The following is a 72,089-nucleotide window of genomic DNA, read 5'->3' as shown; positions in this document are numbered from 1 at the left end:
TTAGATATTGTGACAACTGTGTGGGTCCTATACATAATCGTCTTCAATCCTATCCCATGGAATGCCAGTAAAAAAGTGTCAGCTGGTGTGCTCTGCATTGAGCTGGTCCACCCCAAGCTATCAGTTTGTCCTTCCAAGGCTAAATTAACAAGAGAATCTCTACCTAAAAATATTGTAATGCTGCTCTGTGGACATTTTGACTTCCAAAGGTTTTGCGAACATCATGAAAAACAGCAGCTCAACAGGAAATGTTCAGCAGATGGATGGTTTGCCATTCAAGACTGTTAGAGTGAGACAGCAAATGCATTTCATGCTCATTGTTTTTTCTTTCACAATAATAACATGGAATTGTAATTTTTTTTAGTATATAGAGGTGAGAAGTGAATATGCATCTGACTGCATTACATGGTAATATACACTATGCTCCAGATTTCTCATTGGGCACACAAGTGTCTCCTTAATCAGAGGCAACAGACATTTATGGAAGATTGCAGAGGATTAATGAAGTCTCTTACTTATGAGATATAGGAACATGCATGAGCACAGCAGTTCTTCTTAGAGACCACCTTTTCCACAGTTCTAAGTCTGAGCAACCCTGCACACTTTGTGTGTCTAGTCATTCTCTATAACCACTGCTTTCTACCCCTCATTCACTAGTTTTAAGGAACATCATTTTTAACAATGTGCTTTGAAAATGTAAACAGTAGTGGTTATTTGAAAAAACAAAAGAAGCCAGTGTGGTATGGAGACCTCTGATAAGGTCATTTGGTGTGAAGATACTAAAGGTGTGGACCTAGGATTAAAACTTTAAACTACAGAATTTAACACACAATAAACCTCACTTTCTTAGGTTTAGAACTGTTATCATGTGCGGCGGTTTGAATAAATATGACCCCCATAGACTCATGTGTGTGAATGCTTGGCCCTTAGGGAGTTGCCCTATTAGGGGGAATTGCCTTATGCAGTAGGTATGACCTTGTTGAAGGAAATGTGTCACTATAGGGGTGGGCTCTGAGGTCTCCTGTGCTCAAGCTATACCCAGTGTCATATACAGTCTTCTGCTGCCTTCGGCTCAAGATGTAGAATTTTCAACTCCTTCTCCAGCACCATGTCTGCCTGCATGCTGCCGTGCTTCCTGCATAATGACAATGGACACAGACTCTGAAACTGTATGCCAGCCCCAATTAAATGTTTGCTTTTTATAAGAGTTGCTGTAGTCATGGTGTCTTTTCACAGCAATGAAACCCTAACTACTACAGTGTGTTAATTCATATTTCACACACAAGTATATGTGGGGTTTTTTTTTCTCCTTTGCCAGGACCCTCAAATAGGTTTATATACATGGATATTCAAAATAAGAGAATTCTCTCCTTCTTGGTTACTGAAAGATACTGTTACCATATGACTTCTGGAACTATGCTCTTACATAACCGAGACCACAACACATGACAAAGACTAGTCTCCCCCCTTTTCTACCTCAGTAAGATAATTTGTTCACAAAGTAATTAGGTATAATGTAGTAGTTTCACAGATGTCCAACTGCTGTCTGCTTCATGGGACCATAAAAGAATTGATGCATCTTCAGTGCACTTCATTTTGAAGGGCTGCCTTTGGCTTCTGAAAAGGAATGCAGAGTGACTACACAGCTCTATCTTCACTGTCTGTCTAGGCACAGCCAAGCTTTTAACTCTGGACTTATGCAGGTGATCTTCATGGACAGTCAACTTTTTCAAATTCAAATTTGTATTCTCTTTCCAGTCTTAGCCTGTGTTCTCTCTGATATGTCTGTCATGTCATAGGGGGAATGGCCCGACTGTACAGCTGTCTACCGTCACTGTGTTCTGCTCCTACTCAGAGTGCAGCTTTAAGCTCCTGGTCTGCTTTCTTGTCTACTCAGAAATCTAAAATTTTGTGTTTGTACAGAATAGGCTGGTAAGATAGTCTCTGACATTAATGAAGTGATTTTCAGTAAAAATATTGCTTCCAGGAATCTCTAAAATTCCCTGATACTTTGTTGAAATATCCATCTTTGACGTCATTAAGTCAACTAGTCAAGTCTCCTCATAACTTCTCTAAACAGAAAAAAAAAACACCTTATAGCAATGGAAATAGACTTATGTGCAGGACTCTGAAGGGACAGTTAATAAATGCTTTACCTATTTGAATTAGTGTTCTAGTTATACCATGAAATCTAACAGGGAAATCTAACTTATTCTATATGTTTACTTTGTCTTTTAACCCAGTGCCATCCCTGTTATGATTCAGCTCCATTCACTTTATAATTTTTTTCCTGTGAGACCACATGGTTCCAGAATATATCTGTACTTATTTGAGAGCAGGTGAAGGTAATTTCAGAAAACTGTCTGCTTATATCCACTGATACTCTGCTTGGTGGTTTTTGCTGGACTAGACTTTTGTACTCAACCACGGAAAAGGTATGTATATCATGTAATATCTAATGGTAACTGAGAAAATGAGACCTGCTCCTGAAATCCTGGAAATGGATGTCAAGTTTTTGCTTATGCCTTTTCTCATGCATGGAACCACTGAACACAGGCTAAGTGATAAGTATGTCAGGAGTTTACTTTTTCAGAGGCCATATTTCATTTTATTATCTAACAGATAACATGTATTTATTATACATGAGTGCCAAGTAAATCACATATACATGAGTTATATTAATATATAATAAAGCCCAGATTGCTGTTTCATAGAAATCTTTCATAGAATAATGGTTATACACACATACATATCACATATAGTTCATATGCATATGTTTTTAATTACATAAAAAACAAACTGTCTAATTGTATTTGTAAATTGAAATCAATAAAACAAAATAATTTTCTAAGTTAAATGGGCTCATAGTATAGAAATCAGTTAAGGATCAGATTCAGTCATTAGTGGGCATGGGGCAAAACATCAACACTTCTATATTATTTGATAATGCAGAAAGAGTTTACACTAGAACAAACATCTAAATGGTACATAAGAGAAAAGAGAAGAAAATATTGAATTTACTGAAGTGATTTTTAAGGATCTCGAATTTCACAACATTTCTCACAGGATTGAAAAGTTGAATCTGTTACTCAAGAAATATTGTCATGTACCCTCTGAGTTATTCAAGGACTGAATGGCTTCTTGATGTTAGAACAAAACATAAAGCGCAAAACATTTCCAACAAAAGAGCAGCAAAGCAGAGGCAGGGTGCAAAGCAGTGTCTCTTTGCTGACACTAGAGCTTTGCAAAATCAGAATCAGTTGACCTCCCTTCCTAAAATAAGTTTACAAATCAGGAAGCCCTTTTAGAGGTCTCAAAATTTCACATAAAATATAATCTAAGTTGTGAATGAAAAGAGGCCTGACAGTTAAGGCTGCCTATCTAAGTGCTTAGGTGCCTTCAAGGCATGGATGAGCTCTTTCTGGGATTAATGTATGAAGGGACAGCCCCACTGCCCTACTTCCAGTCAGTTTTAAACTTTCTCATTGGCTTTGACATTACATGCATCTCATCATGTGTCACATGGTCTGTTCACTGTGTACTCAAACCATGTATTCTTGTTGACAATGTTTACTACTCCACACCTTCTACTTTCTGTCTCCTTATAAGTCTGCATCTCTGCTCTGGTCATCTAGGAACAGCTCCTTCTCTGTGTTCATGGTCTCTATAGCAGAGATCATACTGTACAGGTATGTACTGAATTTTTATATGCTTTGGATATCATTTTGACAGAGTGCAAAAAACAAGATGATTTGCTCACTATTTTGCTTCTCTGACATTTAGCATGGTACTCGGTATATATATATATATATTTTATTCTCCAACTTTATTAACTTGGGTATTTCTTATTTACATTTTGAGTGTTATTCCCTTTCCCGGTTTCCGGGCAAACATCCCCCTAATCCCTCCCTCTCCCATTCTCTATGGGTGTTCCCCTCCCCATCCTCCCCCCCATTACCATCCTCCCCCCAACAATCACGTTCACTGGGGGGTTCAGTCTTGGCAGGACCAAGGGCTTCCCCTTCCACTGGTGCTCTTACTAGGCTATTCATTGCTACCTATGAGGTCAGAGTCCAGGGTCAGTCCATGTATAGTCTTTGGGTAGTGGCTTAGCCCCTGGAAGCTCTGGTTGCTTGGCATTGTTGTTCATATGGGGTCTTGACCCCTTCAAGCTCTTTCAGTCCTTTCTCTGATTCCTTCAACGGGGGTCCCGTTCTCAGTTCTGTGGTTTGCTGCTGGCATTCGCCTATGTATTTGCTGTATTCTGGCTGTGTCTCTCAGGAGAGATCTACATCCGGTTCCTATCAGCCTGCACTTCTTTGCTTCATAGATCTTTTCTAGTTTGGTGACTGTAAATGTATGGGGCACATGTGGGGCAGGCTCTGAATGGTTGTTCCTTCTGCCTCTGTAGAACACTTTGTCTCCCTATTCCCCACCAAGGGTATTCTTGTTCCCCTTTTAAAGGAGTGAAGCATTCGCATTTTGGTCATCCTTCTTGAGTTTCATGTGTTCTATGCATCTAGGGTAATTCGAGCATTTGGGCTAATATCCACTTATCAATGAGTGCATACCATGTGTGTTTTTCTGTGATTGGGTTGTGGTGGCACACACCGGTAGGATTTGCTGAAGGAGGAAGAGGCAGGAGGATCACCAGTTGGAGGCCAGCCTCGGTATATATTTTTAAACTAATGTATGAATAGGATTACTGCAATAATAATGGCCAAATTTAGAGTGTCTCTTTGCAATTATCTAATTAAACAAGACCCTTTCAGCCCTCTAAGGGGGTATAAGGACTTCCCCACAGTTTTTGAAACCATTCAGCCCTGATCATTTTGTCCTCCCTGACAGATATCCTTTTTTGATATCATTTTAGTAACTTCATTGTACATGGTGAAATTAAAAGACTAGCACAATGCCTCCATGATGGCTTGTAGCTGTAGAAACTGAGAGTTTCTGCTCATATTCTACCCAGTCAAAGAGTTTCCTAACAATGTTCTTTCCTATTTTTACTACAACAGCATCATCAATTGTTCTTATTTCTCCCATTCTTCAGGAAAAATAATGGAACTATTGCTATGACAAAAACTTTTATGTTATATCCAAGTATGTTGGTGAGCTCTCAGAGTATTACTCTTAGTTCATACTTGTCTGCAAAAGTTCCATCAATGACAGACATATATACTGAAGACACTTGTTGGTCCAGCTCCATTATCTGTTATACCACTAATTTTCATGTTATTCATATTGGGTGATGATATTAAGAGTCAATGCTGAGGAAATCTGCACAGTTCCTGATTTAGTTGCTTTCTGATTTAGTTGTAAGAAAAGGGAAAGACAATAAAATTAAAAGCATATGTGATGGAATCCTGTTGCCAGTGTTTCCTAGCCCCAGAAATGACACCATGGAAATGCTACATTATTTAGAACCTATGACCTCCATTTCACTAAGGGTTCAACATTGATAATTGATATTTGAATTCTTCAGCTTTTGCTTGTTATATAGGAAATGTACATGGCACATATTGGGCCCTTGTTGCCCTGTGACAATATCAAAGCTCATTTCATTGCTGAAATTCTTAGAAAATATGTCCCCAAACCCCCATAAATCCTATTTTGGCTTTTTGATTTCCCTTCTTTTTTTTCCTCATGTAACTATCTTTCATATCCTGCATGTCCTAAATCAAATAAGGTACATGACTCATTCTATGGTCAAACAGCTGCTGTATAGAAATTCATAGTTACTTATTGTTAGGTTGATTTAGTTTAGAGGGAAATGGGTACCTCCATTGTTTATGGAGAGACTGGGTGTCTGAAGATCTTGAAACATGGTTAAGTTTCTAGGTTTTAATAGAGGAGTTAATATTTTTTTATAATTTAAGCACTGAGAATATAACTTACTTCAGATGAGATGACTTATGATATTAAATTTTAGAATTATTTAATTGAATTATTTTTTTCTAAAATTTTGCAGAAGTGAGTTTTCAAAAGCTTCTTGAATGTAGTCTAACACTGAAAATCTGCTAATATTGGAGAAAATATAGATCAATCTTTTATAAATGCCATATTTCTAAATATAACCGTAGATTTATCTAAATATGTCTAACACTACACAGCCATGGCAATGCATTATGGGCCATGGCAATGCATTATGGGCAAGCAAGCTTTTTCTGTAGAACTAAAGAGTTGGTTTCATCTTTTTATCAGTTACTTTTCTTGTACTATAGAAGAATAGGGAAAGATCTGTGTGACAAGAACTTCAAGTCTCTGAAGAAAGAAATTGAAGAAGATCTCAGTAGATGGAAAAGATCTCCCATGCTCATGGAGTAGCAAGATTAATATTATAAAAATGACTATCTTGCCAAAAGAAATCTACAGATTCAATGCAATCCCCATCAAAATTTCAACTCAATTTTTCATAGAGTTAGAAAGACCAATTTGCAAATTCATTTGGAATAACAAAAAACCCAGGATAGTGAAAACTATTCTCAACTTATTGTTGAACTTCTGAGGAAATCACCATCCCTGACTTGAAGCTGTATTACAGAGCAATAGTGATTAAAAAAAAAAAGAACTGTATGGTATTAGTACAGAGACAGACAGGTAGATCAATGGAATAGAATTGAAGACCCAGAAATGAACTCACACACCTATGGTCACTTGACCTTTGATAAAGGAGCTATAACCATACAATGGAAAAACATACAGCATTTTCAACAAATGGTGCTGGTCAATTGGAGGTCCAGATACACTCAAACTAATAGAAGAAAAAGTAGGGAAGAACCTTGAACACATAGGCACTGGGGAAAATTTCCTGAACAGAACAACAATGGCTTATGTTCTAAGATCAAGAATGGACAAATTGGACTTCATCAAACTGAAAAGCTCCTGTAAGGCAAAGGACACTGTCATTAAAACAATATGGCATCCAACAGATTGGGATAAGATCTTTACCAATCCTACATCTAATAGAGGGCTAATATCCAATATATACAAGACCTCAAGAAATTAGAGTCCAGAGAATCAATTAACCCTATTAAAAACTGGAGTACAGAGCTAGACAAAGAATTCTCAACTAAGGAATATCAAATGACTGAGAAGCACCTAAAGAAATGTTCAACATCCTTAGTCATCAGGGAAATGCAAATCAAAACAACCCTGAGATTCCACCTCACACCAGTCAAAATGGCTAAGATAAAAAACTCAGGCTACAGCAGATGCTGGCAAGGATGTGGAGAAAGAGGAACACTCCTCCATTGTTGGTGGGATTGAAAACTGGTACAACCATTCTGGAAATCAGTCTAGATGTTCGTCAAAAAATTGTACTACATGAGGACCCAGCTATACCACTCCTGGACATATTCCCAAAAGATGCTCCAACATACAACAAAGGCACATGTTCCACTATGTCATATCAGCCTTATTTATCATAGCCAGAATCTGAAAAGAACCCAGATATCCTTCAACAGAGGAATGGATACAGAAAACATGGTACATTTGCACAATGGAGTACTACTCAGCTATTAAAAACAATGACTTCATGAAATTCATAGGCAAATGGATGGAACTAGAAAATATCCTGTATGAGGTAACCCAATCACAAAACAATATACATAAAATTTATCTGCAATAAGCAGTGATTTAATATCTTCAATATTAAATCTAAATTTAAATTATATACCAATTAAAGCCTTTTCTAGCTAATTACTTTGGCTTAAACACAGTACATCCACTTTTTTTTTATTTCTTTTTTATTGGGTAATTTTTATTTACATTTCAAATGTTATCCCTTTTCCCATCCTCCCCTTCCCCTGCTTATGTGAGGGTATTCCCCTACCTACCCACCTACCTCTTCCCGCTTGCTGCCTTGACATTCTCCTATACTGGGACATCGAACCTTGGCAGGACCAAGGGCTTCTCCTCCCATTGATGCCCACCAAGGCCATTCTCTGCTACATATGCATCGAGTCATGGGTCTGTCCATGTGTACTCTATGGATGGTGCTTTTGTCCCTGGGAGGTCTGGTTGGTTGGTATTATTGTTCTTATGGGGTTGCAAACTGCTTCAGCTCCTTCAATCCTTTCTCTAACTTCTCCATTGGGGACCCCATTCTCAGGTTAATGATTGGCTGTGAGCATCTGCCTCTGTATTTGTCAAGCTTTAGCAGAGACTCTCAGGAGACAGCTATATCAGACTCCTGTCAACATGCACTTCTTGGCAGCAGCAATATTGTCTGAATTTGGTGGTTGTATGTATATGAGCTGGATCCCCAGATGGGACAGTCTCCGGATGACCTTTCCTTCAGTCTCTGCTCCAAACTTTGTCTCTATATTTCCTCCTGTGAATATTTTTGTTCCCCCTTTTAAGAAGGAGTGAAATATCCTCACTTTGGATGTCCCTCTTTTCTGTGGATTGTATCCGAGAGCCACTTATCAGTGAGTGCATACCATGTGTGGGTTTTTTTGTTTGTTTGTTTTGTTTTTTTTTTTTTTTTTTTTTTTTTTTTTTTTTTTTTTTTTTTTTTTTTATTAACTTGAGTATTTCTTATATACATTTCGGGTGTTATTCCCTTTCCCAGTTTTCCGGGCAAACATCCCCCCCCCCCCCCCCTTCCTTATGGGTGTTCCCCTCCCAACCCTCCCCTTGCTTCCCTCTCCCAACAGTCTAGTTCACTGGGGTTCAGTCTTAGCAGGACCCAGGGCTTCCCCTTCCACTGGTGCTCTTACTAGGATATTCATTGCTACCTATGAGGTCAGAGTCCAGGGTCAGTCCATGTATAGTCTTTGGGTAGTGGCTTAGTCCCTGGAAGCTCTGTTTGGTTGGCATTGCTGTACATATGGGGTCTCGAGCTCCTTCAAGCTCTTCCAGTTCTTTCTCTGATTACTTCAACGGGGGTCCTGTTCTCAGTTCAGTGGTTTCCTGCTGGCATACGCCTCTGTATTTGCTGTATTCTGGCTGTGTCTCTCAGGAGCGATATGCATTCACATTTTGATCATCCGTCTTGAGTTTCATTTGTTCTAGGCATCTAGGGTAATTCAAGCATTTGGGCTAATAGCCACTTATCAATGAGTACATACCATGTATGTCTTTTCTGTGATTAGGTTAGTTTCACTCAGGATGATATTTTCCAGTTCCAACCATTTGCCTATGAATTTCATAAAGTCATTGTTTTTGATAGCTGAGTAATATTCCATTGTGTAGATGTACCACATTTTCTGTATCCATTCCTCTATTGAAGGGCATCTGGGTTCTTTCCAGCTTCTGGCTATTATAAATAAGGCTGCGATGAACATAGTGGAGCACATGTCTTTTTTATATGTTGGGGCATCTTTTGGGTATATGCCCAAGAGAGGTATAGCTGGATCCTCAGGTAGTTCAATGTCCAATTTTCTGAGGAACCTCCAGACTGATTTCCAGAATGGTTGTAGCAGTCTGCAATCCCACCAACAATGGAGGAGTGTTCCCCTTTCTCCACATCCTCGCCAGCATTTGCTGTTACCTGAGTTTTTGATCTTAGCCATTCTCACTGGTGTGAGGTGAAATCTCAGGGTTGTTTTGATTTGCATTTCCCTTATGACTAACGATGTTGAACATTTCTTTAGGTGTTTCTCGGCCATTCGGTATTCCTCAGCTGTGAATTCTTTGTTTAGTTCTGAACCCCATTTTTTAATAGGGTTGTCTCCCTGCGGTCTAACTTCTTGAGTTCTTTGTATATTTTGGATATAAGCCCTCTATCTGTTGTAGGATTGGTAAAGATCTTTTCCCAATCTGTTGGTTGCCGTTTTGTCCTAACCAGAGTGTCCTTTGCCTTACAGAAGCTTTGCAGTTTTATGAGATCCCATTTGTCGATTCTTGATCTTAGAGCATAAGCCATTGGTGTTTTGTTCAGGAAATTTTTTCCAGTGCCCATGTGTTCCAAATACTTCCCTAGTTTTTCTTCTATTAGTTTGAGTGTATCTGGTTTGATGTGGAGGTCCTTTATCCACTTGGACTTAAGCTTTGTACAGGGTGATAAGCATGGATCGATCTGCATTCTTCTACATGTTGACCTCCAGTTGAACCAGCACCATTTGCTGAAAATGCTATCTTTTTTTTCCATTGGATGGTTTGGCTCCTTTGTCAAAAAATCAAGTGCCCATAGGTGTGTGGGTTCATTTCTGGGTCTTCAATTCTGTTCCATTGGTCTATCTGTCTGTCTCTGTACCAATACCATGCAGTTTTTATCACTATTGCTCTGGGATAGTGATTCCCCCTGAAGTCCTTTTATTGTTGAGGATAGTTTTAGCTATCCTGGGTTTTTTGTTATTCCAGATGAATTTGCAAATTGTTCTGTCTAACTCTTTGAAGAATTGGATTGGTATTTTGATGGGGATTGCATTGAATCTGTAGATCACTTTTGGTAAAATGGCCATTTTTACTATATTAATCCTGCCAATCCATGAGCATGCGAGATCTCTCCATCTTCTGAGGTCTTCAATTCTTTCTTCAGAGTCTTAAAAGTTCTTGTTGTACAAATCTTTACTTGCTTGGTTAAAGTCACACCGAGGTACTTTATATATTTGGGTCTATTATGAAGGGTGTCGTTTCCCTAATTTTTTCTCAGCTTGTTTCTCTTTTTGTGTAGAGGAAGGCTACTGATTTATTTGAGTTAATTTTATACCCAGCCACTTTGCTGAAGTTGTTTATCAGCTTTAGTAGTTCTCTGGTGGAACTTTTGGGATCACTTAAATATACTATCATATCATCTGCAAATAGTGATATTTTGACTTCTTCTTTTCCGATCTGTATCCCTTGACCTCCTTTTGTTGTCGGATTGCTCTGGCTAGAACTTCAAGAACTATATTGAATAAGTAGGGAGAGAGTGGGCAGCCTTGTCTAGTCCCTGATTTTAGTGGGATGGCTTCAAGTTTCTCTCCATTTAGTTTAATGTTAGCCACTGGTTTGCTGTATATGGCTTTTACTATGTTTAGGTATGGGCCTTGAATTCCTATTCTTTCCAGGACTTTTATCATGAAGGGGTGTTGAATTTTGTCAAATGCTTTCTCAGCATCTAATGAAATGATCATGTGGTTTTGTTCTTTCAGTTTGTTTATATAATGGATCACGTTGATGGTTTTCCAGATATTAAACCATCCCTGCATGCCTGGGATGAAGCCTACTTGATCATGGTGGATGATTGTTTTGATGTGCTCTTGGATTCGGTTTGTCAGAATTTTATTGAGTACTTTTGCATCGATATTCATAAGGAAACTGGTCTGAAGTTCTCTTTTCTTTGTTGGGTCTTTTGTGGTTTAGGTATAAGAGTAATTGTGGCTTCATAGAAGGAATTCGGTAGTGCTCCATCTGTTTCAATTTTGTGGAATAGTTTGATAATATTGGCACGAGGTCTTCTATGTAGCTCTGATAGAATTCTGCACTAAACCCGTCTGGACCTGGGCTCTTTTTGGTTGGGAGACCTTTAATGACTTCTTCTATTTCCTTAGGAGTTATGGGGTTGTTTAACTGGTTTATCTGTTCCTGATTGAACTTCGGTACCTGGTATCTGTCTAGGAAATTGTCCATTTCCTGCAGATTTTCAAGTTTTGTTGAATATAGGCTTTTATAGTAAGATCTGATGATTTTTTGAATTTCCTCTGAATCTGTAGTTATGTTCCCTTTTCATTTCTGATTTTGTTAATTTGGACACACTCTCTGTGTCCTCTCGTTAGTCTGGCTAGGGGTTTATCTATCTTGTTGATTTTCTCCAAGAACCAACTTTTGGTTCTGTTGATTCTTTCTATGGTCCTTTTTGTTTCTACTTGGTTGATTTCAGCTCTGAGTTTGATTATTTCCTGCCTTCTACTCCTCCTGGGTGTATTTGCTTCTTTTTGTTCTAGAGCTTTTAGGTGTGCTGTCAAGCTGCTGACATATGCTCTTTCCTGTTTCTTTCTACAGGCACTCAGCGCTATGAGTTTTCCTCTTAGCACAGCTTTCATTGTGTCCCATAAGTTTGGGTATGTTGTACCTTCATTTTCATTAAATTCTAAAAAGTTTTTAATTTTTTTTTATTTCTTCCTTGACCAGGTTATCATTGAGTAGAGCATTGTTCAATTTCCCATATGTGGGCATTCTTCCTTATTGTTATTGAAGACCAGTTTTAGGGCCGTGGTGGTCTGATAGCACGCATGGGATTATTTCTATCTTTCTGTACCTGTTGAGGCCCGTTTTTGACCAATTATATGGTCAATTTTGGAGAAAGTACCATGAGGAGCTGAGAAGAAGGTATATCCTTTTACTTTTAGGATAGAATGTTCTATAAATATCTGTTAAGTCCATTTGGCTCATGACTTCTCTTAGTCTGTCTACATCTCTGTTTAATTTCTGTTTCCATGATCTGTCCATTGATGAGAGTGGGGTGTTGAAATCTCCCACTATTATTGTGTGAGGTGCAATGTGTGTTTTGAGCTTTAGTAAGGTTTCTTTTACGTATGTAGGTGCCCTTGTATTTGGGGCATAGATATTTAGGATTGAGAGTTCGTCTTGGTGGATTTTTCCTTTGATGAATATGAAGTGTCCTTCCTTATCTTTTTTGATGACTTTTAGTTGAAAATTGATTTTATCTGATATTAGAATGGCTACTCCAGCTTGCTTCTTCAGACCATTTGCTTGGAAAGTTGTTTTCCAGCCTTTCACTCTGAGGTAGTGTCTGTCTTTGTCTCTGAGGTGTGTTTCCTGTAGGCAGCAGAATGCAGGGTCCTCGTTATATCCAGTTTGTTAATCTATGTCTTTTTTATTGGGGAGTTGAGGCCATTGATGTTGAGAGATATTAAGGAATAGTGATTATTGCTTCCGGTTGTATTCATATTTGAATGTGAGGTTATGTTTGTGTGCTTTTCTTCTCTTTGTTTTGTTGCCAAGACGATTAGTTTCTTGCTTCTTCTAGGGTATAGCTTGCCTCCTTATGTTAGGCTTTACCATTTATTATCCTTTGTAGTGCTGGATTTGTAGAAAGATATTGTGTAAATTTGGTTTTGTCATGGAATATCTTGGTTTCTCCATCTATGTTAATTGAGAGTTTTGCAGGATACAGTAACCTGGGCTGGCATTTGTGTTCTCTTATGGTCTGTATGACATCAGTCCAGGATCTTCTGGCCTTCATAGTTTCTGGCGAAAAGTCTGGTGTGATTCTGATAGGTCTGCCTTTATATGTTACTTGGCCTTTTTCCCTTACTGCTTTTAATATTCTTTCTTTATTTTGTGCGTTTGGTGTTTTGACTATTATGTGACGGGAGGTGTTTCTTTTTTTGGTCCATTCTATTTGGAGTTCTGTAGGCTTCTTGTATGCCTATGGGTATCTCTTTTTTAGGTTAGGGAAGTTTTCTTCTATGATTTTGTTGAAGATATTAATGGTCCTTTGAGCTGGGAGTCTTCACTCTCTTCTATACCTATTATCCTTAGGTTTGATCTTCTCATTGAGTCCTGGATTTCCTGTATGTTTTGGACCAGTAGCTTTTTCCGCTTTACATTATCTTTGACAGTTGAGTCAATGATTTCTATGGAATCTTCTGCTCCTGAGATTCTCTCTTCCATCTCTTGTATTCTGTTGGTGAAGCTTGTATCTACAGTTCCTTGTCTCTTCTTTTGGTTTTCTATATCCAGGGTTGTTTCCATGTGTTCTTTCTTGATTGCTTCTATTTCCATTTTTAATTCCTTCAACTGTTTGATTGTGTTTTCCTGGAATTCTTTCAGGGATTTTTGTGTCTCCTCCCTATGGGCTTCTACTTGTTTATTTATGTTTTCCTGGAATTCTTTCAGGGATTTTTGTGTCTCCTCTCTATGGGAGTTCTACTTGTTTATTTATGTTTTCTGAATTCTTTCAGGCATGTTTTTTTGTGATTCCTCTGCCTGTAGGCTTCTACTTGGGTTCTCTAAGGGAGTTCTTCACGTTACTTTGTTTCTTGAAGTCCTATAGCATCAGGGTTAGACCTGTTTTTCTCCTTTCAATATGGGGACAGATTTTGAATCTAGATCTTGCTTTTCTGGTGTGTTTGGATATTCCATGTTTGTTTTGATGGGAGAATTGGAAGATCTGTGCCTCCCTTGATGCCATGATGAGTTTTGTTTTCTCCGAATTGTTGCAGAGGTTCCCAGGCATGTCTGCCTCCTCCCACGGGATGCAGAGAATTATCCTCTAGTGTTACTTTGTTCTGGGCCCTCCCTACAGGTACCCAGATTTCTGACAGTGGCAGCAAACTGTCCAGGAGTATAGGCGGTGTGTCCCTCCAGGGGGTCTGGGAGCAGAAAGCTGCTGAGGGCAGGGATCCACCGGCCCCGGACTCTGGCCAAACACCGGAAGTGTCCGGTCCCAGAGGAACTCTGCCTTTGTGTGACCTGAGTTCACCAGGCAAGTCGTTTGTAGCAGAAAAGTTGGTCTTACCTGTGGACCCGAGGCTCAAGTTTGCTCGCGGGGTGTTGCCTATGAGCTCTCCTCGGCCTCAGCAACCAGGAAGCTCCACTTTTTAAATACATGTGTAACAAACTATTACACACATATTAAACACTGATATTTCTCCTTTTAAAGAATGATTCTTCATGATTATCTGGGTCGAAGACTGTGAATTAATATACAATTACTTTGGTGCCATATACTTGATATATTTGTGGAAAATGGTTAAGCAAGTAGGATATATATATATATATATATATATATACTAGAAATTTGCACTTTTCTCTTTTAGTCAGTTCTACAATGATATTGAATGGTGAATGTTTAGATTAATTGCGTTTTACTCTATAGCATGCCTCATGCTAGAGAAAGACTGTATGAAGTAAAGATGGAAATGGATGCTATACAATTATGTCTTCATGATATGACTTGGATGATGCACCCTTGAATTCACAGAAACAATAGCTATTTGGACAAGACTCATATCTTTAACAGTCATGTCCTGTAAGCCCATGCCACTCCAAAAAGTGCTATTAAAGCTGAGGAGAGGGATTCCAACCCTGTTATAAGAACAACATAGGCTGGCCTAACCACACAGTTTTCCCAGAGTTTAGATCACCAACCAAGGAATGTGCCTGGAGGGATCCATGGTTCCAGATACATATGTAGCAGAGAATAGACTTGCCTGACAGCAACAGGAAGGGAGGCTTGATGCCCCATTGTAAGGAGGATGCTGGAGCAGTGGGGCTGGACAGTGTGGATGGGTGGTGAGCACTCTCATACAGGCAAAGGGTACAGGGGAGTGCAGATGTGGGATTGGGGCTGGGGCTGGTGAAGGGTAACCGGAAAGTGGGATATCATGAGATGGGGGATTGGTGGAGGGGGTAATCAGGAAGTGGGATATCATTAAAGATGTAAACGAATGGAATGATTATTAAAAAAAAGAAAGAAATTAAAAAAAGAATGTCTGACAAAAGTAATAGAAGGAAGGAAGGAAGGACAAGGCAGTAGGTTGATCCATAATGGATGGCATTGGTATGCACCTGGAAGTTCTTATCTGATTCCTCCTTGCATCTCGCTAAAGAACAGGACATGAGGCCCAGTTGTGAACTGCATGGTTCATATCCTTGAGATCCATTCCAGATACACAAAACTCACCTTCCAATGTTTCACAACCTGCCAAAAGAGCACTGCCAGCTAGAAACCAAGTAGTGACACATTTTACATGGAAAGCATAACAATATTCAAGTATTAGTTAGTAAAATTTACAACATTTATACAGTAAGGATAATTATATAATAATATTATAGATACAGAAAAATCACTCATTATAAAAATTGGTATTGTATCATTATGTACTAGTTATTGTTAATTTTCACCTTGAGACAACCACAGTCACTGGAGAAGGGAGTTCTATTTGAAAATTGATCGCCTAGATCATATTGGCCTGTTGGCATGTCTGTGGGGAATGATTGTCTTGATTATTATTGATGTTGGAGGGCCAAGCCTATTGTGGTGGCACTATTTCTAGGTAGGTGATCCTGGGCTATATAAAAAAAGCTATTTAAGCAAAAGTTAAAGCAAGACCAGCAAGCAATATTCCTCCAGATTTGAGTTCCTGTTCTACACTTCCTCAATGCTATACCTATTACATGAAATAAACCTTTTCCTCTCCTAATTTATTTTGTTTAGTGTGTCTTATCACATCAACAGAAAAGAACCTAGAACATAAGATTAAGAATGAACTTTTTTTAATCTATAAAAGATACCAATTTAGAAAACATTATGAGGTGTCATTTGGTTCTGAGTAGTGAAATATTAGTTTCCTTCTATAAATACTGAGAGTAAAGAGGAGATATCTACCCATGTTTATTCAAATTAAGTATATAATTAGATATTATAATTAATGTAGTGAGGTAAGAGATACTTAAAAAAGAATAATGGATGGAAATAAAATGGAATTATTCGTTCACAGCAACACTTTGGGAAAAGTGACTGCAAGTTTTCATGCAGTTGTCCATCATGATCTCAGTGTTATATGACCCCCCTAAAATCATAAAATAGGACATGCACAGAAGCAGCCATTATCAAGTAGAAGTGGGGTATATTAGATTAGACCTGAACAGGTCCTGAGGGCACAAAAAACTTGCATGATGAATCTACCCCAATGTCTATGATTTCTACTCTCATTACAATGTCATTTGCTACCAACTCTATGCACATAGCCTCATGGGGTGTATTCTACAATCAGTTGACTCAGGAATAAAGAGCTAGGGCCTGACTTACAGATGATTTTGTACATTCTGCAGGCACCACCCCAATGGATAGCTGTAGAATTACAAACAGAAACATACATGTGAAGGGAAATCTATCACAGTAGGCAGAACTTTAGGCAGTCACATGGTGTTACATTTTGTTTGGAAAGAGAATTGCACAGATGTATGATTATTTACTGATTCATGAGCTATGACCAATTGATTGGTTGGATAGTCAGGAACTTAGAGAAAATGTATGATTGGAAAATTGGTGAGAAAGTAATCTTCAGAAGTATGTGGCTAGATCTCCTCAAATGGGGAAGGACCAAAGATACTGGTGGTGGTTTGAAGGAAAATGGCCTCCACAGGCACATAGGAAGTGAAACTTTAAGGCGGTATGGCCTTGTTGGAATAGGTGTGGCTTTGTTGGATGTGTATCATTAAGGGATGGGCTCTCAGGTCTCAGATGGTCAACTCAGGCCTAGTGTGGTCAATTGTTCTTCCTGCTGCCTGCTGATCCAAATGTAAAACTAGCAGCTCGTTCTCCAGTATCATGTCTTCCATTCTGTCATGACAATAATGGACTAAATCTCTGGAGCTCTAAAGACAACACTTTGTCCTTACTGGAGTAAATATTTATTCTGGTTATACATTTGTGTTTTCTGCTTCTGCTTTGTGTAATGCTTCTGCCAAAACCATCATCTATGGACCTCAGAATGCCTTATTTACTGTCATGGCATTCCACACAGAATTGTTTCTGTCTAAGGAACTCATTTCACAGACAAAGAAGTTTGATACTGGGCTCATTATTATGGAATCCACTAGTTTTTTATCATGTTTATCACTACTTTCAAGTATGTCTAATAGAAAAAAAAATGGAATGGTCTTTTGAAGATTCAGTTAGAGAATCAATTAGGTGGTAGGAGCCTGGAGGACTGAGACTGAGACAGGTTCTTCAGAAGGTCATATATACCTTGAATGACCTTCCAATATACAGTATATTTTCTCCCATAGTCAGGATCTATGAGTCCAGGAATCAGGCAGTGGAAAGGGGGAAAAGTTCCGTGTTCCACTAACTATCATTTGTAGTGACCCATTAGGAAATTTTTTGGTTTTGTTTCCATAATCTTAGTTTCTGCTGGCTAACCTTGCAGTTTAGCACCAAGATGCCCTAAGTATTTTCTGCCTTCCAGATATAATATTTCTTGCCTCCAATGTTAAGAAGCTACCATGTCTGTAATTAATGCAAGATGACAAATTGCACAGACATGGCAGGAATGAGCATATGGGTCAATCTTCATAAAAACAAAATTGAAGACATACTGATATGTTCCTGCTGAGTGCAGAGAAAATACAGAATGGGTAGTAGAGGGAGATAGTGATAAGTATTGGCTAAGGACTTGCAGAAAATATAATTATAACTAAGGCTGAATTCACCAATGTTGCCCTCATATTTTATTAAGAATGCGTTTGTAAATAAATTCGTATTTTCTTTCCTCAATTTCTTTATCACATGATATAACATCAAAAAGAGAATATTGATGGTTATAATATTTAACTTTGAGATACTGAAAGAATAGCCCTCAAGGGAAAATTCCACCTATTCTAAATTTATAATTCATTTGTAGTTGTATAAGGAATTGTTAGGCATAATTACGACCTGGTTAAATAAACAATGCATTTGCAATTCGTATGTGATAGTTGTATCATGTTTGGATATTATAATACCTGATTATTGTTTTTATCTGGAAGTTAATCATAACATAAGGGGATATGACTGTGTGCGAAATTGACAAGGGATAAAATTGTGATGTCTATTCTTGGTTGTCAATTTCACTACATCAGGAATTATCTAAAACCCAAAAACGTAGTTTCACCCTAGAGAGATTTTTGTTTAATTTGAAGTGGGAAGATTCACTTCTTGTCTAGATCTTTTAGCTAAGAAGATACATGTTTAATCCAGATCTTTTGAGCTAAAAAGACCAACCTCTGATCACAACCTCTGATCTGTCTGTTGGCAGCCTTTATGAGAACAGTGAAGAGGGAAGTTTTGCTCTTGCTCTAGCATCTTTAGCAATTCTGTTCCTTTCCTGACACCAGAGCCTACTACTTCAGGATTCCAGCACATCATGAGATATCTGGCCTCATGGACTGAAATCCTACAGGATTTTTGGACATTCTGCTCCTTAGCAACCACAGTTGGATTATCTGAACCACAAACTTTAAGTCTTCCTAATACATTCTCTTTTATTGATAAAAATGCTAAGAATGTTCTTGTTCTGGTCTTTTTATTATTTCATTTCTCTTGCAATGTAGAATGGTTGCTTTGAAGCAACTGTGTTTTTTAGCTTATGAGTTCTCTTACTCTAGAAAACCCTGACTAATATATTAGTACTTTAGTAGGTAAATATTTTCAGGAAGAAAAGAGAAGTTCTAAGTTTAAAAGGAAACATAGGTACACACACACACGCACACACACACACACACACACACACACACGGACACACATATAATATACACACATACACTCACACTGAGCAGGATTTCATCTAAGTTAAATCTGAAAATGAAATTTGGGTTTATATACATTTGTTTTTAGATTTATTCATTTATTTTATGTATATGCTTTATTTGCATGTATACCTGCAAGCTAGAGGATGGCATCAGATGCCAGTATAGATGGCTGTGAGCCATGTGGTTGCTGGGAATTGAACTCAGGACCTCTGGAAGAACAGACAGTGTTTTTAACCACTAAGCCATCTCTCCAACTTGAAATTTGTTTTGTTGTTGTTAATTTTTAATTAATTACATATATATGAAAGAGATGAACACAGAAATTTTACTAAAGAACCCAAAAATGGCATAAGAATGTGAAAATCCCTATGATTGCAGAAAATCATAACAAGAGAACAAGAAACCATTGTTCTATTCCTTTAGTATATGGCTAAAGTTAAAAAAGATGATGGGAATATAAAGCAGTACAAGTACTTCACAAAACAATTTGAAAGCTTCTTATTAGATAAACACACTGTTGCTTTAAAACAATCATTGTACATCTCAAGAGAAATAAAAAATTAAAAGTCCATAATAATGATATACTTAGTAATTTTATTCATAAGAGTAAAATAAAATAAGATAAAATTTTGGAAGATGTTTACCTAAGGACAATGAAAAAATATTGTTAGTCATAAAATAAAACTTCAAAGACATGCTGATGAAGTCAGAACTTAAAAAATATATATACTTCATGATTCTACTGATAGCAGCTCTGAGAATTAATTTCTATGGTAAAGTGACTGACTGTTTCTAGGTAGTATCATATAATATATAACTTCAGATAGAATATGGTGTGATGCTAAGGGAGGACATGCTCAGATTTGTGCACTTATCAAAACTTCAAATTGTAGTCTTAAAATTATTAAATCAACTTTCTGCCCATTTTACTTCAATAAAATAAGATGCAGTGTTAGAAATCTAATTTTACTAAATTGGGTTTTTCTGCTTGTTTGTTGGTTGGTGGGTTGGTTGGTTGGTTGGTTGGTTGGTTGGTTGGTTGGTTGGTTGGTATTTAAGATTTGGAGAGAGCTATGAAGTCTCAGGCTTTGGGAAAGGAACCACTTTCAGATGTTGATGACAAGGTCTCAGAGGACCTTCAGGATTGTTTGTTCTCTTCAGAACTTTCAGGTTTGAAGTAAATAGCCAGATGGTGGCAGATTGAAAGTTCCAATTTACGGTTTTTTGTTTGTTTTTTTTTTAACTTCTCCTTCCTCTTTTGGTGACCAATGAAGAGTCTAGAAATGCCAGCAGTAATTTCAATCAGACATAAGCAAAAACCAGGAGATGTCTTTCTCATTTTTATACTTCTAAAGGGCATTAGATCCCTAAAGTTTTCCTCTGTTTTCCTATCAAATCCCAGGTCTATGAATGTATAGCTAACATTCGCCTTGCTGCTCCTTTTGCACTTAACGTAAAAAAAATGTTAAGTGTGATTCCTGAGAAGGCTAGACTGATTCCATGACAGGCTTCAAATTGGTGGTTAAGGAGACTGGGCCTAAATCTCTGTTTCCAAGAACTGGGCAAGTCCAAGCAAGTCCAGGCCTCAGAAGCTGCACTGCCAAATGACCTGAGGCAAAGACAATGGGTCAGCAGCAGTTTATAGACTTCCTCAGCTACTTCCTTAGCAGGAGTTTCCAGACCTCCCTAGCAAGTTTCTAGCCCTCACACACTGGCAATGGAATGTCTGTAGAGATGAACACAAATAGATTAACATTGAGGTCAACTACCTTGGAATTAGTGTGCTTTAAATCAGTCCTGCAAGTTCACTTGGTCATCTCTCTATTCTGATAATAGGAGACCTCAGCATGCTGGACGTCTGCAGAATAACACACTCTTTGCATTTACATATTATCTGAGTTCAGGGTATCATTCTTCAGTGAATCATGAACCCTTGCACTCCAAGTACACTTAATCTGAAGGTAAGATTTATTTTGTTTACTGCCATTCCTCAATACCTAGATCAGTGACTGTGCAAAGAACACACTCAGCTTCTTTTCATACTCAGTTATTCATTTCCTCGTTTATTTAATCACACTTACTCAGCTATGTGCTCATTCTCTATAGGTTCAGATCTCAGGACACTGTCATGAACCACTTCCCCTTTTCAACCAGGGCTGACTGTCCTTTACCTTGCCATCACACTGCAGTGTACTGGCTACCTTCATGCATCCTGAGAATTGGCTCTCAGTTTGTTGTTGGAAAAGCAAGGTATAAGGACCTATCAGCTTTCATCAAGGAAATATGAGAGAAAGGAAGAAGGAAAAGGAAAATAAAAAGGAAGAGAGGAAGAGGGAAAAAGAAAGAAATTCCTTTTTTGGTATGTGTTATATGTGAAGGCGTATAACAGGAAATATTTACATATTTACCATAACTCTAGGAATTCTCAGAGCAGCATTTGGTACCTGGCCTTCCCCTCCCTTTGTTTGCTTCCTTCATGCCCCCCCCCCTCATTCCTGTCTTTCCTCTAAGCAAGTTTTTTGCATTCTGGGTTGTAGAGAAGCAGGGCATAGGGGCTGGGTGGGGTCAGAGGGTGAGGCTCAGTTAATGAGTCACCCTGTGGCAGATGAAGCTGGAGTGTGCCTGGCATGTCTCCTTGATGCCTGTCCAAGGCAAAGGTAGACAGCTATCTGACAGACAGGCCTAGTCCCAACATGTTACAGTAAATGGCATCACCCTGAACACCAGGCAATCCCCTTTATGAGTTACTTTTCAGCTTGAATGAGTCATAGTTCACTTTCTTTTTGGCCCTTGCTGACTTGATGACTTGGTAGGCAAGTAGGTGGGGATGAGTTTTTCTCTGATGATACAGGGTCTGATAATACATAACTTGTCTCACACTCTGCCACCTCACATGACTCCTTCAGGATCTGGTGTGGGTAGTCACAGACCACTTAGGACCCAGAGGCAGACACCTTACCTAGAGAATGGTGTTTGAGTGAGTCCATTCGTTATGTCAGAAGGTATCTTCCTTTTCCATCTGCATTTCACTCCTGACTTTATAAAGTCAAAAGCTTATGTCCTCATCATCTAAGAGAAAACAGAGAAGACACATTTAAGTACTACTATGTCCCCTGAGCATTTTTGCTCTTTCATCAGAAAACTAAGATGTTCCTATGCCATTGACCACATTGACCACAGGCACTCTTAAAAGCATTTTCCATTTTTCTCATAGTTTTAGAAATAAGATACTTAGCAAGAATTTAGCTTTGACTTGCTACTTGTAACTGTCTTTTCATTTTTGAACACTTGTAGATATTATTTAAAAATTTTAAAAAATGATTTTACACGATGTAACTGAGGAGATATGGTCCCAAAGGCCACATCAAGACCAAGGTGTATATGGTCAGAATATGAGTATCCTACTATAGTTTCTGTGAATATGGATATCTTCCATATTGCCTTCAATTCTGAGACTGATAACCATTGTTACCTTGATTGGATTTAGAATCACCAACAAGACATACTTCTGAATGTTAGCACTGGGGACAGACATAAAGACCCTTAGTGTGACCCTAGGAGGGGATAAGAGAGTGGGAAATACACACAGTAGATGGTGAGTGTCATTAGGCCTTACTCATCCTAAGCTGCAGAGGTAGATGCTCATGGGAGTGGAATGTATCTACAGAACTGAGGATGGAAAAAAGATGTGAGTAATAAGTTGTAAAAGCTTGTGTCTGAATGTTACTCTGAGGTCAATTTTATAGTGCTTTGAGCTTTTAGGGAGGTCAGAAGACTGTGAAGATACATCTTGTCCTACTTCATTTACTAGGTCCTACCGATAAGAGTTGTCCTTTTGAGTCATGTCTGCATGGAGGACCCCACCACCCCTACTGCTCCTTCTTGCTGCTAGCAGTCATATTTCTAGGTAGTGAAGATGTCCCAGTATTTAATAGTCTATCTAAAATTAGGGTGCTCTGACTCTTCTGACTCTCAGTTTATGAAAGACGATGTGGGTTAGAATGGGAAAGACATGCTCCTGGCATAAGAACTGTTGCTAAATAAGCATGAGCCTGAGTTCAGATTACAGCACCCATGTAAAAGCAAGGCATGCAACCTCAGAACTCTGAGGGACGGAGACAGAAGCATTGCTGGGACTTACTGTTCTCTAGTCTAGCTACTGGTCCCTCTTTCTGCCAGTCATATTTTTGGGTTTTGAGGATCATTAATAGTCAGTTATTAATAGTCTCAGTCATTAATAGTCTAGTTAAAATTAGGGTTTTCTAACTCTTCTGACTCTGTTTATCAAAAATAGTGTGGGTTACAGTGGAGAGGACAAAACTAAACACTGAAATCAAGCACACATGGGCTGCATGGGTGTGAAAAGATCAGAGATGAAATACTCCTGATACACATCTCAGACCTGCTCTGTACCAACTCTACATTTGCTCGCATACAGCTCTGCGTTCCAAGTACAGCAGCCACTTAGAACTCTTCTCAGCACTCAGCCTTAGCCTGGGAATGAAGTCTACTCTGAACACTCTGGTACCTCAGTCTGTTCCTCTTCTTTGGTGTCTTCTCTTCAAGATCACCATGTTTTAGTGCGCTCTAGGTTGGGTGAACATTTGATAGTTCTGGGTTCTCTAATATCTCCAAAGTTCCATTTCTAATTAGAACTACTTTTACAGTTCGCCCAGTGGCCTCTCAGCATCTATTTACAAATAATACAAAGCTACCACATTGCTCGTCCTCAACAGCTTTTGCAGACTTGGTAGGCACCTTTATGAACTTTGAATGCCTGAAAAACTAGCATCATGTGTTAATTGCAGATTGCTACTTTTATTTCAGAATGTGGTCTAACCCCTTCTACTGTAGCTTCAGTGGCTTCTGTATGCCATAGCGCTGAACCTGGGAAGGCAGGCCTCTTTAGTGCATATTCTGTCATGAGTGCAGGTTCTCTCCTTTCAAATAAATCCAAATTTTATAAGTTTCATCCTTTAGTGGCTGGGATATTGCATTCCCTATTGTCACAGTGCCAAGTGGGAAGTATTTCTTTAATTAAGCTGACCTAACAGCTGAAGATGTTTTATCTGGACCCTGTTATTGAGCATTAAACTTGATCACAGACATACTCAGAAGTGTTCCCTTGGTGATTCTAAATTCCATCAAGTTGACAAGTTATCAGTCTCCTAGCTGACAGTGGCCTTTGGAGTCATATTTCTTTCATCCATTCATTCTGCCTATGCTAGTGCCCTTCACAAAACTCAAACATAGGAGCCTTGCAAAGAATAAGTGTTTTGTTAGAGTGTTTGAGCCTTTCCTATATTGAACGTTAGAAACTGTAGAGTCTAGCAAATTAAAGCTCCAATACATGCTTGTTCTCAAGGAAGGCAAAAACAAAACAAAACAAGACAAAAATGCAAACCAAACAAAATTAGAAACTATATAGTACAATTACACAGTAAAAAGAAAAAGCAAAAAGGGTAAATTTGTATGATTATCTTTAAAGTAATATGAAATTTCATTTTGCTATAAGGAAGTCCTCAGCCAGATGAAAGTTTTTTATAGACAGCTGAATGTCAGGATGTGTAGGATATAAATGATTAATTCCTGAGGATTTCCTGGTGGCTGAGGAGGCAGTCTTCCCTTCCTCTAGAGAAGATTAATGAAAGAAGAACGTCACATTGGGAAGATAGCATTAGTTCACTATATCTTTATATATCTAATATCCAAAATTGTTTTGTCTCATATAGTAGATATGCTCAGGGCATAAGAGCACTTGCTGAATATGCATGGATCTGAGTTCAGATTCCAGTACCCATGTAAAAAAGCCAGGCATGTAACCCCAGAACTCTGAGGGGTGGAGACAGAAGAATTTCTGGGACTTTCTGGTCTCAAGCCTAGCTCTGGATTCAAATGTATAAAGTGGAGAATGATAAATCAGAATATTTGGTTGCCTCAATATTATCTCATTATTATCATGTGCATATATCCACATACAGACAAATGTATACAGGAGAGATGTTCTAGTGTACTATTGTTCTTTATAATACATGGCAACAGCCTTGAGGCTAAACATATGCACTGGATAGAGTATATAATTGGATTTTTTTATGATGACCTCTTGTCCTAGAACTTCCAGAGTCTTGTAATTTTTTTCCAAGGGAGAAGGAAGGTGGTATGGTGTGTGTGTGTGTGTGTGTGTGTGTGTGTGTGTGTGTGTGTGTGTGTGTGTGTGTGTGTGTGTGTGTGTGTGTGTGTGTGTGTGTGTGTGTGTGCATGTGTGTGTGTGTGTGTGTGTGTGTGTGTGTGTGTGTGTGTTATACTTTGGAAAACAGCTTTGATTTTGTTGCTTTCTCATGTAGACTACATCAAGAAGTACTTGTGTTTTGTTAGAGTGTTTTGTTTGTGTTTTGTTATGAGTCACTGCTCCAGGCAGATTGATTGTTCCATCATCTAAGAGGCTAAGACCTCTCAAGATAAAGCTTAAAATAAAAGAAACTCATCAAAGTCAACAATATATTCATACATAGTTCAATCACGGGACACACAAAAGTATAGAAACAAATGTGGATGTGCATAAAACTCTGGCTTTCTTGCCTGGCATGTGGCTTGACAGAGTTGCATATTGAAGTATAAATACTCAAGTAAGCAGCATATGCTGCCTTTTGATCTGGCTAATTTCATAAAAAGACAAAGGAGGCAGAAGTAGAAGTCCTTGAAAAAATTGGATAATGTGTGCTATAAAACTTTGTACTATTAGCACAATCAAGGCATCCCTGTGGAGCAAAGAACATATGTGAAGGACACCTTTGTCAAATAGGTGTCACTTTCCAGCCTCAGCATGATAGACAAGTATCAGGTCAGATGAGGCCATACAATCTGCCAAACCTAACTTACCTTGATCCTGTGATAAAGACAGATAGTGAGGCCTAGAGGGTATGGGTGTGTGTGTGTGTGTGTGTGTGTGTGTGTGTGTGTGTGTGTGTGTGTGTCTGTGTGTGTGTGTGTGTGTGTGTGTAAGAAAGCAGAGAGAAGCACCAATGTTTGTATTTCTTTATTTTGAATAGCAAGTAGGCAGAGGCTGAGAGTCCATTCCTACAAAGTGAGTATTGCTTTACTCACAAAAAAAAAAATGCAGCTCAGTTCCTCACTCTGTCCAGTGCCTTCATCCCAACTCTTTGCTTCACACACAAATAGAAAGTGAGAATCTAACCTACAAACCAGAGTTCAAGAACATCAATGTCATAATGTTTATGTACCCTCAACACACTAAGAAGAATACAATATGAGATGCTCATGTTTTTAGGATGCAGGGACAGATGGTATCTATCCTATGATACTACGAAAGACAGAAAGGCTACAGATTAATTTTATGATGTAGAGAAAATTCGAAATTTCTTTCAGTTTTTTCTCTCTTTTCAAGTATATGTATGTGTGGTGTGCATAGTTATAAATGTGTGAGTGCAAATGTTTGATCATATGTGTTCATGTTCTCTTTGCCTGAAGTTGATGAAGAAACTTTTTCTCTATTGCTCTTCTACCTGATCCTCTGAAACAGGGTCTCTCAATCAAACCCATCTGCCAGCTCCCAGCTCTGGGAACCTCTGTCTCTGCCTTCCTAGGTTGCAATTACAGTAGAGTTGCAATGCCTATTCTGCACTCTTATAGACTCTGCACCTTTATGTCACACAAAAGACAGGTTGTTATTATTAGAAAATTAAAAAATAATTTTAACTTAAATGAATACATATTTTACACAAGAGCTGAAGCAAGCTAGATATTCCTATTAACATTTGCAAAATTATCTTCTGCTTTTTTATACTTTTAAAATATGAAGTCTTATATAATCTGTCTTATGCTCAATGGTTAAATGTGCTCTAGTACTCTGCTATTCTTTATTATTATTTTTTTTCGGAGCTGGGGACCGAACCCAGGGCCTTGCGCTTGCTAGGCAAGTGCTCTACCACTGAGCTAAATCCCCAACCCCTGAACTCTGCTATTCTTGCCCACATTCTTGTTCCTCAACTACATCCTATGATTCCCCTAGTCTTCTTTCTAGTTGAATAAGAGGATGAGAACAGCTGCTCCTCGTGCTGGAAACTGGTCTGCATGGTGACCTTGACCTCATTCATCACCCCTTGACTTTAGGTTCTACTACTCACATATCATATCTTTTCAAAGAAATAAGGGAGACATCTGGTCACATGCTTTGTTAAAATCTGGATCTGTTTACTAGAGATCCCTTGATCTCACAGTTGGTATCAAGGGCAAAACAGGCAAAAAATCAAAACTAATCTAAAAACCAAAAAACCTCAACACTGTTTGCTTTCTTTACTGCCATGGAGATTTGCTTGCTAGGCACAGAGAGATATCTTTCCGGTCTGTTTTCAGAATTCTTCACTGAGTTATTCAGGCCACTGTTTTGCTCCTTGTGGAGCTTCTTTCTCTGCACGTTGCTTCTCTTGGTATCAGTTTTGTCTTTTCTACTTTCTAGGCTCTAACAGTGAAAACTTGGCTGGAGTCACTCATGCATTAGGTATACCAAAGCATCCACTCCATTGTGTTCAAAAGGCTCAGACTCCTTTTAGGGAAATATAGAAGCAAATCAAATTGCTCATTTTAATATCCTAGGGCTTTGATTTCTTAAAAATAATTATTATGCCGTTCTACCTCAAATAGTTCAGCTTAGTGACAAAGCATGAATTAATCATAGTTAAGTGTTGGTTTCTGTTTATGGATCATCAGTTTTTCATTACTGACCTCTGGTAACACAACTGTCATTTTCAGGCTCTGTGATTCTCTAGGACTGAGTTGTGATCGTTAGCTGATAAGGATGGACTTTGAAGTGTGCATCTGGACAGAATAACCACTTAACTTGGGCATCTGAACTGCCATCTTCACACTTCCAGCTTCTGCACTAAAATATGTAAACTGTAGGCTGCAACAGACATCTTGTATGAGGAAGGTGCCCTTTATGTCATGAGTCATAGGATTTTTATCACATTTGTTTATATTTCCTTAGTGTTGTTTGCTTTGTGTTTGCACACTTTTAACCTGATTGCATGTCCTGATGTTCTTCTGCCAACACCTGTGCTCAGAATGCTGCTTTCTCTTTGAGGGCATGAACCTTCTAAATCTGAGAAAAAATTAGGGAATCACTGAACACAATATGTAGGACACTTTAATTTTTTTAAAGGATAGAACAATACAGTAGTGCATTTACATAAAAATCACAAATAAGCCAATGAAGCCAAATTGTTCAGTGTACACTGCTGTGTGAGAATTACTTAGGCCAGGAAAGATGGCAAGGTCCTTGTCCAACCTGCATTCAGAGATGAGTAGTAAGGAAAGTAAAGATGTCAGCCCTTAAACACTAGGATGAATACACTAGGATCAGGGATCTCATTAGGAGCTCTAGTAATAGTTTCTGTATTTTTGTTTGTGTGTGTGTGACACTTTACAGCTGAAATTTTAATTTTATCATCCCCTCAAACCAACCTAAATAATTAAAATGTATAAAGGAGAGGACCATTCATTTTCTCATTGAGTTCACCATTTATCTGTTAAGTTTGGTTAGATTTTACTGTTATTTTAAACTATGAATGACCAATGATTGCTCAATATTCTTATTCTGTCTGGACATGCCATCATCATAAATCTTGGGGGCTTTCTCCTTAGACTCATGGATTCTTCTTTGCAGATCCAAGTGCAACCAGTATTCAATTTGCTGCTCTCCTTGGATGTTCTATGCATGTGATATCAGAGAAACTCTTGATCCCCATTGTTACCAGTCTTCTTTCTGCCTTCTCCATTCTTCCCCAAACTCTTCACATCTTTCTACATCCTCAGTCAGCTCTGTGGTGAAACAAAATAACAATGGATTTAATGCTATTTTATGGGAGAGAAATCACTCAACATGCCTCATTAAGCCTGCATTTCTTTCCTACTTCCCTCATCTTCTGAACTTAATTTTAGTTATTATAACATCCTATACCCTAAATCCCAATGTCATCTGTAATAATAAGATAAATTAGTATGTATATTTTTCAACAAGGACATGGTAAAAAATATGTTGCCAGTTTTACAAACTGAACTTCTTGAATATTTGCATTACATTTATAACCTCAAAACTTAGATAATAAACTTGTTGTTAAAACAGAGTGACACAATGAGAGCATTAGCTTGGGTACCTAGAACAATATAAAGACTGAATTGGTAGCACACATCTGTAATCCTGGTTCTGATGAGGAGATGAGGTCATAACCCGAGATAAGGGAATCTTTAGGAGCTCGCAGCAGTTTGCCTGGCATATGTGGCAGTGACACAGGTAACCCATCTCAAACAAAGTAGAAGGTGGGGACCCAACACTAGAAATTCTTCTCTGACCACCACACAAATACCCACATTCACACACAAACACACACAAATACGATCACGTTCATGTGCACAAATATTATAACTCCAAGAAACTGAATATAATAAAACCTCAGCTTAAAAAAAAAAAAAAACAGAGTGACACAAATCCACTTCCTTCTGTTCTCTTCCACTAAAGGTAATTAATCCAAGAAACCATGAGAGAAGAACATGGGAAGATGCTTAGAGAGAGATGAGTAGATATGGGAGCCTTACCTTGGGGCTTGGGGGAAAGCTCCTAGTGGGGTGTCTTTAATTTCCTCAGACCAGAAGTAACTCAGATAAGAGTTCTGGTATCCTTAGCCCTCAGCAGGTGGCTGTTGGGGATTTGATTTGTACTTACATGGGAATTAGCATGCTTGCTGTAGGTCCTTGCTAATGGTTGGTTTCAATAAAGAGCCATCAGCTGGGCAGAGAGACAGAGATGGAACTTTTAGGATTTCCAGGAAAGAAGCATTGGAGAGGAAGAAGAGGATAGTCCACCACGAATGGGGCATAGGATGGATCCTGCCTGAAAGCAGAGAGGTGAAACAGCTTATATGTAGGTGCAAAGGGAAAGCAGCTCTGTAGAAGGGCTTATTTATCCTACTCTCCCTTTACCCCATGGCAACAACTGATCTTTTTGTTGTTCCGACAGTGTTATTTTGTTCTAGAAGGCCTATGGTTAGGATCATACTGTGTGTATCTTTGTCAGGTTGGAAATTTTTGTTTAATAATGTACATATAAGGTTTCTTCCTATCTTTTTATGGTTTGACAGCCCATTTATTTTTAACATAGGAAAATAGTGCCCTTTATGAGTACACACGGAGGGATCCATGGTACCAGCTGCAATGTAGTAGAGGATGGCATTGCCCAGCATGAATAGGAGGAGAAGTCCTTGGTCCTGTGAAGACTCATTTCCCCATTGTAGGTAGTGCTAGGGCTTTGAGGTTGAAATGGGTGGGTAGGAGTGGGAATATCTTCATAGAAGCAGGGGAGAGGGGAGGAGGTATTTGAGAGGGTAGAAGGGAATAACATTTGAAATATAAATGTATAAAATATCCAAGAAAAATAAAATTAATAAAAAAGATGCAGAACAGCTTATCATCTACCAACTGAAGGCTATTTTGGTTTCCAGGTTTGGTGATTGTAAAGAAATCTGATCTAAACAACTCAGCTATGCTGGTCTGTACCCGAAACCCCAGAACTTGGGAGGTCAAGTCAGGAAGAGAAGGACTTCAGGGATGTCCTCACCTACACATTGATCTGGAGGCCACCATGTATTATAGTAGACCCTGTATACAATGAACAAATAAACAGACAGACAAACAGACAGACAACTAAGCAAACACACAAACAAAGGTGAGATGGCTTAATATACTCGTTAAGTTCTTTTCTAAGTGTTTGTTACATAAACATGAAGATCAGGGTTTAGAGTCTGAGGATCTAGATGAAGATGAATATGTAATAGGTGTGCTGGTTTTACACAGCACACCTCCAGTGAGATAAGAGGCAAAGATAGGTAGCTTATGAGCTTCTGGCATGTGTAATATGAACAGGAGATCCTGTCTCAAACAGTTAGACAAGAGAATAGACAACTGAGCAACAGGGGCTCTTCTCTGACCTCTACATGTGTAACATGGCATGTATGCACATGTGTGTATGTGCTCATTACATACAAGTTTAAGTAAACATTGCTTAAACTTTAAGTGAAATCAAAGCGTTATAATTTCTTGTCATATGTTCAGTTTTGTAGAAAAAATCCCATTGTCTTGAAGTGACTATAATCATTTGCATCCCTATTATTAGTCCACATCCTTAGAGTGCCTGTTAGAAAGCATCTTCACCAATATTTGAGGCTAGTTTTCAGAATTTTGATCATTTTATTAATTTGACCATTTTAGTAGTTAAGTAGGTCAAAGATTTCTGGCTGGTTAGAGTTATCTGAGCCAGAGAGAATATCCATTGAGAAAATGCCTCTATAAAATTGGGCTAGGAAAACCTATAAAGAATTTTCATAGTGATTTATGTGGGAGGACCAAGGCCATTGTAGATAGGACCAACCCTAGGCTGGTTTTCCTGGATTCTATAATAAAGCAGACTGAGCCACCCATGGGGTGCAAGCCAGTAAATAGCACCCCTCTATGGCATTTGCATTAGTTCATGACTCCAGTTTCCTGCCCTGTTTGAATTCCTGTCTTGACTCCCTTCAGAGATGGATCATGGGTATGGAAGCATAAGTCAAATAAGTTCTTTCTTCCCCAACTTGCTTTGAGTATAGTGATTCATCATAGCAATAATAACCTTAATTAAGACAGCTGGCTAGGTCATAGATTATATGGAAGAACCTGCTATTATTACTCTGCTAAATGGGTGCCATATTAAATTACTCCCTAAGATCTCATATTTATACCTAGAGATTAACTACCAATACTCACCAGGAAAGCTTTATTTTGAAGTAGATAATGATTATACAGAGACCCACAAATGGTCAAAATGCTGGAAATAAGAGAATGTAGAATCCCCAACTCAAAGAGGACATCCACATTATACCCAGTTTTAATTTGGTCTCTATGGATTTGACAAGGTCCAATACACAAAGCTACTTTGAAAGAAAGGGGTTTATTTAGTTTATTCTTCCAGATCATAGAAATCAGGATAAGAACGCAAAGTAGGAGCCAAGAGGCAGAAACTAAAGCAGAAACATGGAAGGACGCATCTTACTGTCTTGCTTTTCATGGCTTATTCAGCCTGCTTTCTTAAATGCCCAGGGTTAGTACTGGTCTCAGCATGAATTGGGGAGCAGCTCATAAGGTCCCACTAGTAGATGAGACAAATAAATATTAGGAATCAATGGTTGTTAGAGAAAGATTAGTTCTCTTTACTAATCTCCTAAACCCTTGTGGAATGCAGAGGAGCACTGAATAGATTCTAATTTATTTTATTTTATTTTTTATGAAGGTGGGAGGAAAATATGGTAGGGCATACTGGGAAGAAATTTGAGGGGAAGAATTGGAGTGACTGACATGGATTTGATTCAAATGCCTTATGTGCATGCATGATTATTAAATAAAATATTTGAGTAAAAGAAATAATATGAAAGACTCAACACACATTACTTAACACCTTAGATGAAATATGTCAGTTCTTGGAAAGTACAAACAACTATCACAACTCAATATGAGGCAAATTCTTATGAAATTTCAGTTTGTAGTGGAATACCTGTCCTAAAAGAAATCCCTTAACTGAGCTAACCTAAATTCATAATTCTATCAAGTCCTACTACTGAAAAGAGGTGGCACCAATTCCGTACACTTGTTTTCATGGCCATGAAGGAATTAACTTTTCTTTTTTCTCGTGTCTTCTTTTTTTCTTTTTTTTACATTTATTCACTTCCTTTTACCCCAGAACCTCGTGCAAGTCCTCTCCGCATTCCCCCTTCTCTTTTGAGAAGGGGAGGCACCTCTGGGTGCCACCCCACCATACTAACATCTCCTCCCAACACACATCAAGTCAATACTGGACTATGCACATCCTTTCCTACAGAGGCCAGACAAGGCAGTCAATTTTAAGGGTGTAGGACCCATAGGCATGCAGACAACAGACTCAGGAACAATCCCTGCTCCAATTGTTGGGCAACCTGCGTGAAGACCAAGATGCTCATCTGCTACATATGTGCAGGGGGCCTATGTCTAGCCCGTGCTCACTCTTTGGTTGATGATTCCTTCTATGGGAGCCCCAAGAATTTAGGTTAATTGACTCTGTTTATCTTTCTATGGAGTCACTATCCTCTTCAGGTCCCTTTACCCTTCTCCCAACTCTTCTAAAAGACTCTCTGAGATCCATCTAATGTTTGCGTGTGAGTCTCTGCAGCTCTTTATATTCTGGGTGAGGGATCTCAGAGGATAGTTATGCTAGGCTCTTTCTGCAAGCATAACAGATTACCAATAATAATGTTTGGATTTGGTTCTTGCCCATGGGATGGGTCTCAATTTGTGTCAGTCATTGCTTGGCCATCCCCTCCTTGTCTGCTCTGTAGTTGACCCTGCACATTTTGTAGGCAGGACACATTTTAAGTTGAAAGTTTTGTGGGTTGGCTGCTCTTTTTATTCCTCTTTATGGAATCCTGCTTGGTTATTGGAAGTGACCACTTTAGGATCCATATGCCCCACTGCTAGGAGTCTCAGCTAGAGTCAACTCCGTAGATCCTCTGGGGTCTTCCCTATCCCAGGACTGGCATGTCCTAGAAATTGCCCACCACAACCAATTTCATTTCTCTCTCCCTTGCTCTCCCAACATCTGATCCCCCTTCCCCATCCCCTTCTTCACCCAGTTGCCTCCACCCACCTTCAATATCTATTTTGTCTTCTCTTCTGAGAAAGATTCAACCATCCTTCCTTGGGCCCTCCTTCTTGTTTGGCTTTTGTGGGTCTGATGATTATAGCATGGTTATCCTGTAGTTTATGGCTAATATCCATACATGAATATCATATGAATGTCCTTTTGGGTCTGGGTTACATCATTTAGGGTGCTATTTTCTAGTTCTATCCATTTCACTTTGACATGCATGATGTCCTCATGTTTAATGGCTGGGTAGTATTCTGTTGTGTAAATGAACCCCATTTTCTTTATCCATTTTTCTGTTGAGGGACATTTAGGTTGTTTCCAGTTTCTGGTTATTATGAATAAAACTATGAGTATAGTTGAGCAACTATTTTTGTGGAATGGCAGAGCATCTTTTAAATATATAACCAGTAGTGGTGTAGCTAGGTAGAACTATTCCCAATTTTCTAAGAAACAACCAAATTGATTTTCAAAGTGGTTGTACAAGTTTGCACTCCTACCAGCAGTGGAAGAGTTTCCCCTTGCTCCAGATCCTTGCCAGAATGTGCTGCCCTTTGTAATTTGCTACCATTCTGATGGGTGTAAGTTAGAATCTCAGAATTGTTTTGGTTCTCATTTCCTTGAGGACTAAGAACTTTGGATTTTTCTTTAGTGCTACTGGGCCATTAGAAATTCCTCCCTTGAGAATTCTAGGTTTATGTCTGTATGCCATTTGTTTTTAATTTTATTTTTCTTGGATATTTTATATGTTTACTTTTGAAATGTTATTCCCCTTCCCCCCTTTCCTATTCCCCTTTGCTCTCTCTAATACTATGGGGATGCGCCCACTCCCACCCACCAACTCCCATCTCAATGCCCTGGCATTCCCCTACATTGAGGAAAAAGGCTTCACAGGAAGAAGGGCCTTTCCTCCTACTAATGCTAGACAATGCCATCCTCTGCTACATATGTGACTGGAGTCATAGGCCCCTACATCTGTACTCATTGGTTGGTTGTTTAGTCCCTGGAGCTCTGGTGGGGTCTGGTTTGATGATATTGTTGTTCTTCCTGTGGGGTTGCAAACCCCTTCAGCTCCTTCAGTCTTTTCTCTCTCTCTCTCTCTCCTCCATTGTGGTCCCCTTGTTCAGTCCAACGGTTATCTGCAATGGTTAGAGGCACAGCCTCTCAGGAGACACCCATATCTGGCTCATATCAGCAAGCACTTCTTGGCTTCAGCAATAGTGACCGGGTTTGGTGGCTGCATATGGAACTGATCCCCAGGTGGGGCAGTCTCTGGATGACCTTTTCTTCAGTTCTGATTCAACTCTTTGTCCGTGTATTTCCTCCCCTGAGTATTTTGTTCTCCCTTCTAAGAAAGAATGAGGCATCCACATTTTGGTCTTCCTTCTTGAGCTTCATATGATCTGTGAACTCTTTCTTAGCTATTCCAAGTTTTTGGGCTAGTATCCACTTATCAGTGGGTGTATATCATGAGTGTTCTTTTGTGATTGGGTTACCTCACTGAGGATGATATTTTCTAGTTCCATCTATTTGTCTAAGAACTTCCTGTAGACATTGTTTTTAATAGCTGAGTAGTACTCCATTGTATAAATATACCATATTTTCTGTATTCATTCTTTTGTTGAAGGACAGCTGGGTTCTTTCCAGCTTCTGCCTATTAAAAATAAGGCTGCTATGAACATAGTGGAGCATATGTCCTTGTTATATGTTGGAGCACCTTTGGGGTATATGCCCAGGAGTGGTATAGCTGGGTCCTCAAGTAGTACTATGTCCAATTTTCTGAGGAACCTCCTGAGTATTCCAGAGTGGTTGGTTGTATCACCATACAATCTCACCCACCAACAATAGAGGAGTGTTCCTCTTTCTTCACATTCTTGCCAGAATCTACTGTCACCTGATTTTCTTATCTTAGCCATTCTATCTGATGTGAGGTTGAATCTCAGGGTTGTTTTGATTTGCATTTTCCTGATGACTAAGAATTTTGTTAGCCATTCGGTATTCCTCAATTGAGAATTCTTTGTTTAGAACTGTACTCCATTATTAATTAGGATTATTTGATTCTCTGAAGTCTAACTTTTTTATTTCTTTGTATATAATAGATATTAGCCCTCTATCAGATGTATGGTTGGTAAAGATATTTTCCCAAACTGTTTGTTGCTGATTTGTCCTATTGAGAGTGTCCTTTGCCTTACAGGAGCTTTGCAGTTTTATGAGGTTCCATTTGCCAATTCTTGATCTTAGAGCATAAGCCACTGGTGTTCTCTTCAGGAAAATTTCCACTGTGCCTATGTGTTCGAGACTCTTCCCTATTTTCTCTTCTATTTGTTTCAGTGTATCTGGTTTTATGTGGTGTTCCTTGATCCACTTTCACTTGAGCTTTGTACAAGGAGATAAGAATGGGTTAATTTGTATTCTTCTACATGCTGACTTCCAGTTGAACCAGCGCCATTTGTTGAAAATGCTGTCTTTTTTCTATTGTAGAGTTTTAACTCTTTTGACAAAGATCACGTGATCACACCAGTGTGAGTTCATTTCTGGGTATTCAATTCTATTCCATCTGTCTATGCCTGTCTCTGTACCAAAAACATGTAGTTCTTATCATTATTGCTCTGTAATAGTAGAGTTCAGGGATGGTGATTCCCCCAGAAGTTCTTGTATTGTCAAGAATAGTTTCCCCTATTCTGGCTTTCGTATTATTTCAAATGAATTTTGCAAATTGCTCTTTTTAACTCTATGAATAATTGAGTTGGAATTTTGATGGGGATTGCATTGAATCTGTAGATTGCTTTTGGCAAAATGGTCATTTTTACAATATTAATCCTGCCACTCCATGAGCATGGGAGATCTTTCCATCTTCTGAGATCTTCTTTAATTTTTCTCTTTAGAGCCTTGAAGTTCTTGTAATAGAGATCTTTCACTTGCTTGTTTAGAGTCACCCCAAGGTATTTTATATGATTTGGGACTATTGTGAAAGGTATCATTGCCCTAATCTCTTTCTCAGCCTGTTTATCCTTTGGGTAGCAGAAGGCTACTGATTTGTTTGAGTTAATTTTATACCCAGCAATTTTGCTGTAGTTTTTACCAGCCAAAGGAGTTCTTTGGTGAAATTTTGGGGTCACTTAAGTATACTATCATATCATATGTAAATAGTGATATTTTGACTTCATCCTTTCCTATTTGTATCCCTTTTACTTCCTTTTGTTTTCTGATTGCTCTGAAATAGGTAGGGAGAGAGTGGGCAGCCTTGTCTAGTCCCCGATTTTAGTGGGATTGATTCAAGTTTCTCTCCAATTAGTTTGATGTTGGCTACTGGTTTGCTGTATATTGCTTTTATTATGTTTAGGCATGGATCTTGAATTCCTGATCTTTGCAATACTTTTAACATGAAGGGGTGTTGAATTTTACCAAATGCTTTCTTGGCATCTAATGAGATGATTATTCAGTTTTTTTCTTGGAATTTTTTATATATTGAACCAACCCTGCATCCTTGAGATGAAGCCTACTTGATCATGGTAGATGATTGTTTTGATATTTTCTTGGATTTCGTTTGGGAGAAGTTTATTGAGTAATTTTGCATTGATATTTATAATGAAATTGGTGTGAAGTTTTCTTTGTTGGGTCTTTGTGTGGTTTAGATATAAGTATAATTGTGGCTTTATAGAAGGAATTAGGTAGTGTTCCTTCTGTTTCTATTTTTGTGAAATAGTTTGGATAGCATTGGTATTAGTTCTTCTATGAAGTTCTGATAGAATATTGAAATAAACCCATTTGGCCCTGGACTTCTTCTGGTTGAGAGACTATTAGTGACTGCTCTTATTTGTTTAGGGGTTATGGGACTGTTTAGATGGTGAACCTGATTTAACTTTGGTACCTGGTATTGTCTAGAAAATTGTCCATTTCCTACAGATTTTCCAGTTTTTTTGCCTATAGGCTTTGTAGTAGAATCTGATGATTTTTTAATTTCCTCAGATTCTGTAGTTATGTCTCCCTTTTCATTTCTGATTTTGTTAATTTAAACACATTCTCTGTGCACTCTGGTTAGTCTGGCTAAGGGTTTATCTATCTTGTTGATTTTCTCAAAGAACCAGCTCCCAGTTTTGTTGATTCTTTGTAGTCCTTTTGTTTCTACTTGGTTGATTTCAGGCCTGATTTTGATTATTTCATGCTTTCTATTCCTCTTATGTGTATTTGCTTCTTTTTCTTCTAGGCCTTTTAAGTGTGCTGTCAAGTTGCTAATGTATGCTCTCTCCTGTTTCTTTTTGGAGGCACTCAAAGCTACCATTTTTCCTCTTAGCACTGCTTTCATTGTGTCTCATAAGTTTGGGTATGTTGTGCCATTATTTTCATTAAATTCTGCAAAGTCTTTAATTTCTTTCTTTATTTCTTCCTTGCTCAAGTTACCGTTGAGTAGAACTTTTTCAGCTTCCATATGTATGTGGACTTTCTGTCTATTTTGTTGTTATTGAATATCAATCTTAGTCCATGGTGATCTGATAGGATGCATGGGATTATTTCAATCTTCATGTATCTATTGAGGACTGTTTTGTGACCAATTATATGGTCAATGATGGAGCAGGTACCCTGAGGTCCTGAGAAGAAAGTATATTGTTTTGTTTTAGGATGAATTATTCTATAGAAATATTTTAAATCCATTTGGTTCATTTCTGTTAGTTTCTTGTTTGTCTGTTTAGTTTCTGTTTCATTGATAAGAGTGTGGTGTGAGGTGCAATGTGTGCTTTGAGGATTTGTAAAGTTTATTTTATGAATTTAGGTGCCCTTACATTTGGAGCATAGATATTCAGAATTTAGGGTTGATCTTGGTGCATTTTTTTTGAATATGAAGTGTCCTTTCTTATTTTATTTTTTGATAACCTTTGGTTGAAAGTTGATTTTATTCGACATTAGAATGGCTATTTCAACTTGTTTCTTGGGACTATTTGCTATTTGGAAAATTGTTCATCAGCCTTTTACTCTGAGATAGTATATGTCTTTGTCACTGGATTATGTTTCCTGTAGGCAGCAAAATGGTGGGTCTTGTTCAAGTATCTAGTATGTAAGTCTATTTCTTTTTAATGGGGAATTGATTCCATTGATGTTAAAAGATTTTTAAGAAATGGTGATTGTTTCCTGTTATTTTTGTTGTTAGAGGTGGAGTTAAGTTTGTGTTTCTATCTTCTTTTGGATTTGTTGCAAGATTACTTTCTTGCTTTTTCTATGGTATAGTCTCCCTCCTTGTGTTGGAATGTTCCATCCGTTATCCTTTGTAGGGCTGGATTTATGGAAAGATATTTTGTAAATTTGGTTTTGTAATGGAATATCTTTGTTTCTCCATCTATGGTAATTGGGACTTTTGTTGGATATTGTAGCCTTGGCTGGCATGTGTGTTCTCTTAGGGTCTATCTTCACAGTCCATGTTGAGAAGTCTGGTGTAATTCTGATAGGTCTGACTTTATACATTCCTTGACATTTTTTTTCTTACTGCCCTTAATATTCTTTCTTTGCTTTGTGCATTTGGTGTTTTGACTATTATTATGTGACAGGAAGAATTTCTTTTCTGATCCAATCTGTTTGGAGTTTTGTATGCTTCTTGTATGCTCATGGTCATCTCTTTCTTTAGGTTAGGGAAGTTTTATTCTATAATTTTGTTGAAGATATTTACTGGTCCTTTAAGTTGGGAATGTTAGTTTTCTTCTATTCCTTCTATGCTTAGGTTTAATTTTCCCATTGTGTCCTAGATTTTCTGGATGTTTTGGGTTAGGAGCTTTTTGCATTTTCTTTGACTATTGTGTCAATGTTTTCTATGTATCCTCTGCCCCTGAGATTCTCTCTTCAATCTCTTGCATTCTGTTGGTGATGTTTGAGTCTATGACTCCTGATATCTTTCCTAGGTTTTCTATCTCTAGGCTTATCTCCCTCTGTGATTTCTTTATTGTTTCTATATTCATGTTTTGATCCTGGATGGCTTTTTTCAATTTTTTCACAAAAAATTGTTTGGTTGTGTTTTCCTGTAATTTCCTGTAATTCTTTAAGGACTTTTTTGTGTTTCCTCCTTAAGTACTTCTACTTGTTTACCTAATTTGCCCTGTATTTTTTAAAGTGAGTTATTTATGTCCTACTTAAAGTCCTCTATCATCATCATGAGATGTAATTTTAAATCCAAAGCTTGCTTTTATTGTGTGTTGTGATATCCAGTATTTGCTGTGGTGGAAGAATTGTATTCTGATGATACCAAGGAGTCTTGGTTTCTGTTGCTTAGGTACTTGCGCTTGTCTCTGGCTATCTGCTGCTTATCTCTGATGTTAGTTTGTCTTGGTGTCTCTGACTGGAGCTTTTCCAATCTGTGAGCCTGTGACCTTAGGGGTGAAAGTCCTCCTGGTAGATCAGTTCTCTCAGGGCAGGTTTTGTGTCTGAGAGCTCTGGAACAGCCCAGGGTCTGGGTACAGATGGAGACAGGAATGATTCGTGATAGATACTATTTGGTGTGAGTGTGAGTGTGAGTGTGAGTGTGTGTGTGTGTGTGTGTGTGTGTGTGTGTGTGTGTGAGAGAGAGAGAGAGAGAGAGAGAGAGAGAGAGAGAGACTCAGATTATGAATACAGATTGGAATTAAAAAACCCACCAGTGTGGTCAATCTTTATGAACTAACAAGGCATGTCATTGTGTTTTGACATTGCTGGGCTGGGCAGTCTTCTATAGGCATTCCTCTTGGAACCTGACTTTTTAACATTTTACAGTTCTGGAATTAAAAGCATATGTGGAAAATAAAGAAAATAAGGAATTAAAAGGAGGAATGAAAGGAAGGAAATGGAAAGAAATCAATGGCAACTGTATATATGAAACTCGAGGAAAAGGTTATACAAATTGGAATGAAATCCAGACATCACATATAGTTGTAGCAGCCTATAATATGGATTAGAGCTTGAATCCCAGCCACAGAAACAAAATACAAGCAAAAAAGCATTTGGTGATTACAATGAAATGTAGCTGGGCTGTTGGATAGCATCGTTCAGGCACCTTTAGCTTCTCAGTGAGCAGATGGGTCTGTCTTGGCTTACAATGTTTTGGTATTCCTCATTTGGCTTGTTATAAAAGCTTTCAAATATGGTCCCTTAAGGCAAATGTATGGGGATTGATAGAGTTCGGTTACTTCAACTGTTTCATTGTCTTTGATAGAATCTGGTGGATAATCTTTCAATTCTGATTTTTAGAGGCAAGGCATATAACTATTGAAGATATTTCACTCTCCAGGAAGATGTTTACTGTCTTGGGGTGCTGATGCAAAGCAGGAAGAGCTCTGGGCGGCCATAAACAGTCATGAATCAGTGTTTCACTTTTCCAAGTCTCAGACCCAGCTTTGGAACAGAGGTGGTGCATTACCCTGCTACACGCAAAGTTAAGGATATTCAGTTGCTATCAAATAGGATAGGCCTAAAGAATATCTTGAAAAATATGTAGGAATTGCAAAATATTTCTTCTGATAAAACAATTAGGTATAGACAGTTGCAATCAGTAGGGAAATATACTCTGTTATTTGTTTTCAATGTTGCTATGGTAGTGCTGATATGTTTTTCATTTTATAGTTAGTGCACAAAGTAACATCATGACACTTATAAACACCTATTTTGTCACATTTTTTCTTATTCTAACTAATCTACTCCCTGAAATACACCTCCCATTTCATGTCACACATATTCCATTAACATTTGATTATGACAAAATTCAACACCCCTTCATAATAAAAGTCCTGGAAAGATCAGGAATTCAAGGCCCATACCTAAACATAGTAAAAGCAATAAACAGTAAAACAGTAGCCAACATCAAACTAAATGGGGAGAAACTTGAAGTAATCCCACTAAAATCTGGGATGAGACAAGGATGCCAACTATCTCCCTACTTATTCAATATAGTACTCACAGTCCTAGCCAGAGCAATCAGAAAACAAAAGGAGGTCAAAGAGATACAAATTGGAAAGGAAGAAGTCAAAATATCACTATTTGCAGATGATAGTATGTTTAAGTGACCCCAAAAGTTCCAACAGAGAACTACTTAACCTGATAAACAACTTCAGCAAAGTGGCTGGGTATAAAATTAACTCAAACAAATCAGTAGCCTTCCTCTACTCAAAGGATAAACAGGCTGAGAAAGAAATTAGGGAAATAACACCCTTCACAATTTTCCCAAATAATCTAAAATACTTCCGTGTGACTTTAACCAAGCAAGTGAAAGATCTATATGACAAGAACTTCAAGTCTCTGAAGAAAGAAATTTAAGAAGACCTCAGAAAATGGAAAGACTCCCCATGCCCATCGATTGGCAGAATTAATATAGTAAAAATGGCCATTTTATCAAAAAGCAATCTAGAGATTCAGTGCAATCCCTGTCAAAATCCAAACCTAATTCTTCATAGAGTTTGAAAGAGGATTTGAAAATTCATTTAGAATAAGAAAGACCCAGGATAGCGAAAACTATCCTCAACAATAAGAGAACTTCTGGGGGAATCACCATCCCTGATGTCAAGCAGTAATTACAGAGCAATAGTCCTAAAACCCTATGGTATTGGTAGAGAGACAAGCAGATATATCAATGGAATAGAAATGAAGAACCAGAAATGAACCCACACACCTATGGTCACTTGATCTTTGACAAAGGAGCTAAAACCATCCAATGGAAAACAGATAGAATTTTCAACAAATGCTGCTGGTTCAGCTGGAGGTCAGCATGTAGAAGAATGAAAATTGATCTGTTCTTATGGCCCTGTACAAAGCTTAAGTCCAAGTGGATCAAGGACCTCCACATCAAACCAGATGCACTAATAGAAGAAAAAAGTGGGGAAGTCGCAATCACATGGACACTAGGAAAAATTTCCAGAACAAAACACCAATGGGTTATGATCTAAGATCAAGAATTGACAAATGGGATCTCATAAAACTGCAAAACTTCTGTAAGGCAAAAGACACTGTCATTATGACAAAATGGCAATGGGAAAAGATATTTACCAATCAATCCTACATCAGATAGAAGGCTAATATCAAAAATAGACAAAGAACTCAAGAAGTTAGACTCCAGAGAACCAAATAACCCTATTAAATACTCCAGTACAGAGCTAAACAAAGGATTCTCAGCAGAGGAATATCGAATGGCTGAGAAGTACCTAAAGAAATGCTCGACATCCTTAGTCATCAGGGAAATTCAAATCAAAACAACCCTGAGATTCCACCTCACACCAGTCAGAATGGTTAAGATCAAAAACTCAGGTGACAATAGATGCTGGTGAGGATGTGGAGAAAAATCCTATTGTTGATGGGATTGCAAACTGGTGCAAACACTCTGGAAATCAGTCTGGAGGTTCCTCAGATGATTGGATATTCCCCTACCTGAGGAGCCAGCTATATCACTTCTGGGCATATACCCAAAAGATGCTCCAATATACAACAAAGACACATGCTCCACTGTATCATAGCAGCCTTATTTATCATAGCCAGAAGCTGGAAAGAACCCAGATGCCCTTCAACAGAGGAATGTATACAGAAACTGTGATACATCTACACAGTGGACTACTATTCAACTATCAAAAACAATGACTTTATGAAATTCATAGGCAAATGAATGGAACTAGAAGATAGCATCCTGAGTGAGGTAACCAAATCACAGAAAAACACACATGGTATGCACTCACTGATAAGTGGATATTAGCCCAAAAGCTGGAATTCCTCAAAATACAATCCACAGACCACATGAAGCTCAAGAAGAAGGACGACTAAAGTGTGGATGCTTCACTCCTTCTTCAAAGGGGGAACAAAAGTATTCATAGGAGAGGATATAGAGCAAAGTTTGGAGCAGAGACTGAAGGAATTGCCATTTAAAGCCTCCCCCACATGGGTATACAGCCCACATATATACAATCATCAAAACTAGATAAGCTAAAACTGATGAAGCTAAGAAGTGCATGCTGACTGGAGCCTGATATAGTTTTCTCCTGAGAGGCACAGTCAGAGCTTGTCAAATACCGAGGCAAATGCTAGCAGCAAACCATTGAACTTAGAATAGGACCCCTGTTGGAGGAATTAGAGAAATGATAGAAAGAGCTGAAGGGGCTTGCAACCCTATAACAACAACAATACCAACCAACCAGAGCTCCCAGGGACTAAACCACTACCCATTGATTGACCTGTGGATCCAACTGCATTTGTAGCAGATGATGGCCTTGTTGGGCATCAATGGAAGGAGAAGCCCTTGGTCCTGCCAAGGTTGGACCCTCAGTGTAGGGGAATGTGGGGGGAGGGGTGGCTGGATGTGGGAAATGATTGGGGGTTGATGGGGAGGGGAACACCCTTATAGGAGAAGGGGAGGAGGATGGGATGGGGGTTTATTTCCAGGAAACTGGGAAATGGAATAACATTTGACATGTAAATAAAAAATTCAATAAAAATCATTTGGTTACTGTGAAAAGAAGGAAAAGAAGGTATTTTGTTTAGTCAGGTTTTTGTTGTTGTTGTTGTTGTTGTTTTGGGGTTTTTTTTGTTTTGTTTTGTTTTTCTATTTATGTCTTGGGAGAATTCTATGTTTTCTATTTAAAAAGAAATTATACCGCAGGATTGAAGCACTATTTTTTAAGTCTTACATTCATGTAGGTCAGCCTTGAAATCATCTTATAGCTGAGGAGGGATGACATTAAACTTACCCTCCTGTTTTCATCTCCAGTGAGTTGGGTTTACAGACGTGTGCTGTGAAACATTTTTTAAAATATTTATTTATTATATATAAGTATGCTGTAGCTGTCTTCAGACACACCAGAAGAGGGCATCAGATCTCATTGCAGATGGTTGTGAGCCACCATGTGGCTGCTGGGATTTGAACTCAGGACCTCTGGAAGAGCAGTCAGTGCTCTTAACCACTGAGCCATTTCTCCAGCCCAAAACATTTTTTTTTAATTACATGATTCTGTGGCTTCTGCCCAAGGCTACGTGCACTCTTGCCAAAGGCTCTATCAACTGACCTAGATCCCTAGTCCTAGAAAATATCTTGAGATGTACATTTCTTTGGCTCTGAATAATAGCATGAAATACTTGAATTCTATTGAAATCTCTCTCTCTCTCTCTCTCTCTCTCTCTCTCTCTCTCTCTCTCTGTGTGTGTGTGTGTGTGTGTGTGTGTGTGTGTGTGTGTGTGTGTGTGCACTAGAAAACTGTTTTTTCAAAACGGATATATTTCAGAACCTCTATTGTTCCCTTTACTCAATATATTCTGAATACAACTTGGTGAATAATAAATGAAACTAAATTGTAGAATTTGTTTGCTTTTAGAATCTGATCAGAAAAAGCCACTCAGGCTTTATTTGTTTTAAGTTAAATCACCCCATTCAAAATTCATGTACACAAACTCAACTATACACACAAACATACACAAGCACACACTACACCCAAGCATGCACAGAAGTACTTACACAGCACACACACACACAGAGTTCATACATAGGCACACACACACACACACACAGCAAAAATACTTCCATTTTTCAAATAAAGTTTTACTTTTCCACAGAGAAATCACAACCAGTCAGCTTGAACACGATGAGATGTCCAAACCATTGTGCCTCCCCCAAGCCCTTCTTAAATGAGTGACTAGACAATTAACACCCAACCTTGTAACTACAAGTGGATCATGCTAATCTCTGAGTTCTGTCTGTGAAAAACACAGCTTCACTGACTGCTTCTCTCACTCCTGTGTGGAATATGGAGATTTGTGTACTCTCTGCAACTTCAAGGGAAAACAATTACATAAAGTAGACTCCAAGCCTGCCATCATTCTAGTCAACTGGTACAATCAGGTTACTAAAAAAGAAAAGAAGAGGAAGAAAAGAGCATACAAAGTTAGAAGGGGGTGAGGAGTACATTGGTTAGAGAAGTTTGGAGTAAATATGATTGTATTTTGTATGAATTATACATTGTATGAAATTCACAAAGAATTAAACATATTAAAAATAAAAAAATAGGGCTAGTTTCCAAAAATTCTAAAAGCAAAATAGAACAAAATTTCTTCTTATCAAGGCCAAAGAGTCAGTGATCCTTCCATAAATTCTGGTCCTTAGCCACTGCCCCGAATCTCATTATCAGAAACCATATAGTTTCCTGAAGAAAGCAGAACAGATGGTGAGCTACATTGTTCAAAGCCCTCTCCCACTTACTTCACCCCTTTTGCTGGTCTGGAATAAAATAGGCCCTGGAGGCTCTGAGGCCATCCTTGTACCATGAGGAGTGCTCAACCTACAGATTCTAGGAGAATAGAGAAGACAGAGAATAATGCTTGGAGGATATTGCAGAATGTCCTTGAACTGTTTAATCTCTGACAGATGATATGAGATAATTTGAGACTTGAATTCATATTATTTTAACCCCCCTGTAGTTAATGAGTGTTCTTTTCCAGGTAGTGAAACCCGATTCTAATGAAGAGGAGGCCTGTGTAATGTGGCCCCACTGTATACAGTGTCACACAGCACTCTGTTCTGTGTCAGGAGGCTCCCCACATTTCTCCTATATAGGCAGTGTGATCTAGTAGAGGCATATTGCAATGACTTTTCTAGCTGTGACCAGATTACATGAGTTCTGGAGTGTTCTATCATCCAGCTGTAAATCTACCACTTATGCATAGCAGTTGGGAAGCAGCCCCAGTGGTTAGCAGCTTCAGGTCTGCAGTTTATGCGTGGTAACACATTTACCCACTAGGAGATGTCAAGGAAACCTGTGCTGTTCTCTGCTTTCCTGTGACTTATTACATATGCCTCTGCCAGCTCATGAAAGCAGCCAGTGGCATGACCCAAATTTGAGGATTTTTTAGCTGGTGTTCTATTCCCTGAGAAATATGCTGTTCATTCTACATAGAAGAGATGAGCCTGTGTGCTTGCACCATTGCAATGTTTCTGTATGCTTTAAAGTGTGCTGAACCCCCAAAGAAGGAATCCCGGTCAGCATCTAGAGCTGTCAGAGTGACTAATGCTTCTCTATGTATGAATGTGTGCCAATGAGGAAGTAGGATGATAAACCTAAAATTTTATGTTCAAATTTTTAATCATCATGATGTATTTGTTATTAGTGTGTAGGAATATCCAGTTATCGTTCTGATATATTAAAGTCAGTGTTTTCAGACATTCTTTGGCTTTTAACTGCATTGTAAATTTTATTGCTTCTCTGAAATCTATTGGTTTTGTTTAGAAAATAACAATAACCCTCTTGCTTACCCGTTTCTCTTCCTAGTTCCACTTGTGCTTTCTCTCAACAGGTCAACTTCTTTCCCACCCTGCCTCTTCCCACCCTTTCTCTACAAAAGATACAGCAAGAGTCTCCCCTGCATCGACTTTATTACATGTATTTCTCTGAGTGTGGGAAGACCCAGCTCCTCTGTGGACTCTCTGAAAATGTGGTGCTCATAGCAGCAGCATTATCCCAGGCACCGTTAGAAACTCCACAGTTTCCTTGTTGTTACAACATCCACTGTCTATTAGCCTTAGCTTTAGGCCTTAGTCACAACTGTGCCATTACAGATTACATGCTATAACACAAAATTCCACTGTAGAAGGACTCAGAGTTTATATACAGGTGAGCAACAGCTGATTGGAGTGCTCACACCTGAAGCAAGTGGGAAGATCCTCTAAACGGCACCAAATCACCATGTCAACAGTGCACTTCTACCAAGAATGTTTTGGCAGGCTGCGTTGCAATGGCCCAAGAACTGAGGTGAATATTGCTTTCCAGGAGATGTCCTCCTGGCAAGGGCAGCCAGCCAAACTGTGGCAGATGAGTCAGCCTAGAAAGTGATCCAACTGTGACAGAGTGTGACAGCAGAAAACAGAAGGAGTAGTCAGAATCCAACAGGTGGACTGAGCAGCAGGAAGGGGGGGTCACATACTCACAGCAGGTGTTGGAACAGATGGGAGAGGTGCAGATAAGCAGCAGGTGGGCAGGTCAGTAGGCAGAGAGACAGGAGTGGGAACATGAGGCAATGGTGGAGCAGCAGCTGGGGGTACCGGATGGGGATATGTGCAGAGGGAAGGCAGCAGACTGGAGACAATGGGGCAGGAGAAGCAGCCTAGAGCTCTTTGACCCTTCTTGGCTGTGCATGCTGTTTGGGAGAATGTGGAGGGCACAGGTGCCAAAGTGCAATCTGTTCTTCCAGGTTATTGATCTGTTTTAAAAGAAAACAGCTTAGGATGGATGAAATTATATTCACCACAGAAGAAACTACTTCAGATTTATTTTTCTTTTTGTGATTTTCAAAGTGCCAAGGAAGGTCACAAAGGCTAGATTGACCATTAGGAAAAATATAGGTAGAACAGCTTCCTAAGGACAAATAGAAATGGACACCCTTCCCTAAAGCCCTTAGAGTAAAATGAAGAATGCACGTGACTTTTAAAGAGAGACTCAGTGGCATTCTCAGATGCTTGGTTCCCTCCTGTGCCTTGAATAAATAAAACCAATAGAGGAAGAGTAATGGATGAGGACAGTCAGAGAACTGTTGCTGAGTTCATAGGGAAGGAAGGAGCCACACATACAAAGGAGACTAGCAAAGAGTGGTCAAGGAGAAGAACCAATGTGTGCCTAAAATCCATACATTTACAGTTCTACTGGCCTCCTGTTTACCCAGCAGGGCGACAGATTTGGATTTGTGAATGCTACAGGTCGGGGCTCTGAGACTGTCAAGAGTGCAATGTAGAGTTATACTTCTAACACCAGTCATTTCCCTGGAAAGGATAGGAATATGCCTGGCCAAAGTTGAAGAAGGTGTTTTCAGGAGATGAATTGGACCTACATGAACAGCTGAAGCTGTAAATATGGAGGTCATAAATAGCTGCATTTGGCTGAGGGACTTAGGATGGACATAGACAGCAGGGGGCACAGGTGTGGAGACAGTCATTTCAGCCACATTACGGGACATGCCTAGGGAACCTAACTGAAAGAAAAAGCATCTATCTGGGATGGTTCCCATGCCTCCAAGTTTGCATGTCATAGGCATTTCCTTCATATCTGAGTCAGCATCTTAAGTAAAAATGGTTCTGATCCCTCCAAAAATATCATCTGAAGGACATTAATCTCTTTAACTACTGTTTTTTTTTTTTCATTGTTGGTTTTTGTTTCTGTTGGGTTTTGTTGTTGTTGTTTGTTTCTTTCTCTTTTTTTTTTTTTTGCATCATTTCTGCACTCTGGATCTCTTTTGTATTTACTTGAACTTTTGTAGTAATGAGTTAGCTACACGAGGAAGATTAATATCACTTTTCTCCCCTCCCCTTTTGTGTAAGGCCTCAAGTTTCTACTCAGAGACGATTTATGAAGTATCACTTGACCTGTGTAGCTCAGCAAGATTTTTTTAAACCTTACAGTTTTTTCTTTTGTTTTGTTTTGTTTTGGAGCTTTCAAGGAGTGAAAAACACCTCCACAAACCCATATGCCCCCAACACTGTGCATTGTAATTTACACCTCTGGATGCCATCCTATGCTTGACATCGCTGAAGGTATGCTGAAAATAATTTTTGTCCCCCCGCCCCAGCTCTCATTTCTCCTGCAAATACCCTATTGGTTTGTTATGTATCACACCAAGATCATTGACATTATCAAAGCCTCTACACTGTAGGCCCTGTCTGTAACTATGAAGAAAGCTTAATGGAAAGGATTGTAAGTGCCTTTGAAGGTCCTTACTATGTGCCCCTTTCTATATTCTAGGTCTCTTCCTCCTTCATTTTCTTTTGCATTTTCTACCACTGGATTTCTAAATCCATTAATCCCAAAACTTTTGTTCTCTGGATTTAAGAAGCATGATGAAGGGATACTCAAATGAAAACTCAAAGAGAGAGGGCTAGTAAGAGAGAGTTGGCTACAAAAAGAAATATCTAAAGCCCACAATGAGAGAGATCATGGCAAGTTGCTAAGTGCAGGGCTGACATAGAAGGCTTTCCTGTCCTGCTGGGTCTAGGCTAGAGGTTTTTTGAGAAGGGAGGAACTTGCCTCAGTCTTCCTTCATTCAAGATGGAAGAAACAGGAGCTGAGAGAATCGCACAGATTTTGTTTTGTTTTGTTTTTTACCATAACCTCTATATCAAATGTGTTTCAAGAAAAAAATGTAGCATATATGTATATATTAAATATGAGCATGCTGTTCCACTTGAAATTGAACCCAAGCAAGCATTTTACCATTGAAAAATCACTTCCTTTCCCCAGAAGACATATGCCAAATAAAATTCAGTTTGATCTCCATGGACCCTCCCAATACCCCACTTCCATTACTAGAATCAGTTCACTCCAGGAAGTTCTTGTGTATTTATAGGAATACACATTTCTTGAGGAGCAGGCTGAGTAATGGGACATTGTGGTACAAGTAACAGAAAAACTTGAAAAATCTGGATCCAGCATCTCACTGAAATGGACTAGTAGGTGGGAGTGTAAAAGTATTGTTGCGTCCCTGCTCCCAAACCACGTGGGAGAGAGAGCTCACTGCACAGACAGGTGGGCACTCCTGAGACTGCAAGGCAGGAGAGACTGTCAGCACTGCCTACCCTTGCCCACATCCCTGGCCCAAGAGAAAACTGTATAGGGCTTCTGGGAACAGGAAAATAAGGGCACTCAATGCTGCGGTCCAGCACCACCCGAATCTGAAGGCACCCGGTCAAACAGCTTCCTGTACCCAAATCCCGTGGGAGGGAGAGCTAGACATTCAGAGGGGCAGACACATCTGGGAAGCCAGAGGAGACTACTCTCTGTCCACATTTCTGACTCTAGAGGAAAACGCCTAGCTCCATCTGGGCCCCATGTGCACAGGGTCCTGAGCAAAGGCGGGGCAGGGCCTTCTGGTTGCTGCCCTCAAGGAGAGCTGAAACCCAGCTCTGAGGAGAAACTTCAGGCCTGAAACCAGAGGTAAGACCAACTTTTCTGTTCCAAGTGACCTGCCTGGTGGACTCAGGATACATGCCCACAGGAACACCTGAAGACCAGTAAACAGGAACGGCTACAAGCCTGAAATCAAAACACTCTGTGCCCATAACTGGCTGAAAGAGAACAGGAAAACAGGTCTACAGTACTCCTGACACACAGGCCTATAGGACTGTCTAGCCACTGTCAGAAATAGCAGAACAAAGTAACACCAGAGACAACGAGATGGCAAGAGGCAAGCACAGGAACCCAAGCAACAGAAACAAAAACTACATGGCATCATCGGAGCCCAATTCTCCCATCAAAGCAAACACTGAATATCCAAACGCACCAGAAAAGCAAGATCTAGATTTAAAATCACATTTGATCATGATGAGGGAAGACTTCAAGAAAGACATAAAGAACTCCCTTAGAGAAATGCAGGAAAACACAAATAAACAAGAAGAAGCCTATAGAGAGGAAATGCAAAAATCCCTGGAAGAATTACAGGAAAACACAATCAAACAAGTGAAGGAATTAAAAACAGAAATAGAAGCAAATAAAGAAAGCACATAGGGAGTCAACCCTGGATATAGAAAACCAAAGGAACAGACAAGGAGCCGTAGATACAAACATCACCAACAGAATGCAAGAGATAGAAGAGAGAATCTCAGGAGCAGAAGATTCCATAGAAATCATTGAAACAATTGTCAAAGATAATGTAAAACAGAAAAAGCTACTGGTCCAAAACATACAGGAAATCCAGGACACAATGAAAAGATCAAACCTAAGGATAATAGGTATAGAAGAGAGTGAAGACTCCCAGCTCAAAGGACCAGTAAATATCTCCAACAAAATCATAGAAGAAAACTTCCCTAACCTAAAGAAAGAGATGCCCATAAACATACAAGAAGCCTACAGAACTCCAAATAGATTGGACCAGAAAACAAACTCTTCCCATAACATAATAGTCAAAACTTAAATGCACAAAACAAAGAAAGAATATTAAAAGCAGTAAGTGAAAAAGGTCAAGTAACATATAAAGGCAGACCTATCAGAATTACACTAGACTTCTCACCAGAGACTATGAAAGCCAGAAGATCCCAGACAGATGTCATACAGACCCTAAGAGAACACAAATGCCAGCCCAGGTTACTGTATCCTGCAAAACTCTCAATTAACATAGATGGAGAAACCAAGATATTCCATAACAAAACCAAATTACACAATATCTTTCTACAAATCCAGCGCTACAAAGGATAATAAATGGTAAAGCCCAACATAAGGAGGCAAGCTACACCCTAGAAAAAGCAAGAAACTAATCGTCTTGGCAACAAAACAAAGAGAAGAAAAGCACACAAACATAATCTCACATCCAAATACGAATATAATAGGAAGCAACAATCACTATTCCTTAATACCTCTCAACATCAATGGACTCAACTCCACAATAAAAAGACATAGATAACAAACTGGATACATAATGAAGACCCTGCATATTGCTACCTACAGGAAACACACCTCAGAGAAAAAGACAGACACTACCTCAGAGTGAAAGGCTGGAAAACAACTTTCCAAGAAAATGGTCTGAAGAAGCAAGCTGGAGTAGCCATTATAATATCAAATAAAATCGGTTTTCAACTAAAAGTCATCAAAAAAGATAAGGATGGACACTCCATAATCATCAAAGAAAAATCCACCAAGATGAACTCTCAATCCTAAATATCTATGCTCCAAATACAAGAGCACCTACATACATAAAAGAAACCTCACTAAAGCTCAAAACACACATTGTACTTCACACAATAATAGTAGGAGATTTCAACAACCCACTCTCATCAATGGACAGATCATGGAAGCAGAAACTAAACAAAGACATAGACAGACTAAGAGAAGTCATGAACCAAATGGACTTAACAGATATTTATAGAACATTCTATCCTAAAACAAAAGGATATACCTTCTTCTCACCACCTCATGGTACTTTCTCCAAAATTGATCATATAATTGGTCAAAAAACAGACCTCAACAGATAGAGAAAGATAGAAATAATCCCATGCGTCCTATCAAACAACCATGGCCTAAGGCTGGTCTTCAATAACAATAAGGAAAGAACGCCCACATATACATGGAAGTTGAACAATGCTCTACTAAATGATAACCTGGTCAAGGAAGAAATAAAGGAATTAAAGACTTCTTAGAATTTAATGAAAATGAAGGTACAACATACCCAAACTTATGGGACACAATGAAAGCTGTGCTAAGAGGAAAACTCATAGCTCTGAGTGCCTGCAGAAAGAAATAGAAGAGAGCATATATCAGCAGCTTGACCGCACACCTAAAAGCTCTAGAACAAAAAGAAGCAAATACACCCAGGAGGAGTAGAAGGCAGGAAATAATCAAACTCAAAGCTGAAATCAATCAAGTAGAAACAAAAAGGACCATAGAAAGAATCAACAGAACCAAAAGTTGGTTCTTTGAGAAAATCAACACGATGGATAAACCCTTCGCCAGACTAACGAAAGGACACAGAGAGTGTGTCCAAATTAACAAAATCAGAAATGAAAAGGGAGACATAACAACAGAGCCAGAGGAAATTAAAAAAATCATCAGATCCTACTACAAAAGCCTATATTCAACAAAACTGGAAAATCTGGAGGAAATTGACAATTTCCTAGACAGATACCAGGTACCGAAGTTAAATCAGGAACAAATAAATCATTTAAACAACCCCATAACTCCCAAAGAAAAAGAAGTAGTCATTAAAAGTCTCCCAACCAAAAGGAGCCCAGGTCCAGATGGGTTTAGTGCAGAATTCTATCAGACCTTCATAGAAGACCTCACTCAAATACTATCCAAACTATTCCACAAAATTGAAACAGATGGAGCACTACCGAATTCCTTCTATGAAGCCACAATTACTCTTATACTTAAACCACACAAAGACCCAACAAAGAAAGAGAACTTCAGACCAGTTTCCCTTATGAATATCGATGCAAAAATACTCAATAAAATTCTGGCAGACCGAATCCAAGAACACATCAAAACAATCATCCATCATGATCAAGTAGGCTTCATTCCAGGTATGCAGGGATGGTTTAATATATGGAAAACCATCAACGTGTAATCCACTATGTAAACAAACTCAAAGATAAAAACCACATGATCATTTCATTAGATGCTGAGAAAGCATTTGACAAAATTCAACACCTCTTCATGATAAAAGTCCTGGAAAGAACAGGAATTCAAGGCCCATACCTAAACATACTAAAAGCCATAAACAGCAAACCAGTAGCTAATATTAAATTAAATGGAGAGAAACTTGAAACAATCCCACTAAAATCAGGGACTAGACAAGGCTGCCCACTCTCTCCCTACTTATTCAATATAGTTCTCAAAGTCCTAGCCAGAGCAATCAGACAACACAAGGAGATCAAAGGGATACAAATTGGAAAGGAAGAAGTCAAAATATCACTATTTGCAGATGATATGATTGTATACTTAAGTGATCCCAAAAGTTCCACCAGAGAACTACTAAAGCTGATAAACACCTTCAGCAAAGTGGCTGGGTATAAAATTAACTCAAATAAATCAGTAGCCTTCCTCTACACAAAAGAGAAACAAGTTGAGAAAGAAGTTAGGGAAATGACACCCTTCATAATAGTCCCAAATAATATAAAATACTTCAGTGTGACTTTCTTTAACCAAGAAAGATTTGTGTGATAAGAACTTCAAGACTCTGAAGAAAAGAAATTGAAGAAGATCTCAGAAGATGGAAAGATCTCCCATGCTCATGGATTGACAGGATTAATATAGTAAAAATGGCCATTTTACCAAAATGTAGAAGATTCAATGCAATCCCCATCAAAATTCCAACCCAATTCTTCAGAGAGTTAGACAGAACAATTTGCAAATTCATCTGGAATAACAAAAAACCCAGGATAGCTAAAACTATCTTCAACAATAAAAGGACTTCTGGGGGAATCACTATCCCTGAATTCAAGCAGTATTACAGAGCAATAGTGATAAAAACTTCATGGTATTGGTACAGAGACAGACAGATAGAACAGTGGAATAGAATTGAAGACCCAGAAATGAACCCACACACCTATGCTCACTTGATTTTTGACAAAGGAGCCAAAACGATCTAATGGAAAAAAGATAGCATTTTCAGCAAATGGTGCTGGTTCAACTGGAGGTCAGCATGCAGAAGAATGCAGATCGATCCATGCTTATCACCCTGTACAAAGCTTAAGTTCAAGTGGATCAAGGACCTCCACATCAAACCAGATACACTCAAACTAATAGAAGAAAAAGTGGGGAAGCAATCGAACACCTGGGCACTGGAGAAAATTTCCTGAACAAAACACCAATGGCTTATGCTCTAAGACCAAGAATCAACAAATGGGATCTCATAAAACTGCAAAGCTTCTGTAAGGCAAAGGACACTGTCAATAGAACAAAATGGCAACCAACAGATTCGAAAAAGATCTTCACCAATCCTACATCTGATAGAGGGGTAATATCCAAAATATACAAAGAACTCAAGAAGTAAGACTCCAGAGACCCAAATAACCCTATTAAGAATGGGGTACAGTACTAAATAAAGAATTCACAGCTGAGGAATATCAAATGGCTGAGAAGCACCTAAAGAAATGTTCAACATCTTTAGTCATCAGGGAAATGCAAATCAAAGAACCCTGAGATTCCACCTCACACCAGTGAGAATGGCTAAGATCAAAAACTCAGGTGACAGCAGACGCTGGCGAGGATGTTGAGAAAGAGGAACACTCCTCCATTGTGGGTGGGATTGCAGACTGGTACAACCATTCTGGAAATCAGTCTGGAGGTTCCTCAGAAAATTGGACATTGAACTACCTGAGGACCCAGCTATACCTCTCTTGGGCATATACTCAAAAGATGCCCCAACATATAACAAAGACACATGCTCCACTATATTCATAGCAGCCTTATTTATAATAGCCAGAAGCTGGAAAGTACTCAGATGCCCTTCAACAGAGGAATGGATACAGAGAATGTGGTACATCTACACAATGGAATACTACACAGCTATCAAAAACAATGCCTTCATGAAATTCATAGGCAAATGGATGGAACTGGAAAATATCATCCTGAGTGAGGTAATCCAATCACAGAAAAACACACATGGTATGCACTCATTGATAAGTGGATATTAGCCCAAATGCTTGTATTACCCTAGATGCACAGAACACATGAAACTCAAGAAGGATGACCAAAATGCGAACACTTCACTCCTTCTTTAAAAGGGGAACAAGAATACCCTTGGGAGGGAATAAGGAGGTAAAGTTTAGAACAGAGGCAAAAGGAACACCCATTCAGAGCCTGCCCCACATGTGGCCCATACATATACAACCAGCAAACTAGATAAGATGGATGAAGCAAAGAAGTGCAGGCCAACAGGAACCGGATGTAGATCTCTCCTGAGAGACACAGCCAGAATACAGCAAATACACAGGCGAATGCCAGCAGCAAACCACTGAACTGAGAACGGGACCCCCGTTGAAGGAATCAGAGAAAGGACTGAAAGAGCTTGAAGGGGCTCGAGACCCCATATGAACAACAATGCCAACCAACCAGAGCTTCCGGGGACTAAGCCACTACCCAAAGATTATACATGGACTGACCCTGGGCTCCAACCTCATAGGTAGCAATGAATATCCTAGTAAGATCACCAGTGGAAGGGGAAGCCCTTGGTCCTGCCAAGACTGAACCCCCAGTGAACGTGACTGTTGGGAGGAGGGTGGTAATGGGGGGAGGATGGGGAGGGGAAGCCCATATAGAAGGGGAGAGGGAGGGGTTAGGGGGATGTTGGCCTGGAAACCGGGAAAGTGAATAACAATTGAAATGTAAATAAGAAATACCCAAGTTAATAAATATAGAGGAGAAAAAAAAGTGTTGCTGCACTGTCTGTACATCCTAGAACATCTACCATGCTGACTGTTCTTCAAGCACAGATTAATCTCTTCTATAGATTAATCTGAAGAGCGGCTCTGGAAAACACAGCACCAAAATTAAAACTAAACAACAACAACAACAAACAAAGACAAAGTTAGCTGAGATCTGACTAGTTCCTAAGGTGTGACAATAACTTCTGCTTTAGAGCATCACAGCCAGTGTAAACTGAAGGGTCCTCTTACATGATTGGTTTGCATTTAACAAGAACGGGTGAGGTTCATTCACACCATCTGGCAGTGCAGCTCAGTATAGAGCTAATGCTGAAATATCACATGTTCAGTGTAGACCATAGAGGGACCAGCAGGGAAATCGATCATCCAGCAATTATAACAAAGAGGTTCGCTGGGTCAAATTAACTTAAGAAATACTTAAGATAAGTGAATTTGAGACAAAGACTATAAAATGAATGGACCATTCCAAGAAAGAAGTTTGGAGGCTTCCTGGACATTTTCTTGGGCTTCCCAGACTTAGTTTCTAAAGAAAGCAAGTTCATAGAGCCTGCGATATATTAAGTAAATTAATTCTTTACACATTAATGTGTTAAGCTTATTTTATATGCTAATACATGTGAAGTACATGTAAGAATGTAAAGGAACAAATTAAAGATTCTTAAAAAGAGAAATCGTTGTTATTGTGAGGTTTGGAATTAATGAGAAGTAAAAAGTATAATGTCTCTAAGGCACTGAAACATCACAAAGTATGCTGCAGTCTTCAGCGTTGTGGCAAGGTGCTGAGTATCATTTGGTAGCTAAACACATGCCAGACAGACCTTTCTTTGCATGATGTACATGGGTTTCAAATCAACCTTAAGTTTCTCTGTTGTTTATGGCCATTTTAGTCCTGTGGAAAGCAAATTGGTAGTGAAATGTAGGGTAATAGAAAGGGTTCGGGAAAGAAGACAAGCATGTGAAGGGAGCTTTGGAACTTCCAAGAGAAGGGCAAGCATAGGTTGGAGAGCAGGCTTCAGCAACGCCTATTCTAGAAAACAAAGAAGCATGGAGGTAAAGCTCTGGATTGCTTAGGGAAAAGAGCAAAATGACTTAGGGAAGACTTGGCTGTGTCTAAGTGCAATTCCTAAGGTGTGCAAGCCAGGCATCACCCTCCCCAACCGATTACACTAGTAATAATATAAGCCCAGACTGTAACCCCAAGCCTGCAGGGTTTAATTCTGTCCTTCGTGGCCTATAAGCCTCTCTTAGTTAGGGTTTTACTGCAGTGAATGGACACCACAACCAAGGCAACTCTTCTAAGGACAACATTTAAGTGAGACTGGCTTACTGGTTCAGAGGTTCACTCCGTTAACAAGGTAGGAACATGGTGGCATCCAGGCAGGCATGGTGCAGAAGGAACTGAGAATTCTGCATCTTCGTTTGAAGGCTGCTAACAGAATACAGGCTTCCAGGCAGCTAGGATGAGAGTCTTAAAGCTTATGCTCACAGTAACACCCCTATTCTAACAAGACCACACCTACTCCAACAGGGCCACACCTCTGAATGGTGCCACTCCCTGAGCAGAGCAAATACAAACCATAAAAAAGCCCATTTGTCTTGAATCTGAATTTCCTTTTTTGTTTAGACAACAAATGAGAGATTGTATTACAAGACCACATTTAAGACAAGAGGAACCAATCTCATCTCTGGCATTCTGCTATGATGCTGAAGTATCTCAGAGCCCCACTTTTACGGAATTTAAATGCAGGTAATATACAGTAAGATATCTGTGGTGGTTCGAATGGTTTATGATACAATAAGGCTCTGACATTTCAATACTTGGACCCCAGTTGGTGGCTGTGTGACCTTGAGGGAGAAATATGTGATTAAGGACCTACTTTGAGATTTCACAAGTCATGACATTTCAAGTATAATCTCTGGTTCCTGATTATGGTTTGAGATGTAAGGTCTCAGCTGCTACTCTGGACACACCTCCTGTTAACTCAGTTCTGCCATCATGGATTCTAACCCTCTGGAACCTTAAGTCCAAAAATAAACTCTTTGCTCTATAAATTACCTTGGTCATGCTGTTTTATCATAGGAATAGAAAAGAAACTAGGACAACACCTATGTAGATTCTAAAACGTATACATTAAGGAATAAGCATGTATGCTGTGTCTTTCTTTTCTTGTATTCATAGTTACATACATCAGCAAAGTATCATCCAACCATTGTTTGAACTGGCCCAGTAAACCTCAGTGTCTTTGTGAAAGGTGTCACCGTAGTGCAACAGAACTTTTTTCCCCTTTTCTCCATCTTTATTAAATTGGTTATTTCTTATTTACATTTCAAATGTTATTCCCTTTCCTGGTATCCAGGCCAACATCCCCCTAGCCCCTACCCCTCCCCTTCTAGATGGGTGTTCCCCTCCCCATCCTCCCCTCATTACTGCCCTCCCCCCAACAATCACGTTCACTGGGGGTTCAGTCTTGGCAGGACCAAGGGCTTCCCCCAGAAGGGTACTTTAATGGTGGTTCTCATGGATGGCAATTAGACATGTCTTCAAAGGGAATATGAGAACCCTAGCTCTTCTCTTTCCCTCTCTGCTTCCCAGTTTCTATGATAAAGTAGATTTCCTTTGCTCTGTGTCCTCACTATGATGAATTATGCTACCACAGACACAAAGCAACAGGGGCAAGTGATAAAGAACTTTAAGAAGATTTTTGCAAATATTAGTTGATAACATATTTTGCCTTGTAATTTAATGAGCCAAACTAATCTTTCCCTCCTAAGTTAATCATCTCTGTTATGACACAATAATATTTCTGACTTATAGTCAATTCTACTATGATCCCTCCCAGGTCAATCAAATCCTTATATTACAGTGGAGTAATTTTCCATCAGTGTTTTCCTAGCAACTACACTAAGATTCCATGTCACCTCAATCAGAATGACTATCACCAAGAAAATAATCGACAATTAAAGTTGGTGAGGATATGGCAAAAGAAGATCCTTTGTGTGTGTGTGTGTGTGTGTGTGCGTGCATGCGTGCCTGCGTGTGTGCGTGTGTGCGTGTGTGTGTGTGTGTGTGTGTGCATGCGTGTGCGCGCGCGCGCACGTGTGTGTTGGGGGTGGTGTTTGTACAAGGTCTTTTGCTATTAGCCCTGGCTGGCTTGGTTCTTGATATGTGGCACAGAGTAGTCTTGAATTCATAAAAATCCTCTTGTCTTAGTTTCATATGCTGTGTGATAACAAGTGTACAATACTATATCCAGCCTCTTTTATATTTTTAGGAATCATTATGATTCTTGTTTATTCCTGATTATTGTACAGTAATAGAAAGCTATAAAATCAATATCGTATATGCTAGGTTTGAACCCTGGGACCGATGGCTGAAGTACCTATTTAACACACCAAAGCAGATGCTGGCTACCAGGTTTCCCCTGCATTCCTCAGTCCCTATCTGTTACAGAAACCTTCTCGCTGCCCGACCCCTGTCTTAAACTTCTCCAGCCCAAGGGTTGGGCTGCCCTTCTACTGGAGGCTCTTCCTTACGTGATCTAGAGATTTCGGTAACCCACCCCATTTGTACCTTTGGCTTCCAGGCTGCGGCACCTGGTCCCTCTCTCATCTCCCTTCTCCTTGCCCACCTTCTCACGTGGCTCGGGGTCATGTTATCTCTGGACTCTCCCAGATGTCCCTGCCTCTAGTTATGCTCTCCCACATATCTATACTAAACATTCTCCTCCACCATACCTAGGGGCAGTCATTTTCCTTCCTTTTTTTCATTCAGTGTATACTGTTCAGTTGAGTCACACGTGTACACACTGAGGGGAAGAATGGGGAAAGGAAAAAGACTGGACAATTTCCTCAAACATTCCTACTTACAACTGGTGAGAAGGACTGGCCAAGCTGAAATTGGATGGCATCTTATAAATGATCTCGAAAGTAATGGAAGATTTGATAGCTAGCAGCAGAATGGGGTCCTTAGGGAGAAAAACAGAAGGAAGTTTTTAAAACTGAAAAAGAGATGAGTGTGCATCTCTTGGGTTGTATAAGACAAATATTCTCATTAGCCCATTAGAAAAAGACACCTATTCCCCAGTTCCATTGCTATCACTCTATTCTCCTCAAAACTAAAAACAATCAGCATAGAAAGTGAGGTATAGACCTGAGTTCTAGACAGTTGTTCTCTTTCTTTTGACCGTAAGAAGAAGGTGGAAGCAGTCTGGATAGGTGGGTACTTGGGATCCTGCTGGGATCTTAAAGCCACTGGGAAGAAGTCTGTGATGTTCAAACTTTAACTTTTATAAATTCACTGGAAATACTTTAAAAGATTATTTATTTCAAACTATGATTGTCATTCACAATCCAGTATGGCTGCAATTCAAATGACAGGTTTACTTTGTTAAGAGCTAAATTAATTGCATAAAAGATTGTCATGCAAATTGTCATGTAAAATTCCAGTACCAGGAGTTTGTCAGAACAGTTTGAAGATATGAAATAAAATAAAACTAAAACTAATGCAAAACAAAACAAGACAAAAAGTAAAGTTGGGCTCCAACTAAGGTAGATAGGCTTGTGTTTATGTGGTAAACAGCATTTTGGGAAGCACCTCAGTGAGCATGGAGGGAAGGGTAAGGCAGGCTCCAGGCTCCAGGCTCCACGGGGCCCTTTCTGCCTCTTCTCCCTCACTAAGTCAACTGGAGGCCAGGTTCCTTTTGAGTAAAGGGTCCTTCTGAATTTGGCTCCCAAGGTAAGGCGGCATTATCCTGGATTTCCTAAGTAATGTGCATAAAATATGAGAAAGTGGCATAGTACTGTTTCTGGAATAGCTTTGTTTCTAGATGATCTGCTGTTTGTGGGAGGTTTATTTGCTTGTTTGTTTGTTTTTTACAAGCTGGAGAGATGGATCAGCAGTTAAGAGCACTGGCTACTCTTCCAGAAATCCTGAGTTCAATTCCCAGCAACCACATGATTGCTTATAACCATCTATAATGGAATCCAATGTCCTTGTCAGGAGTGTCCCAGAAGCTGGAAACAGCCCAGATGTCTCTCAACAGAGTAATGGATACAGAAAATGTGGTACATTTACACAAAGGAGCACTACTCAGCTATTAAAAACAATGGCTTCATGAAATTCTCAGGCAAATAGATGGAACTAAACAACATCATCCTCAGGTAACCCAGACACAAAAGAACACACATGATATGTACACATTTACAAGTAGATATAGCTCAAAGCTCACAATCCTGAAATATTGTTTTCTATATTTTTTTGTTTGATTTGTTATATGCAATGCAATGAAAAATCAACCTACATAAACAAAGTCAAAACAAAGACTAGAATGACAACTTATAATCTCTCCACCCACCCAGATTCTACTAATCTCCAGGAGCTGTCTATCAGTCTGTTTGCCTATCGTAAAGTGTTTGACCCTCATGGCTAATTGAATATCACTTTTTTATTTTTTCATTTTCAGATATCAGATCCCTCTTTTTGAAACAGGAATTTATCACTCATATTTTCTTATTGCTTATAATGGTCATTTTCCTCATGTTCGTGAAAGAATATCTTACAAATTAAGGGAGGACAGAGGTTTATTTTAGTTTACAGTTCATGAGACACAATATACAGTGGGATTGAAGAAACAGTGACTGAAAGGATTGGATCAACAACAATGGGAATTCGTGGTTTGGTTCATCGTAGAGACAGAGAGGAAGCTGAAACCTCAGGCCCAATCCAGGAGCACATATCACCCTCAAGTCCCATCTAGAGACCTGTTTGGGATACTCAGGTTCTGTATGGAAAAGGTTCTCTAAACTTCAAAGACACACTACAAGCTTGGGACTCAAATAAAGGACACTTTGCATGTTCAGACCCTAATATAACTGTAGGATAATTTTAAATAAGACAATATCATTTTGTTTTACCAACCATTTTCTTTCAGAGGTTCAATCTAGTAAACATATTCCCTAAGTACATCTATTTCCACATGATGAATACTGTTTACACATTTCAAGCAAAAGAGCTAGATTTAGAGAAGACTCAGCCCCAGATGTGACTGGAGTCCTCTTTTAGTAATGCTAAATGAGGAACTTGACAGTGTGGAATTTTGAAAGACTTTTTTTTTAATCTAATGATACCATTAATAATTAAGCAAATTTTCCAGTGTATTCCAAGTCAACACCAACTCAGTTTATGCTCAGTGATCTTTGATAATTCAATTTGGATCCTGCTCTGTAATAGGTGAGCCATTTATCCAGCCCATATAATATTCCGTTTATTTGCTTGTTTGCTTGTTTGTTAAGATGACAAGTATTATTAAAAGCACGGGTAAGCAAAGCAATAAAGGTTTTTTCACTTCATAGTATGTTTTAAATATACAGTTAAACTCTTTTATTTTTCTTTCGATAAATCAAAGAATCATAATTTAAATTTTTTACCATGTCACTTAATATTTTTCTGTTTATTTGTGAAAACGACCTTAAAAATCACAGACAGACTCACTTGGGACATTCTTACATACTTCACACTAATACAGTCAGGAACATGATTGGTGATCCAATCATTGGTGATCCTGGTGGCACACACCTATGACCTCAGCACCCAGAAGCCAGTAGCAAGAAGGGAGAGACCTGGGCTATACAGTGCAACTTTCTCTGAAAAAAGTAAAACCAACCCACAAAGTGACCCAGTGAGTAAGTTTCAAAACGGGATACCAAGGGAAAACTTTGTGATAAAATATATCTGAGTTGTTATCATGAGCCCAGTATACTGACACAACCACATGTAAGAGTTATAGTTTGTCCTGGAAGAAACTTGATTCTGAACATCACATTCAGACACAGAGCCTCACTCCTTTCCTTAGCCATCGGTGACTGTGGACCTTTTGTGAACCCTCCCAGTCCCATTCTCTTGATTGTGTATTGAATTTGGCCGTGTTTCTAGGATTTCCAAAAATACCACATCTTCAGTTGCTCAAGTATTTTACAAATATTTTTACATGGATGAAGTATGTGAAAGAATAATGCAGAACAGAAAAAAGCTGTATGAGTTCGTGAATATGGTGATAAAATAATATATGATACAATTATGAGTACAACTAAAAGTAGTACCTTATTTACAGTTTATTTTGTCTGGCGTCTCTTTATCAATTGCTAAATAGAACATTTTAGGTACTCTCTAGAGAACTAAATGGTTGGATTTTTAAAATAAAAAATTAGTCTGTTATTTGCATAGCATTCCATGTCCCTTCATGCTGTCTAAATTATGTGAACATTTTGAAAGAAATTAATTTATTGTAATATTCAGAGGAAATGATAAGAAATGAAACTCAGCATTCATTCAGTACATATATGATTTCCACCAGTATTTTCTCTACAAAGCAGGTTTGATGCATGGATCTTTTACCTGGGCAGTTGTATAATTTCTGTAGCTGTTTCTGTCTTTTGGGGTCCTGATTCCTTATGCTCACATTGTCTTACAGCTTGACTCTGGATCAGAGGGCTTGGGGTGGACGCTCTGAGCTCAAAGGCCCTAAGAGCTGGTCCATCTCCATGGAAAATTCTGTTGCTAGAAGTTGTTTGGGGCAAGAGAATCCTGAGTAATGCATCACTGAATGATCATCTTTTCAGATGAAAATTTATACCACATAAGATGAAACAGCTTTTAAATAAGAAAAAACACTCCATACCTTGTATGGCTGGCTTTCTAACAAAGGTGGCAAAACCATCAGAGACTTGCACTTGGGGTTCACCAAGTTGGAATTCCAACTTTACAGTTGTGAGCTTCATCTAATGATGTCCTGAGATGAATATAGAAAACAGATTGGGGAGTTCCAGGAGCACAGTGTTCATTACACACACACACACACACACACACACACAGAGCCATTAGTCCACAGGGGTAGCTGTGCTTAAGGAAAGAGTTTCTGGGGAAATTATATAAGGAACACAGAACTTAGCCATGCACTTCTCTGCACAGCTCATTTCCAATACTTCCCCGAGTTTCCTCAATCTCAGTTTTCAGCTGTGCAGGTGGCTTTTCTGGCTTACTCCCTGAACTCAGTGCTGCTGGGCATGGGTGAGGCACCTGCTCTCCTGGAAAAGCAGCTACAGGTAAATGGCAGAAGCTTCAGGGACTTAGCTCATGTTTGCATGTATAGACAGAGCAGCCACCTGCAAGAGCACCATAAGTGTCTTGTAGAACATTAGGAATGCCTTCTCTGTGCGCCGCAGGGAGTTCACAGAACTGGATTCTTTTCTTGGCTCAGAAAATTCCTTACTTGAGTAAGTTTGTTGACAGGATGAAAAGGAGCTGCCTTGTTTCCAACTGTTTCAGAGGGTGAATGTCTCTCCTGAAATTTAACAATGTTGTGTTGAATGTTGTTTCTTTTCTTTCTCTGCCCCCCTGCACAGTCCTTTAGTATCTTTCCCATAAAGTTACTGCCAAACTGAGCAGTTATATATTTATAAACATAAAAAATATTTTAAAAAATCCAGAAACCCAGAAGCTGTAGAAAGAATACCTCACACGTTATTTAAGAAAATGGCTTCTCTCTTCTGTGCTGGGTAGTCTCCTAGTAGATCATTCTAGATATGAGTGATTCAGTATAGTAATTGGAGTTTCACTGATTGCCTGCAGAGTAAGAGAAAGCAATGCTGTTCTGGTCCTTTGAGGATTACAAAGTATCTGATAATATCCCCCATTCAAATAAGAATTATTAAGCAATAATACTGAAGTCATTGATACACATATTGAGAGAGTTTTCTGGTAAAAAAAAAAGCATTGACTTCAAAAGAGAAAATAAAAGAATGTCAAAAATAAGAGCTTCTGGATATTTTCAAACAATTTTTTACTTTTATAAATATGATAAAAGGTTCAGAAGTTCCTCAGTTTGGCAGTAACTTTATGGAGGAAATACTAAGGGGTTGTACAGAGAGGCAGAGAAAGAAAAGAAGCAACTTTTTCTTAATGGATGTGGTCTCTGATAAGCTGACCATTCTCCAGGGGATGGATCCATGCCCATGAATGTGTAGCAAAATATTGAGTTAATGGGTTATCCTTTAAAATGAAGAGAGCATGAAACTAGAAGAATTGGTGGGTGGGTATGGGTTTGAGAGGAGTTGGGAGAAGTGAGATGTAAGTATAAATAAAAATGATGATTGTGTGAAGTAGTCAGAAATTAATGAAAAGAATACTAAAAAATGTGATCTTTTTTCTCATATTCCTAAAACTATGCTTCTCAGCAATTTAGGACTCCAGCAATTCCGCTGTAATCCTTCATTAGTGTGGGTTTTCTTTTTTTGTAGTTTTTATTTCAGAGAAAATTCCTAACTATGTTATAACATAGTTTTATATATATAAACATACATAAACATAACAAAATTAATCTCTCAATAGTTGCTAAAATATAATATTTTTAAAGATATAAATTTAATAGAGGAGACACAGCCAGAATATGTCAAATACAGAGGCAAATGCCAGCACCAAACCACTGAACTGAGAATGGGACCCCCATTGAAGGATTCAGAGAAAGGACTGGAAGAGCTTGAAGGGGCTCGAGACCCCATATGTACAACAATGCCAACCAACCAGAGAAGACTATACATGGACTGACCCTGGGCTCCAACTGCATAGGTAGCAGTGAATATCCTAGTAAGGGCACCAGTGGAAGGGGAAGCCCTTGGTCCTGCCAAGGTTGGACCTCCAGTGTAGGGGACTGTTGTGGGGGGAGTAATGGAGGGAGGATGGGGAGGGGAACACCCATATAGAAGGGGAGGAGGAGGAGTTAAGGGGCTGATGGACAGGAAACTGGGAAAGAGAATAACATTTGAAATGTAAATAAGAAATACACAATTTAATAAAAATGGAAAAAAAGAGATGTTATTATATAAGCTATAAAATAGAAAGCATAGGACCTCTTTCTAAGAATATATGTTGTGTTTAAAGCTGGCCGTCAAGATACAGTGCTTTTGTTATATCTCAAACATATTTTCAGAGTAAAATTAAAGTGGAATCAGTGACCCAGTAATTGTCCTGTTATGTTAAAATTGTGTCCTTGAAATAGTCAAAGGCCTTAGATCAGGTAAGGTTACAAGATAAAATGTTGACAGAGCAGAGGAAAGCTCAGAGGCACAATTTGTCAACATTTATGAGGGAAGGGAAGCAACGTCTGGGAAGTAGGTAGGGAAGCAATGGAGCTGCCAATTGTAAGGGTCTTTTTTGTCTTCTCATAAGTGACTCCAAAAGCTGGAACAATGGCCACAAATGGAAAATTAGTAAATGACCATATGCTCTGTTTTTGACATAACACATATTTCTATTTTATATAATAGCATAAATTTAAAACTAGTAACTTAAAATTGAATGTCTATGCTTTAAAATCAAATAATGATGATATGGAAGCTTAAAATTCGAGCTTCTTGTTGAAAAATCATGAGCCTTGGATTGGAGATCAGAGCAGGGCGAAGTGTTCTAGGTAGAATTCTCAGCGCTGAGATGGACAAAATTAAGGCAAATAATACCACTGATCATGCCTGGTGTGCCTTTCCAAAAATTCTTGGTGAATAGTACATGCCCCACACCCACTTGTTCCCCACAGCACTTGTCACTCTCTCTTCCCTTCTTTAAGCACATATAAATGCACAGGCTATTTGTATCTGTCCTTCATGTGCTGCTTTTATCCAGCCTTTTATGAAGCTCCTGAATATTGTATTTTGTAACTCCTTTGTTACTCATTCTTTATGGAAACTCACCCCACTTTCTACTTTATAGTTTGTTCTCTTTTCCTTTCTTTATTACTTTGCAGTATTTCTTGGAACTGCCTGCTATGTTAAGATACAGAGTTTTGCTTAACTGCAATCACTTTTCCAAACAATATTTATTGATGAAGATTTAGGTTATTGACAATATTTTCTGCCACAATCAGTATTACCATGAGCAACACTGACACACTATATGAGGTGTGTACAAATAAGAATAGTAGCTTATGGGCAAATTGGTTTGGCAGATTTGTTTAATATAAGGTAGTTTCTAAGGTAGATTTCTAAAACTGAAATTTTGTCTGGTGAATGCATTAACTCTAGTTAGGATCTCCAAAGCCTGGAGAGAGGAAGCATTAGATTATATATATATATATATATATATATATATATATATATATATATATATTGATTAATTATATACAATTGCTGAACTACATCCATTTGACTTTGCTTAGTTTTCTTAATAAGCATGGAGTGCCTTGGTCCAGCATCACATTTCACTCCACATGAAGTTGGTCCTTATTTAATCTTGACACAACCCAGAGTCATCTGTAAAGAAGGAAACTCAACTGAGAAAATGTGTCTATCAGCTTGGCCTATGGACAAGTTTATGGAACATTTTCTGGTTTACTAATTGATATGGAAAGGCCCAGCCATTTGGGGACAACCCCATGACTGGGCAGGTGGTCCTGAGTTGCATAAAGAGGCAAACGGAAGCTATGGGAAACCAGTGAGTAATGTTTCTCCACAGTCTCTTCAGTTACTGTTACCAGATTCCTGCTCTGATCTTCTTCCACAATGGACTGTGAGTTGGTTTGGGTTATGGTGCTTATCACAGAAATAGTAAACAAATTGAGCATCATTGAACCTATATCTGTTCAGCTGTGGATATTCACTACTCACAGGCCATGGAAATTCTCTCTATCATTTTTCTCTATGAGATGAATTCACATTTTTCTCTTAGAGTTTCTTTGTTTTATCTTTCAATTTGAGACTTTATTGCATATAATTGAATCTATCAATTGCTTTTTAAGACTTGTGATTTGTTTTATACTTTTGCTTCATTGGAATTATAAGTTATTTCTCTCCGTATATCTCATTCTATGTTAAATATTTTTCATCTTTGCTTAAATGAATCTTGCCACTGATGATATATTATGAGATGTTTTAGAGAAATTTAGAAAGAAGATATGAATTGAAATATTTTAAATCTTAAATATTATATCTAAAAACTAGTCAAAAAAATTCAGTGAATAAGTTTTAGTAATCTGCTTCTTCTGGTCAAAGAATCCCCAATAAATCTCTCATGTAAGTTTAATTGTGAAAGTGAAGAGAGTAAAAGAGAAAACCATGTCTTGAAAAAGCCTACAGGTTTTAAAAACTTTATAGATGTGTCTCCAGAAGATTTGGATATTTACCAGATTTTTTTTCTAGTAGTATGTTCTTCATATGGTATGAATTTATGCGGTCTTGGTAAAATTGGAAATTTTTAACATTTTATCCTTTGGAAAAGTTTGATACGCTAATGTAATTTCTCCTTTAGAAGAAATTGTGGGTGAGTGTGGTGGGCAATAACCTCGACAAAGGCATGAGTAACTTGAATGGTTTTTGTGGGCCTCTAATTTTGTATCCCTAAAGAGAACTGCATGCCTACCCAATTTATCCTTTGCCCCTATGGAGTAATACCTTGCATTACCTGACATGGTAAATATCTAAATTATCCTGTAAATCTGTCACAAACATCCTTATATTTCTTAATAATTCTTTATCTACTGGTGCAAATAGTAGATAAACAGTGCAAACAGTGACATCACAGCTAAAATAAAAGAAAAGCTAGGAAAGAGATCAGGACTCATAGACACAAGCATAACCAACAGAATAAAAGAGATTGAAGAAAGAATTTCAGGGGCAGAAGATACCATAGAAAGCACTGACACAATAGTCAAAGAAAATGCAAAAAGATAAAAGCTCCTAACCCAAAATATCCAGGAAATTCAGGACACAATGAGAAGACCAAACTTAAGAATAATAGGTATAGAAGAGAATTAACATTCCCAATTTAAAGGCCAGTAAATATCTTCAACAAAATTATAGAAGAAAACTTCCCTAACCTAAAGAAAGAGATGACCATAAGCATACAGGAAGCCTACAGAACTCCAAACAGATTGGACCAGAAAAGAAATTCCTCCCATCACATAATAATAATCAAAACAACAAATGCACACACAGAAAAGAAAGAATATTAAAAGCAGTAAGGAAAAAAGGTCAAGTGACATATAAAGGCAGACCTATCAGAATTACACCAGACTTCTCAACGGAGACTATGAAAACTAGAAGATCCTGGACAGATGTCATACAGACACTAAGAGAACACAAATGCCAGTCCAGGTTACTGTATTCAGTAAAACTCTCAATTAACATAGATGGAGAAACCAAGATATTCTATGACAAAACCAAATTTACACAATATATTTCCACAAATCCAGCCCTATGAAGGATAATAAATGGAAAACTCCAACAGGAGGGAAACTACACTCTTGAAAAAAGCAAGAAAGTAATCTTCCTGCAAAAAACCCAAGAGAAGAAAGCCGCACAAACATCATTCCACCTATAACAACAAAAATAACAGGAAACAATCACTATTGCTTAAAATCTCTTAATATCAATAAACTTAATTCCCCAATAAAAAGACATACACTAACACACTGGATATGTAAAGAGGACCCCACATTTTGCTGCATACAGGAAACGCACCTAAGTGACAAAGACAGACATTATCTAAGTGAGAAAGACAGATATTATCTAAGAGTAAAATGCTGGGAAAATTTTTTCCAAGAAAATGTTCCTAAGAAACAAAGTGGAGTAGTCATTCTAATATCAAATAAAATCAACTTACAACAGAAATTTATCAAAAAAGATAAGGAAGGACATTTCATATTCATCAGAAAGAAAATACACCAAGATGAACTCTCAATTCTGAACATCTATGCTCCAAAAGCAAGGGAGCTCTAAGCACACATTACTCCTCACACAATAATAGTGGTTGACTTCTTTAACACCCCACTCTCATCAATGGTCAAATCATAGAAACAGAAGCTAAACAGAGACACTGTGAAACTAACAAAAGTTATGAACCACATGGATTTAGGAGACATCTATAGAAAAATTCATCCTAAAACAAAATAATATACCTTCTTTTCAGTACCTCATGGTACCTTATCAAAAACTGGCCATATAATTGTTCACAAAACAGGCCTCACTAGATGCACAGAGATTTACATAATCCCATGAATCCTGTCAGATCACCATGAACTAAGACTGGTTTTCAATAAAAACAAAAACAACAGAAAGCCCCAACACACATGGAAATTGAACAACGCTCTACTCAGTGATAACTTGGTCAAGGAAGAAACAAAAAATGAACTTAAAGACTTTAGAGAGTTTAATGAAAATGAAGGCACAACATACCCAAATTTATGGACTACAATGAAAGAAGTGCTAAGAGAAAAAGTCATAGCTCTGAATGCCTGCAAAAAGAAATTGGAGAGAGCATACGCCAACACCTTGACAGCACACCTGAAAGCACTAAAACAAAAAGAAGCAAATTAACCCAAGAGGAGAAGGCAGGAAATAATCAAACTCAGAGGTGAAATCAACCCAGTAGATACAAAAACACTAAATAAAGAATCAACAAATCCAGGAGCTGATTCTTTGAGAAAAGTAACAAATTAGATAAACCCTTAGCCAAACTAAGCACAGGGACAGTGTCCAAATTAACAAAAGCAGAAGTGAAAGGGGAGGCTTAACAGCAGAAACTATGAAACTTCAGAAAATTATCAGACCTTACTACAAAAGTCTATACTCGGCAAAACTGGAAAGTTTAGAGGAAATGTACAATTTTCTAAACAGATATCAGGCAATAAAGTTAAATCAGGATCAGATAAACCATTTAAACAATCCCATAATTCCTAAAGAAGTAGTAACAGTCATTAAAAATCTCCCAACCAAAAAAAAAGCTCAGGACCAGATGGGTTTAGTGCAGCACTCTGTCAGACCTTCAATGAAGACATAATATTCTTCAAATTATTCCACAAAATAGAAACAGAGGGAAAACTACCTAATTCATTCTATGAAGGCACAATTAAGGTTATACCTAAACCAAATAAGACCCAACAAAGAAAAAGAACTTCAGACCAATTTCCCTCCTGAATATTGATGCAAAAATGCTCAATAAAATTCTTGAAACCTAAATCCAAGAACACATCAAAACGATCATTCAGCGATCAAGTAGGCTTCATCGCAGGGATGCAAGGATCATTCAATATGTGGAAATCTATCAACATAATCCACTATATAAACAAACTCAAAGAAAAAAACTCACACAATCATCTCATTAGATGCTAAGAAATCATTAGACAAAATTCAACACCCCTTCATGTTAAAAGTGTTGGAAAGATCAGGAATTCAAGTCCCAAACTTAAACATAGTAAAGGCAATACACAGCAAACCAGTAGCCAACATCAAACTAAACGGAAAGAAACTTGCAGGAATCCCACTGAAAGTGGGGACTAGACAAGGCTGCCCACTCTCTCC

This window comes from Rattus rattus, chromosome 4 (genome assembly GCF_011064425.1).
Source record: "Rattus rattus isolate New Zealand chromosome 4, Rrattus_CSIRO_v1, whole genome shotgun sequence".
NCBI classification, from domain to species: Eukaryota; Metazoa; Chordata; class Mammalia; order Rodentia; family Muridae; genus Rattus; species Rattus rattus.
The sequence above is the reverse complement of the archived record's forward strand: the minus strand, read 5'-3'. Positions refer to the sequence as shown.